Source organism: Centroberyx affinis, unplaced genomic scaffold (assembly GCF_046629955.1).
Source record: "Centroberyx affinis isolate AG114_WGS23_722 - 3 ecotype Tasmania unplaced genomic scaffold, CSIRO-AGI_Caff_v1 ptg001510l_1, whole genome shotgun sequence".
NCBI lineage: Eukaryota > Metazoa > Chordata > Actinopteri > Beryciformes > Berycidae > Centroberyx > Centroberyx affinis.
In genome coordinates, this window is record NW_027279974.1 from 1 (window position 1) to 68,344 (window position 68,344).

At 43.0% G+C, this 68,344-nt stretch overlaps 8 protein-coding genes across 8 annotated transcripts; 2 read left to right on the forward strand and 6 right to left on the reverse strand.

Moving 5' to 3' along the window:
- Nucleotides 1-2,240: 2,240 nt before the first annotated feature.
- LOC139650555 (complement C1q tumor necrosis factor-related protein 2-like) lies at nucleotides 2,241-4,889 on the reverse strand. Its single transcript, XM_071527250.1, has 3 exons — nucleotides 4,790-4,889; nucleotides 4,099-4,356; nucleotides 2,241-3,459 (listed from the first exon to the last, which is right to left on the reverse strand). Exons 1-3 carry the CDS (start codon nucleotides 4,815-4,817, stop codon nucleotides 2,819-2,821), a joined length of 927 nt encoding a protein of 308 aa, XP_071383351.1. The 5' UTR covers nucleotides 4,818-4,889; the 3' UTR covers nucleotides 2,241-2,818.
- A 1,376-nt stretch (nucleotides 4,890-6,265) lies between these two features.
- LOC139650552 (pre-mRNA-splicing factor SLU7-like) lies at nucleotides 6,266-12,427 on the reverse strand. The gene is made up of 15 exons (XM_071527247.1): nucleotides 12,293-12,427; nucleotides 11,839-12,014; nucleotides 11,412-11,565; nucleotides 11,232-11,312; nucleotides 10,903-11,067; nucleotides 10,384-10,452; nucleotides 10,123-10,254; nucleotides 9,785-9,882; nucleotides 9,628-9,695; nucleotides 7,958-8,097; nucleotides 7,650-7,811; nucleotides 7,424-7,528; nucleotides 7,239-7,316; nucleotides 6,975-7,103; nucleotides 6,266-6,826 (listed from the first exon to the last, which is right to left on the reverse strand). Exons 2-15 carry the CDS (start codon nucleotides 11,991-11,993, stop codon nucleotides 6,647-6,649), a joined length of 1,716 nt encoding a protein of 571 aa, XP_071383348.1. The 5' UTR covers nucleotides 11,994-12,014; nucleotides 12,293-12,427; the 3' UTR covers nucleotides 6,266-6,646.
- A 2,488-nt stretch (nucleotides 12,428-14,915) lies between these two features.
- LOC139650550 (histone-lysine N-methyltransferase, H3 lysine-36 specific-like) lies at nucleotides 14,916-30,292 on the reverse strand. Its single transcript, XM_071527244.1, has 22 exons — nucleotides 30,037-30,292; nucleotides 28,555-29,441; nucleotides 27,892-28,033; nucleotides 27,500-27,672; nucleotides 25,334-27,418; nucleotides 23,601-23,859; nucleotides 23,313-23,410; nucleotides 23,146-23,205; nucleotides 22,826-23,047; nucleotides 22,599-22,691; nucleotides 22,345-22,468; nucleotides 22,015-22,215; nucleotides 20,045-20,224; nucleotides 18,879-19,035; nucleotides 18,584-18,789; nucleotides 18,345-18,457; nucleotides 17,366-17,635; nucleotides 17,143-17,259; nucleotides 16,882-17,023; nucleotides 16,642-16,748; nucleotides 16,352-16,556; nucleotides 14,916-15,712 (listed from the first exon to the last, which is right to left on the reverse strand). The coding sequence occupies exons 2-22, from the start codon at nucleotides 29,422-29,424 to the stop codon at nucleotides 14,916-14,918; spliced, it is 6,621 nt and encodes a 2,206-aa protein (XP_071383345.1). The 5' UTR covers nucleotides 29,425-29,441; nucleotides 30,037-30,292.
- A 1,274-nt stretch (nucleotides 30,293-31,566) lies between these two features.
- LOC139650554 (UPF0461 protein C5orf24 homolog) lies at nucleotides 31,567-33,633 on the reverse strand. The gene is made up of 2 exons (XM_071527249.1): nucleotides 33,426-33,633; nucleotides 31,567-33,102 (listed from the first exon to the last, which is right to left on the reverse strand). The coding sequence occupies exon 2, from the start codon at nucleotides 33,097-33,099 to the stop codon at nucleotides 32,425-32,427; it is 675 nt and encodes a 224-aa protein (XP_071383350.1). The 5' UTR covers nucleotides 33,100-33,102; nucleotides 33,426-33,633; the 3' UTR covers nucleotides 31,567-32,424.
- Nucleotides 33,634-34,007: 374 nt separating this feature from the next.
- LOC139650553 (ATP synthase subunit O, mitochondrial-like) lies at nucleotides 34,008-37,433 on the reverse strand. The gene is made up of 7 exons (XM_071527248.1): nucleotides 37,378-37,433; nucleotides 37,040-37,090; nucleotides 36,789-36,899; nucleotides 36,313-36,442; nucleotides 34,680-34,792; nucleotides 34,420-34,506; nucleotides 34,008-34,253 (listed from the first exon to the last, which is right to left on the reverse strand). The coding sequence occupies exons 1-7, from the start codon at nucleotides 37,402-37,404 to the stop codon at nucleotides 34,143-34,145; spliced, it is 630 nt and encodes a 209-aa protein (XP_071383349.1). The 5' UTR covers nucleotides 37,405-37,433; the 3' UTR covers nucleotides 34,008-34,142.
- A 1,050-nt stretch (nucleotides 37,434-38,483) lies between these two features.
- On the forward strand, nucleotides 38,484-41,731 carry LOC139650560 (serine/threonine-protein phosphatase 2A catalytic subunit alpha isoform-like). The gene is made up of 7 exons (XM_071527255.1): nucleotides 38,484-38,877; nucleotides 39,374-39,583; nucleotides 39,714-39,887; nucleotides 39,976-40,065; nucleotides 40,374-40,535; nucleotides 40,658-40,776; nucleotides 40,894-41,731. Exons 1-7 carry the CDS (start codon nucleotides 38,776-38,778, stop codon nucleotides 40,964-40,966), a joined length of 930 nt encoding a protein of 309 aa, XP_071383356.1. The 5' UTR covers nucleotides 38,484-38,775; the 3' UTR covers nucleotides 40,967-41,731.
- Nucleotides 41,732-44,467: 2,736 nt separating this feature from the next.
- Nucleotides 44,468-48,224, forward strand: LOC139650551 (sideroflexin-1). The gene is made up of 10 exons (XM_071527246.1): nucleotides 44,468-44,631; nucleotides 44,754-44,924; nucleotides 45,114-45,212; nucleotides 45,319-45,394; nucleotides 45,719-45,804; nucleotides 45,948-46,075; nucleotides 46,251-46,300; nucleotides 46,571-46,620; nucleotides 47,874-47,921; nucleotides 48,128-48,224. Exons 1-10 carry the CDS (start codon nucleotides 44,468-44,470, stop codon nucleotides 48,222-48,224), a joined length of 969 nt encoding a protein of 322 aa, XP_071383347.1.
- Nucleotides 48,225-51,307: 3,083 nt separating this feature from the next.
- Nucleotides 51,308-68,334, reverse strand: atp7a (ATPase copper transporting alpha). Its single transcript, XM_071527238.1, has 23 exons — nucleotides 68,097-68,334; nucleotides 66,299-66,429; nucleotides 64,481-64,979; nucleotides 62,983-63,765; nucleotides 62,334-62,546; nucleotides 62,021-62,184; nucleotides 61,608-61,769; nucleotides 61,343-61,419; nucleotides 60,992-61,214; nucleotides 60,611-60,844; nucleotides 60,417-60,508; nucleotides 59,968-60,095; nucleotides 59,220-59,374; nucleotides 58,968-59,102; nucleotides 58,312-58,506; nucleotides 57,917-58,099; nucleotides 57,146-57,359; nucleotides 56,791-56,937; nucleotides 56,508-56,650; nucleotides 54,531-54,734; nucleotides 53,957-54,074; nucleotides 53,718-53,820; nucleotides 51,308-53,554 (listed from the first exon to the last, which is right to left on the reverse strand). Exons 2-23 carry the CDS (start codon nucleotides 66,416-66,418, stop codon nucleotides 53,281-53,283), a joined length of 4,566 nt encoding a protein of 1,521 aa, XP_071383339.1. The 5' UTR covers nucleotides 66,419-66,429; nucleotides 68,097-68,334; the 3' UTR covers nucleotides 51,308-53,280.
- Nucleotides 68,335-68,344: the final 10 nt, after the last annotated feature.

A 68,344-nucleotide genomic window follows, 5' to 3' on the forward strand; every position in this document is an offset into this window, starting at 1 on the left:
GTGACACATGGGAAGAAATATGATCAAGCTTAGAGGTTAATTAAGACATTCGTCAATTAATGAGCCTTAACTCCTCCATGTAATCTAAATTAGATCACGTCAGAATAGACAACATGTCTGTGTAATCATGTTTTCTTTCCAACTTTCAATGCATTGTACAGCCTACATATATATGCAAAGAAGCTGCTAAGGAATACCAACACAGGCCTATCTGTTCATGTACTTTCTTTTAATTATTTTAGACATAATATTCAAAACACTATTATTCTTTCGGTTGTTGGATGATGAAAAGCTAGATAGATTGCTGATAATTTAATGTGTATTTCCTACTGGGTATTGCTATGTGAATTTCAGGTTATATATATATATTAAAGAGATTTGGCTCACACTAAATAATATAACAGTATATTATTATTATAACAGTCAATAAAATAACAGTTTCCTGTCAAAATAAAGTCGTGATGCCGAACAGAGATGAAGCCATTATTAGAGGCACAGCTGGAGAGATAGATGGCCGACCATTAAGACTTGATCCAGAGCTGAGTAGACTCACCTTGATGCGGAGAGATTGATGGATATCTGCCGCTAGCTGTCCCTTCCACCACTGCAACTCCCTCTCCATCTTTCCCATCCAGAGGAGGCTTCAAGAATCAAGTTACACCTGCTGAAACACAGTTATGTCCAAATCAACCACGGTTCAATCACTTTACTTTAAGGTGGATTGCTAATAATTAATTGCTGCCCAAAGGTGACTGGAAAATGTATAAAGCAATAGGCCTATAAAAAGTTTCAATAACAAAATCATTAGATACACCAGCGGATGGAATTGAATTATTGATCAACAAATTCATTCTTAAAATTAGATTATAAAGTTTGGATAATTGATTAAACGGCTAGGTTAACAGCTTGTGAGTTGAATATGAAAACAGAGCTGATTAAAAACAAGCGAGTTGAAAAAAACCCTCAAATCGTTTCGAGAAAGTTTAGAAACATTTTTCCATTTCCATAGCTTAGGTCTATTTCCCCAATACAGGCCATTTCTATGCACGGGGAATTTAAATGGCTCGGTTAAATGTCCGCTCGAAAGAGCTGTAGGTCAAACGAGTCATGACAGCCTCCGCAAACTAACTTGTGATATCATTTTACATTACAACGACAAATTATTAACAAAAATCATACATTGTTTCTCATTCACACGCGTCTCCACCACGAGACAGCTACCAAATAGTGAGGCTACACAAGTTGGCTGCCCAAAGACCACGGGAATATTCGCCTCGATAGAAACAAAACAACACACGCAGAAAAACAAAAGCGGCCTCAACATCTACACGGTTGGATTTATTGATATGAAAGCGACCTGAGAAACTTTTGCTCGCCATGGTCGTTACATGTGCCACTCACCACTCCGACGGGAATGCCCCCCAGACCCCTTTGTCTCAGTCCGACATCCTGACTGGGAGAACTCCTCTTCGGGGAAGTTTGCAAATTGCCCTCTTTTTTTCGGCGAAAAGTGAAAGTTTAAATCCTCTGACAAGTTGATAAAATAACCGCCGCCACCAAATCCCGGTAACAGCGTTTCGTTCCGCAGTTTTCCCCAAACTGTTTACACTTTCCCAACCGATTTTCCTCAGCCGTTTTTTCCAGTGGCTCCGCTGTAACAAAGTAGCCTCCTCGGCTGCACCAGCTGCTGTTGCGGTGTGAGGCTCGTGCGCTAGACGTGAGAGTCCCTCCGCGAGCTTGGGAATTGTAGTCCAATATGGGTCAGTGTCAGAACTACAAACACCCACGGCCACCCACGGCCACCCTTTTTCATGTGAAGGACCCCCAGAATCTAGGCTACTATAGATGGGAAGGTGACAACAGTAGGGAGAGTGAAAACTGTAATCCAAACTATCGTCCCGATATATTCTCTCGTTGTGCTAAATTCTAGGGATTAAAAATTATTAAAAATTAAACTAGCCTATTCCTCATTTCTCTGGACGCCACTTTAGGAACCACTGCTCTAATGCAACTGAAGAACCGGATGGCTAACATGGGTAAAGCCTAATGTAAAAATTCATTACTGTATATTGAACCAATGCGGGTAAAGATATAAATGATCTAAAAAAAATCTAAAAAAAAACAAACAACCAAAATACCAATTTGATATATTCACCAATAGGGCAGTTTCTTAATTTTATTACATTTAGAGCACCACAAAGTATGCAAACACATTATCCTCTTTTCTCAGGAATATATAATATGGCAAAATTAATATCAGACCGTTCTTTTAATTTCAGTTAAATTTTGTGTTGTTTTTGTAAAAAAACAAAACAAAACAAAAAAAACAGTTCATATCACAGAGGATCGCTGTGTGCCACCTGGTAGAAAGGGGGGAACATCTGTGGCAACCTGCAGCTCCTGAGCTGTATGAATCAAAAAGAACAAAAAGAGTGAGAAGAATTCAGCTGCTCTTGGGGAAGTATTTGACAAATCTGTGATATAAAAAAACACATATCTGCTGCATTGGCCTTTGTCAAAGTTACAGCACCACCAAGGCTATGCAGCCCAAATGCACTGGTTTTTTACAGCTTTGTCAAATTGTTCCCCAAGAGCAGCTGAATTCTTTTCATTCCTTGTGTGCCACCTGGTGTCAGAACTTGTTACACACTGCCAATTAGTTGAGACTGGTTGAAGCCTATTTGTTGTTGAGCAAAGCTATATACAATATGGGCTACATTTCAAATATCAATAATATTCATAACTGGTTCATGTATTGTATACAATAAAGTATTTTTTAGATTAAAAAACAAAACAGGTATAACTCTGGATTAAGGTATTAACTGTCAGCTTCAGCATTAGCTTTTCTGTCAGCCTCATTGAGATAGTCCTGGTCAGCGTAGATGAGGAAGCCAGTGAAGGTGCTGTCTGTCCAGAAGGGGTCAAAGAAAAGCCCGTTCTGCTCCGAGTAGAAGATCTGCAGCCACACCTGGTCCGAGAGCTGCAGGTGGAGAACGGTGGAACCGGATGCCACGTCGTGGTTCCCTGTGTTTGCGTCAAACGTCTTGATCTTGTACTGCCCGTTGTGGACCAGCCCAATGGCCAGGTGCTTGTTGGCCAGTGTTATATCGTAGGTGAAGTAATAGACCCCCGGGATGGCGCAGACGAATTTTCCACTGCTGGCGTTGTAGTGGTTCCCCTCGTTCAGCAGGATGCGGCTGAAGCGGATGGGCAGGCGCTCTTTGGGGTAACTCTGGGTCATGGCCACAGAGAAGGCTGAGCGGGCTGCCTTGCCGCAGTTACAGCCTCCCGGAGCTCCTTCCTCACCCCTGTCACCCGCCTCTCCCTTCTGTCCCCCTTTTCCAGCCACACCGGGAGGCCCGCGTGGCCCCTTCAGACCCCGGAGTCCGGCCTTGCCAATCACCCCCTCGCGGCCTTTCACACCTGGCTTCCCTATGTTCCCGGGCCTCCCCGGCTCACCTGACAACAGTGGCAAAAAGATGACAGAATGACATTACCTATATTCTACAATATACCATGATAAAACTTATATAGCCTTGCATAATAGCTCCTCAAAATAAAATAATTGGTCAAATCTGCCTTTGTGCTTTACTTTTGCCCTGGTAGGCAGGGGCGGACTTAGTGATTTGGGGGCCCTAGGTAAAGGTAAGAATGGGGCCCCCTGAATCCCAACCTTTTCCCTTTTTAATCCATCCTTTCTATACATTACTTTCAAGTTGGGCTGAGCAAAGCATGCAAGCAAGGGCACTTTTTATTTTTCCACCCCACATGGGTAGCTTTTCTTATTTTATTTTTTTTACTTTTCTCTTAGCTACTGATCAGTGGCAAGGAAAATGAGCTTAAAGTCAAGTGGCAAAATCACGCTAGAAGTGGAATAACCCAATATAGCCTGACTGGGGGGGGGGGGGGGTGACCATGACTCAAGATTGAATTAATGTATTGTAACAAGAGGGATGTTTTTCAGTAAGTACATTTCTTTTAAATTGATTAAAAATAAGTTCTATTCTTGACTTTTGTGGGACGCTCTGACTGCCGGCAATGGAGTAAACCAAGTTGCCTAAACAAGACAACAGTACAAGCGGTACAGTAGATTCTTACCGCTGTTTCCCTGCTCTCCCTTCTCTCCATCCGTCCCATCCAGGCCGTCCTTGCCCGGGGCTCCCATGGGCCCCATGGCTCCCGGTGACCCAGGGGCTCCAGGGTTTCCAGCGGGCCCCTGTGGACCTGGCAGACTGCAGACCAGCTGGGAGGAGTGGACAGTGATGTTGCGACCTTTCTTCAATGAGGAATATGTTGACTGGGAGAAGACAGCTGACAGCAAACAGAACATCAGGCATATCTGGAGCATGATGGTCACTGTTGAGTCAAGAGGAAGCGAGGGAAACTTGTGTTAGTAATTGTTTACATGGCTTTGGGTTTGGCTTTTGCAGGCCAGTCACAGTCAAGATGATTCAAATGACTGTTAACAAAATACATTAAAAAAATCTGCCAAGGTTAATGAGATTTAAAGGGAGTGTGGTGAGGAAGTACATGCATATTGTCTAGCCCACACAAATATGAAATGAACAAATGTAATTGCATATACAGTATGTGTATATAAACTATAAATAAACAATTGAGTTGTCATCTAAATGTCATGGTTAGTTTCACACTATGAGTCCATGCTTAATGAGAAATAGGATACTTTAAATTATGCATGGATTAAATTAAGGCAAAGAATGCAGCCTACAGCATGTTCTTGTAAAGAGTAAACATACCGGATATGAAAAAGAGCAAACAAAGAACTCACCAGCAGAGAAATTATGAGCCATGGGCATTTTTCAGCACTATCCAACTCCTTTTTCTACACGAGAGCACACCAACTTTCCTACATGATTCTCCAATATTTGGATGAGATAGCATTCTTCAGGAGAAGCACTGCAAAGAAATCTGCAGCCCAGTGCAGCACAGGGTCCATAACATCCGCCCTGTTTAAGCAAGCACACTCTGCCAGCAGATACTTTCACAATGATGTAATTACATTCAGCTCAGTGCAACAGCACTGCACAGCTGACGCAGTGACACATCATTCCTTCACAAGCTCAACATAATATGGGAAAATAGACTATTATGTAATATTATGGATTATTCATGAGATAAAAGGCAAAAAGTGAAACCATATATAGCTTTTGGAGTCATAATTCATCGTGATAATAGTGCCAACTTTTCTTAAGTTGCCAGAATTGCTTTGAGTTGATAAGTCCCAGCAATTTGTTAAGTTACAACTGCAAAATAAACCTCACAACGAGGTGTCCTGCAGATATTGAGCTGAGCAGAGTAAAACTCCACTATGAAGATCACCAGATGTGTTTCTGTTTAGCACTGTGATGCGGTGCCAAGAAATGAGAGACCAATAAAAGTCCCAGCTGCCGGGTAAGGCAGTGCCTTGAATTTAACAATCTACTGCATTCACCCTGAACTAGAACCATTGGAATAGCCTGTAAAATACACAAGGAGATAATGTTTTGTGGGGGTTTCTATGAGACACAACTGGCAACAAAATAGGAGCCGGTACAGTGGGTGGCTGTGCTGCACTAATAAAAGCCAAGGAGGGTTGCTCTGTGAAACATATTGCTAAAAAAAAAAAAGTTACAAGCAATCAATTCATGACTGATTTGTATATTGATTTGAGTTTAGTTTGGCTATTTTCACATGAAGCACCTCATGTATCAACAAAGTAACTCACTCTCATACTCTCTCACTCAGTTAGGCCACCTGCCCCTAGTGGCCGTTGGAGGCATGGCACACAGCATGCTGAGAATCACTGTTTGGTCTGCAATACTTCTGAACTGTGCAGGGTGCTTTATATCTGACACGGTGTCTTCGTTCCAAGGACAAAATTTAATGGAGATTGAGAAAGCATTGAATTGAGTGTTTGTCTGTGATAAAAATGATTCAATATTAAAAGCCAACATTCTCCAAAACCCTGCATGAGAGTCCTGATTGAAAGGGAGTAGATCCAGTCTTTTCAATGACAGGCACAGAACATATTGATTCACAGCTGAAGATCATTGTCTCCTCTTGCAGGTCATGACAGGTGAAAGGCTGTTGCAAATATTAAGATAGAAAACTACTTTTCCATTTCTTCTGAGATTTAAACTACTTTTAATTTCATACAATAGGCTTAGAAAGCCATCCTTATAACCAGTGAAAGGACTAGCAATTATTGATCTAAAACTTTTTTTAAACACCCCACACAAAAAACACAAACATATCTTTAGCTAAGAAATGCATTTATTCCACCAAAATATGTAACAGGAATTAAAGACTCAGAGGTGTCCCGGAGATTGTGTATGACAAAAAATATTTAAAACGGACATCAAAGAAAATTACATTTTTTTCAAATTATTTTTGTGGAACCGATTGAGTAAAAATAAAAAACGCATAATTAAAAACTACCATCCTAAGGCAACAAAAACTGAAATGATCACCACACTGTACACAGTACTGATGGTGTTGGTAGTCGCACGACAGGCTCCCACTGTAAGTTTATTCAAGCAAAGCTGTGTTTACTGATGAAAGAGTCTGAACCATTTCCAGTTAAGCAAATGCTCTGCTAGAGGCCTTGGGGAGAGTGGAGGGAAGTGGAGAGGGCTGAGGAGAGAGGTCACTGTCCCAGGAAGGAGGCCATGGGGTCGTCTGGCCGGCAGCGCTTCATGCGGAAGGCCTCCATCTCAGCCTCGGAGGGCTCCTTCACTTCCTGCAGGCTGTTGTAGGGCCTCTTCCTCTCATCCACCTGCATTATCGCCTCTATGTGCTTCAGCCGCTTGTCCTCTGCCTCAAGGGCCTAGAAGGAAGAGACATGGTGGAGGGTGAGACATGCAAAATAGCTAAGCCAAAGATACATATAGATGGCCGACTGACTGTTTGCCATGTAAGACACACACACACACACACACACACACACACACACACACACACACACAAACACTTACCTTCCGCAGCTTCTCTTTCTTTTTCTCTTCATCCTCCGAGTCACTGCTATCAGAGTCATGCTTCTTGTTCTTCTTGTTCTTCTTGCTCTTCTTTTTCTTTTTCTTCTCTTTCATCTTTTCTTGATGCATCTGATGATTAATGCATGTGACAGAGAGAAACACACAATGAGATCCACATTTACCATCACTGACAATAAAAACTGTTAAAATATATGTTCATTATCACTAACTGAAGTAGTTTTAAATCTCTCGAACGTCACTTACCTCCAGCAGAGTCTTTGGCTGTTCTTCCTCCTCTGGCTCCTCTAGTCCATCGTCAAATGGAACACAAGCTGAGCTGCTCTATAGATTAAATTGAAAAAAAGAACAAACAAAAAATTTGGTTAAAAAACCTGATATGCCATGTGTAATGAACAGAACCTTTGAACATTGTAAGTAAACCTACTTACTGCTGTTTTAATTCCAGCCTCTCCTGTGCAGTAACTCTGTTTGACCATGGAGTGACAACACTTGAATCCCCAGCAGCCGTCCCTCCAGTACGACCCCCAGATACACTGCACACAGGAGAATTAATCAGAATGAAGAATTAATGAATGAACAAAGATTATTCACATATTAGGGACTCCCCACAAAACACACTCTGCTCTCATTTTAGAGCCGTTCTGCTGTCCTTACAGCGTGGTTGTTGATGAGCACGTCCTCCTCATACTTGGAGCGGGCCACAGCCTTGTCAAGTCCTTTCAGCACAGCACCGTGGCGAGAGTACTCCACATAGTCCTCCGTCTGGGCCAACAGCAGCTCCCGCGGAGGCGCATCCAGGTGCTCCTCGCCTCCGTACTGTTAGACACACACAAAAGCGCAAACAGAGTGTCAATGATGCCATCAGCCAGTATGACTACAACTGATCAGCCTGCTGCAGCTTTGAAAAAACAAACAGTGGAAATCGTCAGAACTGCGGAGAGCGGCAGAAGTCGGCTGCGTACCCTCTCTAGGATGGTCTCCTTCTGTTTTTCTTTGAAGTCCTCCTTCTTGACCTTGAAGGACTGGTGCAGCAGCTCCAGCTTGGTGGGGTCGGCCTGCAGGTGCACCTCAGAGCCCTTCTCATAGGCCTCCCAGGCAAACACTGACATACAGAACATGATGCATTGACAGTGATTACAGGGGAAAATACAGTTGTATGCTGCATGCCTATCTGCTGCTCCACCTGAGCTGTCTGACCGTAATTTGTATGGTGCTATTGAAGGTGTAATGGCACACAATGTACCATCTATAGCACCCATTACAAAACAAACTGAATAATCCCTCTTTGGGTGCATCATCTCTGTATACACCAGATAGTTTCAGCCAAACAATCTGATTGGTCAAAGACGTGTTTCAACTGTACAGATAATTCCCATAAAAGCATGGTTGCCATTTGCCTTATTCACACAGCAGCAGCCATATTTGATACACGTCATACAATGTTGAAGACTGCAAAGCAGAAGTAAACAATGGCAAATTGAAGTGGTCTTTGGACAAAAAAAAAAAACACACACCAAAATTATCCTTTGATATTACTGAGAGATGAGCAGAGCTGGATGCCACATTACCCAAGAAGGTTGAAATCAAAGGTTACAGCAACTGGAACATTCATGACGTGGAAGACTGGACTCTCCATAATGTTAGCTGAAGTTAGCAGCCAGCTAATTTATGTTGTTTACGTTATATTTCTCTCCAAAACAATCACGTTTAGTTCTTATAAACGGGAGGCATTTATAGTCTTGACCTTTAGTATTAGTAATATCACAACAATAGGTGTCATATCCTTATTGGTGCTTCTTTGATAGTGAAGTTATTTTAGCTGTGTGCTAGCTAACACTAGGTGACTTTAGCAAGCTAAATCTCATACCGTTAAAAGCAGTTATAGGTTACAACTTATACAATTAGACATAGTTGGCTTGGAGGTAAATATAACTTTAACAACATAAAGTAGCTGACTGCTAACATGAACTAATGTAACCGATAGCTGAACCAGTGATGTGAGCAGGTCTTGCCTTCAGTATCATGTTCCCTTCAATCCAGTTTCTGCAGTCTTTCATTTGGGTAATTGGCCTCCAGGTCTGCTCATCACTCAACAATGTCAAAGGATAATGCTGTTGTACATTTAAAAATTTTTGTCCAAAGACTGGTTTAGTTTCCATGTTCACATCTGCTTCACTGTCTTCTGTGTAGTGTTTCCCTCTCTGAGGTGAGGCCAATCAAATTTGGCAGCCATATGGATAAGAAGCTTGCCAAATCTAACCAAGGAGGTAGTTAAATGTCTTCTTTTCTACATTTTTATGTATGTATACACTACTTTGAATGAAACCTTTCAGACACTGCACATGCATTGGCAACATATGAATGTCATAATATCCTTGAGGACATTCTTTACTGTGATCACAGGTACTTTGGTGCTACCGGCAGTACTTTATGCATGACCGACCTACCCAGAGTCACAGCAAAGAACGCCCTCTCAGGTATTATTGCAACAGTAAAACACCAACTACAGACACAAAAATGTCCCATGACTCTGACTCTAGAATATCAGGAAAAACTGAGTTCCAAAACTGGAGAGACAAGCATGCAAAGCTGTGGAGGAACAAGAGGGCTGGAAAATTTGTCAGTGACTTACACTGCGTCTGAGCCATGGTGATCGTGTCCCCACTGTAGCGCACAAAGTTGTCTCCAGCGTACCCCACTCTGTTGAATGAAACAGTTGGACAAATGTTTTCCATGAAAGACAATGAGAAATCTGAGCCATCAAAAAAAAAAAATGAACAGTAACTTACTCATCAGGGTTCATGCCAGTGTTAGAGTACGGGTTCTCCCTCATAGCTCGAGTCTTCGGGTCATAGTAGGCAGAATTTGGATCCAGATTCCTCAGGTACTATGAGAGACAGACATGAGAAGTTGACTTTCAGATTATTGGACACCTCCACATTAAACAGTTCATCTCATCTCAGCTTATTAAACAGCAGCTTGATGCAGCGGACATTATAGGTAATCAAACATACTGTGCCATATACAGTATTCTAGTTGACAGCCAGTACAATTGGCACTACGGTTAGAAAAACTGTAAAATACCAATATAAGCAATAGGCCTAGACAGCCATGCCGTGCCTCTTACCTTAGCAATGTCTTCTCTGATACGCAGATTCCTGACTGTGATTCGTCTCTTGGAGTCAAAGTTCTGACCAGGCATGTCGATGTCATCGGCATATTTATCTTCATCCTCATCCTCACTGTTGTGTTCCCGCTCCTGTAGAGAAAGAAAACATGGGGTGATGGGGAACATCCAAAAAAAGCCTTTTATGATGCCTTAAAAGGATTCTACTAAGACTAATCAAAACTTTGTTGAAACTAAGTTTAGGCATTAGTGAGCACTTACAGCTTGGTCCATGAGTTTTCCTGAGGCCAACTCATCCTGAAGCCTCTGGGCCTTCAGCGTCCTTTTGGCCTGACAGAGACAAACAGCGATACAAATCAGAGTCATGTCGTAAATGAGAAGCCACCTAACCCAAATAAAATGCAATGTTTTGACCATGAGGGTGCCATCACACCTACAGGTCGTTTTCTTTGGTCAAAACCCTTTAATTGCTGCAGTTTTGTATTTGTTTTGTTTTGATTCATGCTGTCCAATTACAAGCAAACCAGGGCTTGTCAATACAAGTCATTTGTCATAACATTAGTCTCCTTATATGTATAAAAATCTGCATTTCAGGGTTGACCTTCAATTGGTTTGGATTAGGTTCTCACTCCTACAGAATCACACCGCAGTTTGCTTGGAAAAAGACAGAGACTCACATTCTAAGGCGGTCTCAGTTTGTTTTTTTGGTGCCACCCGGGTTCAAATCACATTGTTCTCACCTGCCCAAACGCACCATGAATTTACCACTTAATTGCTTACCAGGTCTACTTTGGCGTACTCCTCCACGATACGCTGGTGATCTTCAGGGTCATACCCGTTCCAGCGATCCCGCTTCCCATCATAGTCCAATGCAAGCTGGACCTGTGAATGCTCATCTGGAGCCATGCCTGAGCCTGTGAACTTTGCCCCCACTTTTCTGGGCCGCTGAAAGAGAGAAAAGTGAAGGTCAGAGGTGAATATTCATCAGTAACAGATACAATAACATTAAGGACATTATTTTAACATACAAGGTTATATTTGTGTGGAAGTTAATCTCTGGATCTCAGCTGGAAGATGCAAGATTGCTTTAATTGTTTGATCCGTTATACCTCCAAGCAGTCTTTCTTCTTGTGTGTCATGGCACCACAGTTTTCACAAGCGCCCTTCCGGAACTTAGTGCTGACCGGTTTCTGTTTAAAGACAAAAATTAAGCTGTAGACTTTCAAGTTCATTGATTATGTTTCTATAATTAATTGAGTGGTTGGTTGTGTGTCTGTTGGCAAGCTCACTTCTTGCACCCCTCTCTTGTACCACTCTCCAATGGACGAGAACTGCTCTTGGGTTTCTTCCTGTGGCCTCTGATGCTTTAGGGTGGGCCTTTTGGACGGGTCGATATACCACGGCACTGATGAAATATACTGCGGGATGTGAGGGTTAATGTCCCTGGAAAAGACAGCAAGAAGAATAAGTGATCAGTAATGTAAAGCAGTAGCTCCATTGAAAACATAAGGTTAAATAGCGATGTCACATTCTGAATCACAGGTCTTTGTCTGTTGGTTAGAAGTGAGATTGTCCAGCTATGGCCAAATTGTTAAATCATTAGGATAATTTCTCCCTCAGATAGGCTAGTTAGAGCACCCACACTCAGTCCAAAGCTAGCCCACTCCGGCCAGCCCTGGTTTGTCCTTTACACAGCCTACCGGGGCCCACACTTACTTTCCCTCCTCGTCCACCTCAGCTGGAGCGTTTCCCAGTTTTCTTTGCTCCTCCAGCTCCTTCTTCTTCCTCCAGTCCTCCCTGGTCATCTTCTTGGGCTCATCCAGGCCCACTATCCCCTCGGAGACAGCCGGCGCCGTCCCTTCCTCCGTCATGGCTGAATCTGGGAGTTCACTCTTTTATTTACAACCATAATATAAAGTTATCAATATAGCGGAATAACACAGTTAAGTGTTCTTACAGAAAACAATCTCTATCCAGAATCATTGCCTATGTTTTCGCTACTTTTCCTGCTCATGTTCACCACGCAGTGCGTCTTCATCATGTCAGAAGTTATTTTAGCCGTTAAGTTAAAAGACAGGGGCTAAGGTTAGCTATTTTCCACCAGTGTGCGTGGTAGAAATATCACAACATGAGCTAATATGCAACTCTTATCAATTACTGTTTTGGTTACCTTGTCAAGATCCAAAAATTAAAACGCTGGTTGTTAGTTCCTTCGTAAAATCAGCAGTTTTCTCCTTAGCTGGCTATGTTTTAGCTTTGTTTTGAGAACGACACGACCGTCGCCATTTTACATTACCTACCAACTACGTCACGTCGTTTCTTTCTCTGTGGTGTTGAAATGTCGCTGTTGGAAAGTGCGACATCTAGTGGACACGTCTGCCTGCTTTGACGGAAAATATAAAACCTTGGGAAAAGCACTTTCGCCTCGATCTAATTCTTCAATATCAGTATGTATTTTCTTATTAATTATTCTTTAATACCGCTGAACTGTAAATGACGTTCATTTCCTTCACACCGACTCAGTAAATGGGCGCAAGAGTGGGATCGGGACGCGCCTATTGCAAAACTTTACTTATAATATCATACATAAAACAGTACAGTACAGGTCGATGTAAGAATATCATAATAAATGTTTCATACCGTGAGGGCAGGAGTTATAACTCTGTATGAGAAGAACCAGTTGACATTATCATCACAAACACAAAACTTAAAAACAATGTAAAAGACTAGAAGGTTGATAAATACAAAACTAGGCAACATAAGGTACATTTATCTGCCCATAGAAGGATTAGGCACGGTAACTTAACACGTAAGCAAAATTGTAGTTCCTAATGTTTAGGAATACAGTATCTTAGAGATTCACTCCATATTTGTGGAAAGTGGTTGGTTGCTACATAGGACAGATGCATCATCAATACTCTTTTCACAGAAATTGTATAGGCTAATATATTAAAAAGGTACACAAAAACTTGACAATTTTCTCAAAAAAATCCTCAAAATCTGTCTGCAAAGGCAGCACGTTCATCTAGCATTCTGTGACTTTTAAATGTTGTGTTTGTATGTTTCCTTCATTAATATTCCACCCACAACTGTGGTAATTGCAGTTATATAACAAAGAGTTTAACTATTTTATCTAACTGCTCTTTAATTTGTATAGGGCATTTTGTAGAAGTGGTTTAACTATGTTGATAAATGACATGCTTTCTTTAAAAAAATGCAACTTTCAATCTTGAAATAAAAAAAATAATTGTGTGAACAGTAGAAAATAGGTGAACAGATTTCAGTTAAATGCATAACTTTAAATCACAAATGTTTACCAGCTAGATTCTTCATGGGAAAGGACTCAACTCAAAATGTCCATTTTGCCATCTGCACAGTTTGCAGGGGGGAAACCTAAAGGAAAAATGATCAAAACCGGTTCAAGGAAGCACCGTGAATTTCCAATGGACAAATACCACTGGGGCAAGTAACAACAAAACCAAACCAAACCAAACCATATCAGCTGAAGTTAATGAAGTGAAATGAGGGAACCGGAGGCATCTCAGCTATTTCTGGAACAAGCAGCTTGGGGAACACTGGCACCTGGACAACTTTTTAGGAGTGACAACCGACCAGTGATTCAGAAGCTGCCTGACAATCTGCAATGAAACAACACTGACATTCCAGTTGGGTTTTTTTTTAGAAACCAACAATAAACATTAAGCGACATGAGCAAATCTCAGACAGAGCCGCCTGCACCAAGGACGTTGTGTAAAAAGGATTGCAGCACCACAAGACCCATTTTAGAGGTATAAAACTCTACTTCATAAAAATCTGCACTGTTCTGTACGCCATTAAGTCATCACATGACTTGTATTGCTTGGTTATTTACCAGATATATACACTAAAACATACAAAACATGACATCTCACAGCAGTATATTTCAATCTGGCCTTGTCGTATATTGTGTTGATGCTTTTAGACAGACATTCCTCTACCAGATGTGACCTATGAGGGAAGGAAATTATGATTTTACTCTAATTTAATGGATGGAACAATGATGATGTGTGCTCAACCAGTGTTAGTGATATCTGTGATGCATTTGGAGCCAGTTATATGACAGAAATGTCATCCTCTCTGTGTCCGGCCCTGAGCTCTGACCTACCTGTAAAATGGAGGAAGAGGATGAATTTAGAAGAATGAGTAGAATCACAAAAAAAATAAGAGATGACTTTTCTTTCGGGAGAAGCTCTGCAATTCCGATGATTCGAATGGGGTTTATTTTTTTGCATTCGTTAGAAGCATCAAGCAGGTGTTGTTGTGTTGTTGTGTGTCTTTTTATAACATGGATCAGTGAGAACATTATTTCGACCACTCTTGTAATTTAGAAAGACAAGATTAAAACAAATGACAACGAGATAGGATGCCCGTGTGATGACAGTCAGTGGTCGGGTGAGACTTCTCATCCTGTTTTTTCCTTTTTTTATATATTCCAAACATTTAAAAAAAAAAAGAAAATGTAAACAACTTTGAGAGAAAGAATAATGAACATAACAGCACCAGACACAAATAAACGTATCGACAGAAGTTTTAACAGGACCGAGCGGATCCTCGAGCCTTAGCACCAGTACGCATCCCCACTGTCGGTCCGCAGCCCCGGGGATGGGAAGGCAATGCAGTACCAAAATGAAGGCAGTGTCGCACTCAACTAGGTACCAAACGGACAAACTCTCTATAGTCTTTTCCTACGTTTGTTTTTCCTCTAAGTGTCTGTCGAGAGCCGCCTGCCGAGTGGCAGAGGGAGGGGAGGCAGCTCACTTGTCATCATCCTCCACTCTCCCCCACTCCTCCCCCTCCACCTCTCCCTCCTCAGCGTCTTCCTCCACATAGTCCCCCCAAGTGTCATACACATCCCCCTCCTCGTCATCCTCCTCCTCTTCCTCCTCCCCCACCAGTTCACCTCCATACTGCTGCTCATCCTCCTCATCTTCCACTATCTCCATCTCTTCCATTTCCTCCTCCTCGTCCTCCTCGTCGTCGTCGTCATCGTCATCCTCCTCCTCGTCCTCCTCTGCTTCCTCATCTTCCTCTTCCACCTCCTCCATTTCTAACTCGTCCACCTCCCCGTCCTCTACCTCACCGTCCTCCTTCTCGCCCTTGGAGGAGGGGGAAGGAGTGGAGAACGGCGTCCCTTCAGTTCTGTCTGCGAGGTAGGACCTGCTGGGGGGTAAGAAGCTCGAGGTAGCGGTCTTTGTGTTGATGTAGAGGCGAGGGGGGGGGTCCCGCTTGGCCGACGCGGCCCGGCCGGCAGGGGAGGGCAGGCCGGTGGAGTGGGCTCTGGAGTCCGGGACCAGGGAGGGAGGCAGAGGCAAGGCCGCGGCCCCGGGCCTCACGGAGGTCATGTTGGGCACGTATTCACGGATCTCCCCCGGCTCCAGAGGGTCGGGCCCGCAGGGGTCGTGCTCGCTGCAGGACAGCTTGCCGTCCAGCTTGGAGATGAAGAGCATGCCTTCGCGGTGTTCTTTACAGTAGGAGCTGGGGCACATCTCGCAGAAGGAGGCCGCCTCTTTACCACAGACGTCACACTGGTGCCACGGACACTCCCATCGCCCTGGGGACACAAGTTCACCATTATTGCTCATGACAGCCAACATGATTTGGTAATTTTGAGGTTAAAGGTGCAATAAGTACAATTTCTACTGTCTCATATCGCATAAAATGACCATGATATAACTGCAGAGGTTGATAGGGTGGTTGATCAATACCAAGGACTCAATTACTTTGCCAGGTGCTGAGATTTATGCCTTTCAAAACACACTTTCTGGCCCGTACGTTCTGTTTTGGAACTGAAACCACCACATCCATTAGAATTTCAGGACACCCGTAATCTCCTCCTCCCCACCTACTCGCATTTTCAGCTGTTCAATGATGGAGGTCGGAGCAATCAGCATTGCAAAACATTTCGTTCTAAAGCCAAAAAGCCTCTTCTCTAGACGTTTCTGTTGGATCTCTACTCTAATTAGCTAGTGTCTAAATGTGTAAAAATGTGACTTTAATATTTATGTCAATTACAGGCCACCGTAAGCTGTGCCAGAGACCTGTCAGTGTTGTTCTTGGTCATAAAAGTCATAAAACCACTAAAAGTCGTAGATTGCTTAATGCCCCTTTAATAGTGTAATATACAGTAGGTACAAAGCCTTCCTGGCAGAACTGCATGTCGTAAACAATGAAGCATCTCCACCCCACTTGCCTGCAGGTCTCTTGGCCAGGTTGAGACAGTCGGCATGGTAGACCTTGGGGCAGCCAGGCTTCTTGCAGGACACGATCTGTCCCCCATCGCCGCAGCTGAAGCACTCGTCCTCCCTCTCCTTGGTCACCTCCTGCTTGGTCTTCTTCTTCACAGGGACCTTCTTCTTCCCTTCCTTCAGTTTCAGTTTCTCTGCGGACGGCTGGTTCTGCACATGGACAAAGATGGTCAGAAGATTGTCTAACGGTTGAAAATGTGCGCTGAGATAAAACTGTTGAAATGTGAGTATTCACCTTTGGTCGGACACCCAGGAAACCACTGCAGTTGGGCGCTCCGCATTTACACACAGTCTTCCCATTGCCAAGACACTCCAGGTTGTAGTTGAAGGTCAGCTCCACACCTGTTGTATGTACCGCATTAGCTCCACACTGTACTCAAGACTATAATAAGTCTGCATTCTTATATTACTCACTGATAATATAAACAAACTCTATACACAATAAAAAGACAAGTAATCCAGACTGAGTTGGGACCTTTTGGGATGTCCTGCAGAGCAAACAGCCCCACCCTGGTGTCCCCGTTCACAGTCCACTTCTGAGTCTCACAGTTGGGCTGGCAACAGTGGTTCATGAAGCGAGCCTGGTTGCCCTTGGGTCCGGCATCAATGATCCGGTCCTGGCATAACAACGTACAAACTGGCTTAGGACATGCCCCCAGCATTTGATTTGAATTACAAATCATGTGTGTTGCTCCCTTGCACCATATACAGATCGTTTAGTTTGGCTCAGACTCACCTTGTCCAGTGTAAGCATGTAGAAATTACAGATGTCGTTCTCCTGAGCGTGTCGGATCCTGGCTCGACATTCTTCCTCATCTATCACCTCTCCCACATATTCGTTCACAAAGGCCCCCTGAGAGGGAGAGAAAGCAACAGAGAAAAGAGAAAAGAAAAATGTGATTAGTTCATATCACATTTAGAAAAAAAAATCTTCTCTCCGATTTCTCCCGGCTGCCTACCTTCTTGATGTCGCAGACGCTGCGTAAGCCCCAGCCGCGGGACAAAGTCCTGAAGATCTCCACAGTGGTGTACTGGCGCTTTGTGAAGGCCTGGTTCTGACATCGCTCCCCCGCCACACACACCTGAGGGTGGCACTCGTACATCAGCATGCGGTTGATGCACTCCGAGTCTATGCCACACGGGTTCTCGTCAGACGCCTTGCAGTTACAGCGCGGGATCTCCGACAGGTCAGCCGTGATGATCTGCACCTTCCCAATTGGTCGGTTCACCTAAGAGTCAGAGACAATGGCACAGTTTTTTTAGCTTACACATTATCAGACTGTTTTGCCGCTTTTCCACTGCATAGTACCGGCTCAACTCGCCTCGCCTCGCCTCGACTCTACTCGCTTTTGGTAGTACCACTTGGTTTTCCACCGCACATAGTACCCCCTCAGTGTGCCCCACCCCCCAAACTGGTCGTCATAGCGACGCTGCGACGCTGCATAAAACGCGACACACAGCTACAATGGAGGATATCGAAGCGATGGTGTTCTTGATTCTCGGTATGTGGCTGTTAGTCACAGCAAGGAGACAGATTTTATTTCAGAGGAGGCTGAAGGCAGCGAGACAGCAGACTGCTCTCTGGCTGCTCAAGGCGACGCAAGAGGGTAAGCTAACCGCTAGCCTGGTAGCTAACGTTAGCATATACGTCCCGTGTCGCGATGACGATTCTCTGACCAATCAGTGGTCTGCAGTGTTTTCACGTCACCATTTGGTATCGCCTCAGCTCGCTTGGAACCTCGACGGAGGTGGTACGAAAAAAAGTACCAGGTACTACGTAATATAGTACCTAGTACCTGGTACCTGGTACTTGGCCAGTGGAAAACCAAAAAAGGCGAGTCGAGTCGAGTCGAGTCGAGCCGGTACTATGCAGTGGAAAAGCGCCATTTGTCAGTCAGGCTTGCAAAGCACAAGTGTGTATTTGTTGATGCACTGTACCTTAATGTGTCTGTATGGAGGAGGTTTCTTGTCATTCTTTCTGTCCTCCTGAAGCTGCTTCATCTCCTTCTCTGCCTGCAGCTCTCTGAACCGCTCAGCTGCTTCAGTCAGGGCTACAAGGACAGATACAATCTTTACTAAAACTGTTAAAAAAATAAGCAAACTAAACTAAAATGAAGATGTGTAATAACTTATTTTCAATTGCGCACTTGAAAAAATACAGTCAATAGACTACATACCTTTCTTGTAGATTGCATCAGCACCCTTGCCCATCTTCTCTATGTTGTGCGTGTCTCCCTCCATGTAGGGGAAGACTCTGGCCTGGTACGTCCACACAAAGTCTTTGGAGCCAAAGAACTGCACCGGGAACTCTCCCACCTCATGCTTCATCCTCAAGATGTTATTTGGGACGTCTTTGGCAAGACAGACTTCTGCGGGCCACCACCTAAACAATGAGACCAGGGGGTCAAACGTTCATCAGCTTTTGGTGAGAACCGCTATCAATATAGGGGAAGACTATTTTTCTCTCCTTACCTGTATCGTCCCCATTTGACCCACAGGATGTCCTTGATGCGAGGTTTCTTTCCAGCTTTGCAATCGTTGCAAAACCAGCTGCCCTGAGGCATCTCCATGTTCAGACATTCCCGGTGGAAAGCAGCAGGACAGGCCTCACAGCACAGCAGGCTGCCCCCTGCAACCCCACAGCAAGACACAACACACAACTGAGACTGCAAAAAAGTGAAAAGCTTCCCGTCCTAGGGCGTGTTCACACTATTCAACAAAACCAGTACAAAACTGCATTTTGTGATTCAAACACATATTGCGCTGATAATATGGAAAAGCAGGAATGTGATGTGCACTTTGTTTCCATAGCGCCAGACGCTCTGTTCAGCTGGTGATGACATGCAGCATTTTGTTTACATTGTAAAACGAGAGATGTGAGACTTTGAGACTTTTTATTGATTCTAGAATAGAGTTACAGTAATCTAAACGAAACGTGAGCAGATAAAAGCATGAATGACTTTCTCCAGATTACATAATGATAAAAACCCGTAATTGTGGAAATAGTTCTCAAATGAAGGAAGCAAGTGTGTACCACTCTCTTTATGTTCATCAAAGCTTAAGCCAGGATAAAAAATAGCTCCCAAATTTCTGGTAGCTGGCTTCATATTGGCTGATTATGAAACAATTCAAAAGTGTATGGTGGTCAAAATAAAACAATTTCTTATTTGCTGCAGGAAATTGTGTAACGTCCGGCACTTGTATCACTGAGGCATTCCTTGAGAGTAGCTAGGCTGTTTGAGTCACTGAGCTTCAGGGGCAGATATATCTGTTTGTAGTTGGCGTACCAATGGAGGGAAATATTGTGTTTACGCATGATATAGCCAAGTGGGAGCGTATGAATGGAAAACAGGATGGAGCATAAAATTAAATTTAGAGAGCACTCTGCTCTGCCTAAGAAGTGAGGCGCAGTGCTTTTTCCAAAGCCAACACTTTTTGTCCAACTTGCTGCCACTCCCCTTTTTTATTAGCATATGGTCACAGTTTGAAAAAAGTGGAATAGTGTGAACACGCCTAGAAGTTATTTTATGGTATAAACTCATATTCGGAAATATACAAGTTTGCTTAAAGTAAGTTGATGATCACATAGTAGATCAGCTTTGATGACAATAGCGAGTTACACAAATCACCAGACTCACCTTCAGAGCAGACAAAGCACCAGCTGACGTTGATGTGCTCATGGTTCTTGCAGCCCTTGCGGGGAGTGAAGTGGTTGGGACAGAGGAAGCTGTTGTTCGCCAGCACCAAGCTGCCTGCTGCCATGCAGTTGTCATTGGCATGATAGGCCACAGGGCAGCGCACACATCGAGCCAAACGACCTACACCAAAGAAGAAGGAGGAAAGACACCTTTAGTCTCTGCAAACACACATCTGGACATTTCATTCAAGCTTTGGAACAACAACCTAATCACACACAAAGTTCTGCAATAGTTTTTTGCAGTTATGATAAATTTTATGACAAAAACACAAAGGGCCTGATTCAGATATTGAAGAAATCGTTCTTTACGTGTGAACCCTACTGCTCCAGCTCCAACACTGGAGTTACGCACAGGGATACGTGGCCTCCTGCAAGATGTGTACTTATTTGAGGTGATGAATATGTAAATCAAGGCATGTCCACCTCCACATTACAATACATGGATTCCAACTCTGACTTAAGTTCATGTGTACACTCCTTTCCTTACGTGCCCAAAACCCAGCAATATGTCTAACTTCCTGATGCAAAACAAAAAATCTGCATAATAATAATAATAATAAATACCCAGTGCATAAGACAAAATCAATCGTTGAGTCACAAAAACTTGAAGCAATAACCTGTATCTTTAACAACATCATAACGATCTCAGTCCACTAAATGCTTCATGGAATGCTTTGAATGTGCCTTCGCTCACAGGCCGTCTCCTCTCTCTCCTCGTTCCTCCGACCTACGCTCATACACAAAGACGGTCAAAAAGAGACGGTACTGCAGGGTGTACAAGGGTGCCAAGAAATTGCTCAAATGCGCTGACTTTAACAGACATCTAGTGCATCCCCTGTTTACATGTGGACAGAGCCTCAATACTGTGCAGTCTACTGAAAAATGATTTGTGGAGCTAGATCACACACACTGGCACAGTTCTCAATGGCAATGAGCAGACATGCCAAAGAATAAACACTCACTTTATTAGGTATACCTCTCCATTTACACACACAGCTCACTCCTCCGCACAGTGAGTCACATACAAATAAAGCACAAGAATAACACATGCAGACAGGGCCAAGATATTCAGTTACTGTTCGATGAAATGTGTGGGCAAGATGTGTGATTTGTTGGCGCCAGACACACTGATTCCAGTATCTCAGAAACAGTCCACCTCCTGGGATTATCGTGCGCTACAGTGTCTAGATTTCACCGAGAATGGTGCGATAAAACAAATCCTGTCAGCGGTGGTCAACTGGTTTGTGCATCATCTGGAAACACGATGGAGTATGCATGGATTTATGTAATTGCCGCCAAAACAACTGGCCCCATTGGAGTCATATGAGAGGCCGTGCACCACCTGAAATTTTAAACGACCCAGACGGCGCTGCAGCAGGTCAGTCCAAGATTGGCTGAAAAAAGAGAAACCGGAACTACTGGCCAATTCTGGTGGGGTTCTTGTTTCATCTTGGGGGGTGTGGAGAGCTGAATTGTTCTACAGCAACTATTAACGTGTTGCAGTTTTCAGGCGTGCAGTCGTCATGAGAAGCATGAACACCAAGGTACATGGATGGCAGCTCCCACTTGTCTAGCCACGCATAAACCTATACCCCGATACCTATGGGATGGGGGTTACCAGGTGTGTATTGGCCAGACACTGATGTGCAAAGATGCAAGATCCAATTATATAAAGAAAAAAACTGGAGGGAAGGTCAGGGAAGCTAAGGTTTAGAGTACACCTTTTGAAAAATCTTCAGTGTGCGCATCAATAGTCCAAGTAGGAAGGAACAGCTCACAAGTGTGTATCTCAATCTGGGTAAGACCTGTGTAACTAGGCGGTCTGAATCAGGCCCAAATTCAATAAATTGTCTTTTGTCACAATTATCACGTTAAGGATATCATACTGTGTGGTTTAAATCTAGCGCTCACCTTTAGAGCTGCAGAGGTTTAGGGGGTTGGTGATGTGGCAGGACAGACAGACATGCAGGGAGCAGCGGAAGCCTTTGTTCTGTGGCTGGGTGGCTGAGTGGGCCAAAATACAGTCTGTGTGGTAGAACTTCCCACACATGGGGATCATGCATCGCTTTACCCCGTTACCAGACTTCTTACACACAAAGCATGAGTGGACACCTGAAAGAAAGGAACAGAAGAAATGTAGTTTTTCTTAACTATATGCATGGTGGAACACCTAAAAGACACTTCATGATCAATGTCAGATTGGTTTCACATTCCTTCATAGGAAGCAAAACTTGTACCCACCAGTGTTGCATTCATGACACAGGAATTTCCCCTTGGGAGCCACAGACAGGCCAATACACTGTGGGTGAAAGGCTCCATAGCACTGGCCTTCACACACCAGCAGGTCCCCTGTCCTCTCACACACCTGCAAGAAGATACACGCAGATACACAATGTGAGATGGGCTGCTAACTGAGACAAATGAGGGGTGTGTCGGAAACAGTCTTCAAAAGCAAAAAAAAACAAAACAGGAAACTCCCTGGTAGACTGACTCACCTGGCAGACATTCTCCTTCAAGGTTGTAGCTCCTGTTTTCCCTTTGACATCCATGTGGGAGGACAGACTGTCATTCAAACCAGGAGAGAGCACCTAGAGAGATGAGGAATGAATAGTGAAGAAAGGCAGAGGACTAAAGATTCTGTTTCCCTTTAGACAGATGAGTTATGACCATGCAAGCACTGAGCATTATGAATTGAACTGACTGAACAATGCAACATGCAGACCTCAGGTTTGGGAGTTAGTGTTCCATTGGGTAGGTTTTGTCTCTCCCCAATGCTGCAGCCCTCCGTGTCTGACTCCTGCTTTGGGGTCTTACACCCTGGGGGGCTGGGAGACCCGGTTTGGGTGAAGACCCCGAGGACATCACTGCTCTCTGGAGGCTGGGGGGAAGTGACAGGGGCAGACGATGTGCTGGGCACAGGCCTTTCTTTCTTCACAGATGCAACCTGTCCAAAGCAAGGTTTCATTGTGTTTAGTGAGTGATTAACATTATAATTGTGGCATTATACTATACAGTTAGTTTTCAACTTGTACTTCTGTGTACCTGAGTGTCTGTGACGACCATCTTGACCTCTGAGGTAATTCCACTGTGTCTCTTTGACTCCTGGAAAGCAAAGACAGAACAAGTTGTGAAAATACAGCAACATTTTCAAAACTATTCCAAACTGTCTAGAACTCTTCTTCTCTTTCTTTTTCTCAGTCCCAGCATACCTTCTTCTTTGGAGGAGTAATAGATACTTCTTCTATGGTGCATTCCAGGACCTTGTGTGACGGCTTCCTTGGCCTCTTTCTTTCTTGGGTTACTGACCCTGTGCCAAAAGCAAATGTAATGTAACTATGCATTACCTATTCAAACTCAAGAAAGAATATCACAACAAAGAAAACGGTAATTTCCAATTCTGGCCTGCAGCACCCGCCTATTCTTCATCATACTGCAGGATAGTTGATACTGGATAAGATGAAGATGACAATATGCAGCACACTTAAGTATCTATTTACCAGATTCAAGAGGTAGATCTGTTCCTTCTGCAGTCTCTGCAGAGAGGGAGGGTTGTGTTGTGGCAGGGGGTGTTGAGTGTGCTACAGGAGGAAGCCCATCCTGAGATAGACTCTGTTCCAGTTCTGCCGGAGCCTTGGCGGGCTCTACAGGAACCAAGGCTGAGGTTGAGGTAACTGTCCCGGGTATGGTGCCGATATCGGGGGGTGCCGTCATCCCTGATATCTGCTTTGTAACATTATCACTGGTTGTGCCAGGACCCTGAGAGGCAGACGAGCAAACAAACCACTGTTGGAATCTGTCACATTAGGAGTCTAATGCATTGAGTGTGTTGATCAGTGTTGGGTTAACATGTTCCTGACCACAGTGTAATAAGTACCACTAATAAAAAAAAGGGTAGTGTAAGAAATTATTTCAGTTTCAGTATCAATATTTCAGTGACCTTTCAAAAACAACTTACTTTTGCAATCACACCCATCCCTCAATTTGCTTTTATCATAATTAGTTGTCATTCTCTTACAATAACAAAGCTTAGTTGAGAAATGGCAGAAAAGTTTTGTTTCTCCGCATGGAAATATTTTATTTTATCCAGCAAAAGTATAACATTGCTGGCAATTGTAAAGTGTGTGCAAGTGCAAAAAATCTTTCCATTGCAAATAATACATCAAATCTCACAGCATCATGACACTAAACTCATGCCGAAAGAAAACCAAGTTGGATTTAAAGGGCAACAGAAAGCAGCCAACAAGTTATAGGTAACAGAGAAAAAAAGCTTGATTGTATAAATGTTGTAAAATGGTGTAAAATTCACCAGAAATTTAGGTAGATAGATTACTGCCTTTTGAAATGAGTAACAAGTGCATCACAATTAAGTGGTTAAAACCTGACCCCCCAACATACAATATATGGACTGAGAAAGTATGGGAAATTTATCAGATAGAACAAATAACATACTCTTTGAGATATATTTATTAAAAGATGGAGCCCTGCCATGGCTATATTGATGCAGTGAAGCGATCTAAATCCTTCTACACATTCTGAATCATACATGTATCTTTGTCTCCCCAACTCATCTTATCTCTTTATGCATATACATACACACCCATACTGTTACATACATTTACACCCCCCCCCCCCCTTTTTTGTTTGTTTGTTGTTGTTTTTTTGTTAAATTATCTATAAACCATATAGGCACAGCTGAAAAAACAGTAGACACAATTGTGAATATGATTTATAAGTTGCTGAAACTGAAATAAAAACTAAGTTAAAAAAAAAAAAAGTAACAAGTATTGCTTTTTTTTGTTTTTTTTTGTTTAAATGAGCCTAACACTGGTGTTCACCTGTCCATAATATTCTGGATTATAGCACAAGTCCAAGGGAAGTCTTATTCAGGATAGACTACTTACTAGACTATGAATCTTCATATAAAGGACTACGGAATATCGTTGTATATGTGAATATTTAGAATATTCTGAATAGTGCCTTGGAAACTGAGATTATATAAACTGCAAAAACAAAGTCAACAAGACAACGTGTATAGGTGCCTCAGCATCCTGGACACTATTGGTATATAGCATAGTTTGTTATAATAGGGTTATAAATTAATCTGAGTCATTGTATAAAGAGTATGATGTTTACATTTATATTAGGAACTCAAATATTAACAGGACATTGTGCAAGTAGAAGGCATTTCCCATTGCAGTATAAGGGACTAAAAGGAAGGTGAACATCTTACCATCTTGGAGGGTTCCTGGCCGTTTTTCTTTGATTTCTTCTTTGGGGCAAATATTTGTTCATACTCCTCAGTTGACTCCAGGAGCCTTTTACTTGGTTTCCGCAGTCGTTTGTTTTCTGAATGAGCTGTGTAAACAAACATAACACATATTATCTTTTTAGTCGTTACGGCGTCACAGCGGACAAACTGAACAGTAGCAATGTGGATCTTACTGAGTGAGTCGCATTTCTCTGAGAAGTGTGAGTAACTCTCCGCCTGCTGCTCAGCTCCCAGGTTTAGAGCAAGATCCGGCGTTCCTCTCATGGAGTAGGACCCATTCACCTCAGCAGACGCCCCGCTCGCACCCCCAACCTCAGACACGTTCTCAGCGACCTCCTCAACCACCTGCCAGCGCTTCTTTGGAGCCACTTTGGATTCAGAGCTCTTATTGAGGTAGCCAGCCGAGGGATCAACAGTGACAGGGCGGCAAGGTACGGGTTCAGCTAAGTCAGCGTGGCCACTAACAAACTCTCTGCCATAGGCTAAGTCAGCTAGCTCAGGAGAGAGGCCGGGTATGCTAACTTTCAGTTTGGCAGGCAGTCGTTGCTTTCTACGTTGCTTGTCTGAGCTTCCCATCTGAGAGTGAATAAGATTCTCTTCACAATTGTAGGTGTCATTTATCATGATAGCTTTAGTCCTGTTCTTGGGTTTGACTGCTGTGTTTTGGGGTGTTGGGGTTTTCCTTGGCTGGCCATTCTCTACTTTGATCCCTGATGTCCAGTCTCCTTGAGTAACACCATCACAAGAGTTAGGGATGACCATGGGCTCCTCCTTGATCAGGACCGGCGAGGGGGGGAGAGTCAGGGGCTTGCCTTCTTTTTCTCTGGTGTCGTGCATGTCCTTCAGGAGCATCAGAAAGGTACTGAATTTATAATTGGAGTCGGGCCGAAAAGTACTGGATTCAGAGTCACTGGTGTCCTCTTTCACAAGAGATTTAAATGTCAGTTCCTTGACATCCTGGAAAGCATCCATGGGAGAGAGAGATGAGGAAGGGGAAGAGCAGGAAGACAGATCTGAGACAATGTTCTCCGTCTTGATCTTAACAGGTTGCACAGCGGCTACACCAGACACTGGACACTTAGGCTTCATCAATGAGCCGTTACGGATTTGCTTTTTATCAGGCTTTCTTGCACGCCTTTTTGGAGAGCTGTGACTTGTAGAGGATGATACATTACTGGGCGATTCCCAGTTAGGGGACAGAGTTTTGATCTGAGCATCACTAGGTGTGTTATTGTGATCGTCATCAATGAGATCATCTGTTGAGATTTGGCTTGTGGCCAGTGCATCCTTGAGTTCTGTCTCTTCTTCTGCTTTTAGAGCCCTTGTCATCAGACGACTGCTGGCAGGAAGATGCAGAGAGTGCTTATCAAGTGAACTGTCCAGCAATTCATTACAGCTGCCCAAACCCTGTTTAGACTTTATATCAGTAGAAATCGATTTATTTGTTGAAATGCTAGAGGAATCGCAGGAATCTGCATTTTTAGGATTGGTCATTTTCTCAATGCACTTATCCTTATCTTTCACTTTTTTGGAAACCTGTTCTTTCCTGACCAATTTGTCTGAGTCCTGCGTTGGGGATATTTCTGTCCGTTTGGGACGGTGGAGCATTGGAACTGAATCCAGGTCTGCGTAAGGGGAGTCCTTGGGCTCTTCTTTTAGTGCATGAGTTGCTGTATGAAACTGATCGACCATATCCATGATGGTAGATGGCTCCTTTGATCCACCAACTATATGGCCAAATATGTCAGACAAGCATTTCTTTTTCTTCTTGCAAGCTTTGTTTTTGTTGGCTGGAACTACAGTAGAGTTTGTGATGGGTTGGTGCTCATTTCCATTGGGGGCAGTACTGGGTGATGGGGATCTACCAGGGTCCACAGAGAGAGAGGAGGGCTCCTGTGCTTTTTCAGTAGGGACTGGGCTGGGCACTCGTTCCTCTCCGTTGATGGATATAGTAAGCAAACTTTCAGCATTCCGTTGTCGATCTGGGAGCAGATACTCAGCTTCTGCCACGCTAACTTTCCACGCCGTCAGTAAACTCTTGGGTATCTGCAAAGAACAGAATAAACAATCAAAGGTGATGTTTAAATTAACTTTAAAAAGATTTTTGGGGTCTTTTTATACATTTACCGTGTACTTGTAGTCCTTTTCCTTCTGCTTCCCTCTCCGTCTAAGCACCGGAAGGTCTTCAAACTGATGGCCTCCCTCAAAAGGAAGAACGACTTTCCCCGGGACCCAGGAACATTCTACTATCTCCCCAATCGTCTCCAGAAAATACATCCGACAAGGACGGTGGCTGGGCACTACAACAACATCACAATAATAATGGTGAATTTGAAAAATCACAGGAGCCAAATGCCATGAATCTTAAAACATGCTTATGACCCTGCACACTCAACATAACATAATAATAATCCATTCTACTGTGGTCGGTGTGAAAGTGCTAGACAAAGTCCATTCACATAATAACATCCATATTCAAATCCTCTCAGCTCCACAACTCTTCATTAATCCAGTCTCACCTTTCATCTTAGTGTGGGACCCCTGCTTTGGGTCACAGGTGACTTGGCAGGGCCACCAGGGTCGCCTGTTGAACTTAGCCCACACCAAGTCTCCTTCCAAGTACTTCACCGCTGGAAGGGGCTTTTTCTTTGGGCTGTTGGACTATACAGGACAATGCAAATACATTATTACATTATGCAGAAGACATGCAAAACCTTAAAACCTTTGTTTCAACAGTGATATATCACATAGCTACTATGAAATTATAAATTCTGCCATGATTGAACTCAGGTTTTGAGTAATATTATTATAATAATATTAGGAAGAATTAAAAGGTTTTTCCTGTCATGGCAGCACAGATTTAGATTGATTATCTGTTGTCTTATATTCACTGATATATTGTATTATCTTGTGAAATGTATGTTTTTATTTTTGCTACCAATACATGGTGTAATGGATTTGTGAAAGATCAATTTAGGATGGCACAGCTACAGATCTAGAGCAACACAGGCAGCTGGTCAAACTACAATAAAATTATACTTAAATCTCACTGTGATGGATGGACAAGCCTAGTGCCTTCCTCAATGGAATTACACAACCAAGATGTATCCCGGTAACATTATGTAGCCTTGTTTTGTTAGAGGTCACTCAGTAAATATCCCAGCCAGGTGTTTCAGACTCACGTTAGAGTTGGTGCCAGCTGGTGAGATGAGAGCAGGATCAAGCGGAGAGGTGAGTTCACTATCACTGTCTGAATCCTCGCCCATACTCCACCCATCTCCCATGCTGATTTCAGGCAGAGCGCTGGGGCTTAGTGTGGGATTGAGTTCAGATATAGTTTTAGACATCAGATTGAAGACAGCAGGTTTGTATGTTCTCTGGTTGTCCACCCCTGAGCTGCACGTGGAGGTCTTACAGTCTGTCACAGTTCGGTCCCGACTCAATTTCGGGGAGTGGTGAAAAGGTGTCAGCTCCTCGTTACTATTGTCCTCCTCCTCGTCCTCCTCCTCCTCCTTGATGTCTCCACTGTCAAACAGCGTGGACTCAAAATGCAGGTAGCCGTTGGGGATGGGGGAACAGCGCTCCAGGCTGTCAGGACTGTGAGGGGAGAAGCCGTTTCGGTCCACGTCCTGGATGGCCTCGAAGGGCTCCATCTCATCGTTGCCCGGAGAGGGGGGCAGCCGGACTGACGGAGCCTCAAACTCATCGTCGTCGTCGCTGATTGGGCTCGGAGAGTGCAAGTGGTTCCTGGTGTGGAGGTCCCTCTGGTGGCTGCCCAGGTCTGACCTGTTGACCAGAGCGTTCAAGTCCTGCAGCCTCCTCAGCGGGCTGTAGCAGTGGGATCGCTCTGGCTGATTGTACCCCTGGACAGGTGGCTGTTTGAGGCTGGAGGATGGCAGTTGCATGGCCGACGGTTGCTCTGACCCACGCTTTGCACCACCACATTGGTTTCCATAGGAAGTAGTGGTAAGGCCATTGGGGGGCCTCAGTTCTGGCTGGCCTGAGCCAAACACTGAGCCTACCCTAACAGCCCGTCTGTAAGACTGATTCATGTTGTCATGGCTCTATCCTGTCAAATCAGAAAGATGCAGGTTAGGCCAGTTAAAATGTGGCATTGAGGTTTCTGACTAAATGTGTTCTGTGAGAGATTACTGTGGCTCATGCACTGTACAATGTAGCAAAACATCTGCTTCACAACACCGGCTACTAACAGACCCTTAAAAACATCGCGGAAATAGAGCGACAATCACATTCAGTGCGACAGAAACCTATAAAGGAGCATTCCAGCCATGCAGTGCACACACACACACTAATAAGCCGACATTGCTGGCCTCCATACTAGAGGCCGTCGGACGGCACAAGACAAAACACAGGATACAACCACTGACCTGCTCCGTTCACAAATTCATTCACAAACTATCAGAAAATAGCGCCGCTTTGTCTGCTGATAGTGGGTCTTAGCGATCGCTGATTATTATAATCAATGGAGGAGCGCACAGGCTGTAGTAGAGGTGGTGACACTGAGCCATCACAGAAACAGAGTGGCTCACACAAATAAGCTACAGCCACACACCGACATAGGAAGCTACTATTAACTTACAAAAAGGACTGATCGAAACAAGTTCAAAAAACTATCAACATGTGAAAAAACGCGAAAAACTCACCATTTGGAGGTCGGTCACCACGAAACCAACAGCGGATGTTTGATAATTTGGCACAAAGCGAGTATTTTTCTCGGTTTGTGAAAGCGGATCTGCACAATCCCAGCTGCAGCAGCACTAGGCCAAGGCACAGCTCTCATTCTCTGCACTTCATCGCCTCATCAGCGGCGGCCCTCCAAAAACTGTCACCTTAAACACAAAATAACAACCAAATCTCTCCATAACGCTGCAACATCAACTGCGGCGAAATTCACTGTGCCATAACTGGTCCCCTAACAGTCACAATAGCTTATTTACTACATGATTTTTGTGCCTGCTGTCGAAGTGCCCCTGGTTATGTTAAAACAAGCCCAGACTGACTGTGTTGGTGAGCAGCAACCAATCGGCACAGCTACCCAACCCCCCGTCTGCAGAGGGCCGTGGCACTCACCCTCCTCTCACACACGCGCGCACGCACGCACGCACATACACACACACACACACACACACTTATACACGCACGCACGCACGCACGCACACCCAGGTGCAGTTTGAAAGTCGGTAAATAAACTATGGTACATAATAACAGCTTTATGATACGTTTACTATGAATGAATGGAGGATCTATTTTATAGATTAGCCCCTCTCTCTGTTTGTCCCATTGTTTCAGACCGCAGTGAGTGTAACTCCAGTGAGTGAAAGGCTAGGCCTGTGTATTCATGGGGGGGGGCGAGAAAACAAAACGATGGCAGTGCGCATACGGCAGCACGGCCTATCTGGTCAAACTCCATGCGCCATGTTGCCTCTCCAGAGAGTCCTGACATGAGGAAACAGGCCGCTAGGCGCTCAGGAAAAAGAAAAAAAAGGAGTCAGTGGCAGCAAACGTGCGTAAGGCTCGGGTTTTGCTTCGATAAAACCACCAATGGTGCTATCCATCATTCCTCTCATGTAATACTGACAGGGATTCGTGTGCGTCCTGTAAATCAAACTGATCTGCCCATGCACGCGCATGTAAAGTAGAGAGAGCACAATAGAGCCGCGGCAGTGGCCCGGCGGTCCTTCAAGATCAAACAAAGACCAGCCAGCTGTACGTCGACTTGGCAGCAGAGGAACTTACCTCTCTGTGCTGAAAATTAAGGTTTACTATTTGGGTTGTTGACTCAGATGTGTGCGGCTGTAAATTTCCCTAACCTTTCTGGTGGATGGTCGAGCAGAAACACTACTAACAGACAGATACGTGCGTGAAATAACTTCTTCACCCACCCCTAACGGATCAGTGGCTTTGGCGTTCACATTAACACTAGTATGGCCCTCTTTCGTCTGACTGATCAATACTGCATTCACCTCATGTAGTGACATTGACAGGGAGTAAATGCGTGCATCAAGTACATCGTAATTTAATTAAGCATGGGGTAAATAGAGGTATTATTACAAGGTGAATTACTATTGTCTGGGGATATGAGACCTCTTGTGTCTGCAGGAAGAACTGCATGCTTAGAATTTGAGTGACAGTAAAAAAAAAAAAAAACAATGTTATTCGGCAAAGACCATTTCTTTCTTTTATTTTGGTTTCACATACAGTACATTAGGCGTTTAATACATAGTCCACGAAGCATTTTTTCTGTTGGTTGAAATTAATTTTCTTCTAATGAACGGCATAACAACATACATTTCAGTCTGGGTTTGCTTATCAAGTGATAGTTTGAGGACAAAGAGAGGCTATTACAATACATAGTCAAAACCATATTCACAAAGTGTAGAAATAACAAATCTTGTGTTCAAAAGGATATTATTATCGTGTCGAGTTTCTCCAATTCAGGCTGATAAAAAAAATGTATCGCAGTGTTCCCATTCCTTTATGAAGCAGTATAGTAGTACAAAATGAAACACATATTGCACTGGACAACACAAAAAGGACAACTACACTTCCACATATGCTCAGGAAAAAGCTGAATTTAATGTGTGTTTATACTAAAATGCAATTTTTATAAATGTAAAAAATGTCATGAGAACCAGGCAATAGAAACTATTATGTTAAAGCAGAGTAACAGAGAATGTCACAACTCAAAGGGGAGAAACAAAAAGGGGAAAAAGATCCGCTCTCCAGTGAGCGTTGAACCACAAACTATGATGAATACATACTTTCTTTCCTATATTGATTTGATTGTGATTAATTCCTATGCATGCATCTCTGTCAAACAGGATAACATACTTCCTAAATAGGAGTGATTTCAGTCGTTTATTATGAGAGGATGGAGACAATGTCAACACTGTACAGTGAAAACTTATTCATAGCTGATTTAAATGACGAAAAAATTCTTCCTTCCCACACCTGGAGAGAAATGTTCTACTCAACATCCTCTTGCACATGCACACCGATGTGTTTGGAGCAGTGGAGCGAGAGCTGCGGAGCTATTCGTTGGTTTCTTCCACTTTGCCACCGGGCTCACAGAGGTCTCTTTTCTGCATCATGGTGTACGGAAAGGCCGCAACATCACAGCTAGTGTAGTCCAGTTTCTTGGGGCCACCGCAGTTGCTGAAGTCTAGTTTCTTGGCACCATCACAGCTGCCGTACTCCAGCTTCTTGAGCCGAGCTAGACTCTTTATGCTGCCGGGGGGCCGGCCGGGGCTGACCTTATAGCCCGCTGCTTTGGTGGTGCCGAGGGGCCGTCCCGGGCTGGTTTTGAACCCGGCTGCTTTAGTGGTACCGAGCGGACGTCCTGTGCTGGTACGGTACCCAGCTGACTTTGTGGTCCCCGATGGCCTCCCTCTCCTGCCTGACTTCACGATGCCCTTCTTTTTCTTGGAGCCGTCGGGCCCAGGAGCCTCGCCGCCCCTGATCCTCACTGTCTGGGGCTGGAACTCGTTCTGGGTCTCTTGCATTTGACATGCCATGGGTTTATGCATGCCCTGCGGCAAAGGGGGCAGGCTGGAAAGGGACAGCTGTAAAGTGGGGTTTGGAGGAGAGGGGTAGAATTTGCTGGACTGTGTGCTACATAAGTCAAAGTGGCTGGTGGGATGCTGACAGTCCTCTGCCAATCCACTCATGCAATAGTCATTGCTGCTGCTGGTCACCTGGTGCATCATTTTCTGTTGGGGTGCAGAAACACAAACGTTAAGTGGATGGAAGAGAAACACACATGTAAATAGGAATTGTCTCTCTACACCTACAGTACGTGCCTGCCTACTCACACAAAGAAACCGTAAGGGGCATTTTCTGAATTGCTTACTTTTGGTGGGGCAAATGTAGCCTTTTAGCGTTGCAGCACAAAACAATGCAATTAAGGTGCAGACAAAACGAGGCAGAAAATAGTTATTCTTTGCAAGGAAATGTGACATATACTGTAATTAAATTATGCCTGTTTCCAAAAAATGTGAGGCTATTTTAAGCACATCAAATGAATACTTCGTACCTCATTTGTAGGCGGATCATGGGATGGCAAGGGTTAAAATCGAATCACATACATTTCCCTTCTTTGTCAGCCACAACATCTTCACAACGGCGCGGACAAACTACGCCGTGGTGTCCATGGATATTGTCTTGAAGCAGGATTGCGATTTGCGATGGCTATTTCATGCTTATTTAATCCTTTTAGCAGAGGTTTAGATGAGAGAGGCAGCCATTTTCGTCTGAAAAAAAAAAATTAATAAAATAGAAGAATGGACCGCGCATGCGCCTCGCGGCCTCCAGGAAACGCAGCAGCTTCTTTGAAAGTGTTTAGAAGATCGATGTGTTACCTGAATCACACACTCACACGCCAAATCTATTTTTCGCAATCAACCTGAGTTCATGTTAAATAAAACGGCATCTTTATAGCAAAGTGTCGAAGTCTACAGCAGTAATATAACAAAGATAGGATTAAAATTTGACCCAACAATCAATCAATCAACCAAGCGTCTGCATTATCATCATTTGTCATCTATAGAAATGAATAATGTGACGGGACAATGTCTGAATGACAACAAAGGGGCATTCTCCATTTTTTTTTTAGAGATTTTAATACATCAATATGAATTTGACAATAGACACTGGCTGAATAGCAATTGCAGTGCTAGAATAGCAATGTACATTTGTAAGCGGATCCCCCCTTGGTCTTCTCCCATCCATCCCAGGTTTAAGTCCACAGGACTTAAGTTTCCCTGATGAGCTTGGTGATCTTCTGAATCTTGGTTTTTGTGGACATGTCCACATACTTGTCCCCGATGCTGACGATCATGCCGCCCAGGATGGCAGGATCGGACTGTGAAAGAGAGGAGGATACTTGAAACCACAAACGGCTTACATATGATTAGGTTACTGCTAAGTCACTGAATGGGCATCAGATTTTCATTCCCTTTAAATCAGACCAAGACAAAGTCACACCCTCTCCTTCAGGCATATTTCTGAGCTCAGGTCTGAATTTGTACCTTAGTCTCCAGCTTGATAGTTTCACCCTTCTGCAGGAAACCCTTGAGAGCAACTTTCAGGTCGGCAAGATTAACTTCATCCAAAGGCTGAAACGGATACAAAAAGAACTGGTAAATATATCTAAAGAGCATAAAATGAATAACTTGCCCATGGCTGATACATAATAGATACAAAAGATTTATTATGATGTGACAAATTTTGTAGAAGGAGGTGCAGGAGTGTGTTTACGCTCACATGTCGGTGGCCATCTGTTTCCTACCTGAGCAGTGGTGACGGAGCAGATGACCTCTCCACGGTGGGCGCTCATCATCTTGCCAAAGGCAGAGATGACATCAGCAGTTAAAGTCAGACGGCCATTGTCAGCCAAAACATCTGCACAACAAAAAAATGAGACACACTTTGTTTATGTTTGTTTTTTTGGGCTGGGGTATTTACCACTTTTACATTTAAACATTTGCAACTTAAGTAGTAGTAGTATGTAATAAAAAAAATAATAATAATAATTGTGATTTTATCTGTACTGGTTCTCCTATGTTTCACTTACATATATGTCTCAATTCTAAACATAAGTGCAGAAAATTGAAAAAACAATTGTTTGTTTTTATATGGTAAATGCACTTACAACAAACATGAAGTAATAGATCACACTCAATTTCCCCTGAATTCTGGAATTTATGCATTTATCTTTTTTAACTTCTAGTTCTCCTACAGATATCTCCAAGGCTGCGCTGAGACGGCGCTACACACCTGCGGCATTCAGCCTATATTGACTGTGAACCACAGGCTTTGTTAAGTAATGCACTGCGGGTCTAACAGTTGGCCCATGGACTGGCTATTTCAGCTTACATCAATTATATTTGAGGACTGATTTTTATTTGTTTGCAGTGAATGACTGAAAACCTTGTAGAACAAAAAATAATCCATCTTTGTGCTGGTTACTGCTGTTTCTTGAAAAACATGGATAGACTTAAAGACTCCACAAAATGACAGAAATGATAACTGGTTGTATAATAGCTGGTCTGATCTTGGGTCTGAGAGTTGGATTTTTTGCCTCCAACATCCTTAGAAGTCATAGAATGCTAAGAAAGTAGATTCACACATTCCTGACTGGTTACAGAGTCCACCCATTTGAAATTTTGAGTGTGTGTCTATAAACGGAAATATCCATCCCGTTTTAAACTTGCAAGGCCATGGTGGTCAAGATCATGCTAGTTCACCCCATTCTACCTCAGTTTGTGTTATATTTCAATTTGGCATCAACCATAAAAGCAGATCATTGTTTGAGAACATGACTGAAGCCAGAGCCGAAAGAAAAACAGTAGATAGGGACATGGAATGGAGGTTGACAGACAAGAGAAGAAAATACATATTGGTGAGATTCTGGGGGAAAAAGGAACCAAGTTCACTATGTTCCGTTCCTATTTTTAGAAAATTTTGCACTTTAAATTAACGTTTGGTCTTAGTGTATATACCTGTAATACTGTCAAATTGCTCATTTGTGGGTGTCAGGAGACTTTTGGTGAGAATGCAAATGGTAAAATGTGAATGATGCAAGTACTATTACTAGTTACCAGGATTTCTAGATTAATTTTGATCAAAAAGACTCCCTATTGTATCTGTAATGGTTTAGGAGAAAATTGAAGGTGACAAAATAAGGAAGTGTCAGTTTGAAATCCAATGACCTCCGTTACCTAAAAACTAAAAGGCCCAAATAAATTATTTTACGTTTGTTTTTTGCAACAATACCCCTATACCCCCTCTTAAAATAACTAAACATTAGTGTCCTCGAATGCCCAAACTGTTTGAATTTCAAAGTGATTATGCAGCTCCAGCATCTCCACTTGCTAAAGCAGTGACCCAAAGCCACTTAGCCCTGATCAATGACGACTCACTGATGAGGTTGACGGTGATGGGGGAGAGCTTAGCTTTCACCAGAGCATCGGTGAAGGTCTTCTGTTTGATGTTGCGCTTCACATGGGGATTCATTACAATGCCTGACAGTTTGGGGTCCTTGATCAGGCCCTGAGGGAGAAAATGGCACACACACAGTTAATGTCCTTGATGTTATGAAGGTCAGTCGGGCTGAAACTGCTTGGATTTACAAAATATAAAATCTTCTTACTAGACACTGTATGAGACCAGATCATAATTGAGGCCATTGCTGTGGTGGCCTCATTCCTCAGATATGCAGCCCATTTGGACTTCTTATCATCCAGTCATCATGCATTAGCATAATAGCATGAATAAATGCCAAGGAAACAAATTACCTTTACCAGCTATTGACTTTTAATCATTAAACTGCAGTTATGAGCTGACACCCCCTTGCTGAAACATTGCTAACGTGTGTGTGTCCAGTTTCTTAACTTACAGACACTTTGCCCAGCTCCTGCTCCACCTGATCCAGCTTGTTCTGCTTGCTGGCAGCTGAGAACAGAGCGGTGGCATAGCGGCCCTCCACTCCATACACCTGGATGGGAGGCTGAAGGGAGAGAGAGACAGATATGGAGAAGGCAGACCGGTACACTGAATTACTACTAGCAGCTACTGCTGTGACAAACTGTACAGCCAGGATGATTATTTCCCGTGTGTGGAAAACTTAAAACTATGCAGCTCACTTACTTTTACCAGTTTTGATACAGGTCTGATCACAGACGTGCTGAACTGGCGGGCCTGGAGAGAGGAATAGGTGTCATTTCAACACAGAGACCAGAACTTAGCTAGCTAAACAAGTACTGACCCCGAGTATGCAAGCACTGAGACGTTACAGACAGCTAGCTGGGTAGCTAACATGTTAGCAGTCATTCAAGCGCAATGCCTCGTGAACACTTGATAGACTTTTAGCGTTGCTTCCTCGCCTCCAAAAGGAATTCAAGATTGAGTTAAATTTTTAAACTAAAAAATATTCGAGTGCGAGCTATTTAAAAAGATGAAATCACCAAAATCATTGAATGTCTTACCTGCTGTCCTAGCATGAGTGCTGCCATTTTCTCCTACAGCTGTCTAGGGTAGAAAGTAATGCGCATGTGCGTTTCAGACAACTACATCCTGTTATGGTTAATGTAGTTTGCGTGCATGTGTCGACTGTTGGCAATCATTGCACTGTAGGAAAAATGTGATGTGAATTCACCACCTTCTAATTATTCAAATAGGGATTCAGTGACATCCACATGGATATTGATTTTATTAGCGCCCGAGGACAGTGTTTCCCCACCAGTCCTCAAGAAGCCCCTGTCCTGCAGGTTTTTGTTCCATCTGTACTCTTGCACTTCTGATGCAGTTAGATATCATAATGCACCAAACACACACCACATGCAACCCAAAGTCTTGAATTAAATTAGTGTAGTGTGAAGTTATTATGACTTATTAAAATGTGAAAACTGCAGCTGCTGAACCCGTCGTGAAGTAGTGGCAAGTCAGTGGTGGAACAAACTTTTCTTATGTGCGCCATTAATTGTGTTTAAAAAGAAGCTGAGTGACAGGCAAGCTAGTAACTAGATAGAAATCTCTAGTGTAGTTACCAACTTGTCTTGATTTTGCAAGTAAAAAATCACAGAATATGAAAATGACAGATGACATACACTTCTGTCTTTTCCCTCTTTTTCTTTTCTTTTTTTAAACTACGCACCTCATGATGCTGTTAAGGCTCAACTGCAATGCAATGTGGCCCCGCAAGTGTCTCTCAACAAGGGACATGTCCCAAAAATTACTTGAAGTACTTAATCGTGGGTAACAGGTTGTATATCAGCTATCTTTGTGCAAATTGCAATCTTTGCAGCTGTACTCATCGAACTAACTGTACCATCATATAGTATGATTGTTGTTTGTGTGCCTTTGGTTGCGTTCAGCTGTCAGTCCTGACCTGTAGTCGCCCCTCCCCCACTCCTCCAGTAATGACAGAAACCTTTAGCCACGCAGCCCTGCAGGTTGCCTCTTGAATCCAGCAGGGGGCAGCACAGACCAGTAACCCACTGAGGGGCCCGGCCAGAGAAGTGGTGACGTAAACACAGTTTGTTGCTCGGACAAGAAACAGCAGGGCTGGGTCTGTAAATTTTCTAAGCTAGTTTTCGTGTTTACGATAACATAAGCTACTTCGCATTTACTTGACCGTTAAACGTCGAGAAACAAAATAATTTCTGTATCATGTAAGTTGGATAGGTCGGTCGGGACGAAATTGCAGGGACGCAATCTGTCCAGGCAGTTGACGCATTCATTTTGGAGAGCAGAGCACACACACACACGGGCTGCGAATGACCAGAGCCTGCTAGCACGTAGCGTAGCTCGGCCATAAAACGTAGCAAGTGGTTTTCGTTAGGTAACTAAAGCTAGCAGGCTCGCTAGCTGACGCCAAACCAGGCATGGACGACAAGTCATTCACCAAGGAGCTGGACGGATGGATTGAACAGCTGAACGAATGCAAACAGCTATCAGAAAATCAAGTGAAAGTCCTCTGCGAAAAGGTGGGTTAGCGCAGTAACGTTGAAGGTAGCTAACGTCGGCTAGCTAACCATTAGTTGCTGTCGTTAGCTCCCCATAGATGCTATCAAACTATTGTATCTTGTAGTTCATACGTCTTAATGGAAGAATTGTTAACCTAGGGAGGCATGCTCTTGTGGCTTTGCTTTGGAGCACACCATTTGGTTTCAGTTGCATGCAGTGCCCCTGTTGAGGCTAGAAACCACTCGCCAAGAAGATGGAGGAGGGAGCCAGCAACTCTGTTTTCCCTAGCTACGCCCACTCCCTTGTACCTCTTCACTGTGTGCGCCACTTTAGTGAACTGGCACTAACACAGCATAGAGGAATCTACTCTCAATTCAAGACAGGATAAATATTGTGTTTGGCCTAAAAAAAAAAAGGCTTTTACAGCACAAGCCCATAATGCACTCACAAATGGCATCTCCCTTTTCATCACCTGTTTATCAGCCTAACCGTATGTTTTCTCAATCCTCTTTTTAGGCCAAGGAGATCCTGACGAAGGAGTCCAACGTGCAGGAGGTGAGATGTCCAGTGACCGTCTGCGGAGATGTCCACGGTCAGTTCCATGACCTTATGGAGCTGTTCAAGATCGGGGGCAAGTCTCCAGACACCAACTACCTCTTCATGGGAGACTATGTAGACAGGGGCTACTATTCTGTGGAAACGGTCACACTTCTGGTATCTCTTAAGGTACAGTATTGAAACGATACCGCCAATACTATCATGTTGATATAAACAAGCCAACTATTATGTTGGAGTACAGGTGGTGTTAATGATTGATCATCCTTGCCTTTTTTGATAATATATGTCATGTTTTCAGGTAAGGTACCGTGAACGAATCACAATCCTTAGAGGGAACCACGAGAGCAGGCAGATCACACAGGTGTATGGCTTCTACGACGAGTGCTTGAGGAAATATGGAAATGCCAATGTTTGGAAGTACTTCACAGACCTGTTTGACTATCTGCCCCTCACTGCGCTGGTAGACAACCAGGTGAGATGGGGCATTCAAATATGGGATGCGTGACTTACTGTGTAAACCACAGACATAATGAGCTGTGTTTCATCTTATCTTCTTTCAGATTTTCTGCCTCCATGGAGGATTGTCTCCTTCAATAGACACACTGGAACACATCAGAGCGCTGGATCGCCTACAGGAGGTTCCTCATGAGGTACATGCAGTGAATTCTGCAGTAATTTAACAGCGGAGGCTTTTCTCTTGACTGCCCTTACTAATTGTTGATTTCTGTAATCTACTGTCATAGCATATGGATTTCCGAAGATTGATATTCATAAATTTGCAGTTGAAATGCTTTGCTTTAGAAGTATCTGCAAGGACAATCCAGTAGCTCAGTAGACTCCATACTAAAGTCTATAGATCTACTGTATACCACTGTTGCACCTTTTCATATTGAATTATGAGATTGTGTGTCACAATATAGTTAACTTAAGTAACATTGCCATTTTGTCCATGTTTTAGGGTCCAATGTGTGACTTGTTGTGGTCGGACCCGGATGACCGTGGCGGTTGGGGCATCTCCCCCCGTGGTGCAGGCTACACCTTCGGGCAGGACATCTCCGAGACCTTCAACCATGCAAATGGCCTGACTCTGGTCTCAAGAGCCCACCAGCTGGTGATGGAGGTACTTTGACCTTGTTTACCCAAGGATAGCAAATCCTAATATTTTCCCCTAGAGGCACACCACATGCGGCTACTACATTATTATGTGATGAATTCTAAAAAGCCTTTCATCTCTTGACGTAGGGTTATAACTGGTGCCACGACCGTAATGTAGTGACGATCTTCAGTGCACCAAACTATTGTTATCGTTGTGGAAACCAGGCAGCAATCATGGAGCTTGATGACACATTGAAATACTCCTTGTAAGTAAAGTCTTCTACTATTAATATGATATGTCGCGCAGTCTTAAATATGATTCATACTCATGATAAAAATCAAAATGTGAGTTGATGGTGAGTGCTGCCCCTCTTGTGTTTCAGCCTACAGTTCGACCCTGCTCCGCGCAGAGGAGAACCCCACGTGACCCGACGCACTCCCGACTACTTCCTGTAAAGCTCTCCACGCCTGAAAAGGTGTTGCAGTCAGTTAGAGGAAGGTGGGGGGAATGGCAACACACTACACAGAGGTTTGAGAAATGAAGCATTCATTACCCCATGGACCAAAAAATGTGTGCCATAATCACAATGAAATGGAAAATATCACACCTAGCTAAGACCACCACCATCCTTTCAACTTTTTCCTCTCTGTGCATGATGTTTTTATTGCTAGAAAATGATTGTCAGTATGAACAATACAGTCACAATACCTGCTGGTTTTGTCAGGAAAAATATATCCGCAATGAATGAACTAATGCTGAGAATAATGCCTAAATGTAAGTAACTTTTGTGTTAGGATGTTAATGATGACCAGAGTGTGTTGCCATATACAGTATATAAGCTGCATCTTTCACTTGGCATGGCCTCAAATCAAAGGTTGCAGTAAATATAATGTGAACTTTTTTTTTTTGTAACTGAAGCGCAACAATTTATTTTGTGAAGTGAGATGATAGGGTTAGACGTCAGAAATGAATTTGTTCTCTTTGCACTTTTGTATTTGATTTTTATCACATGGCACTGACAAACTACATTCTTTTTATATCCTATTCTAGTGTAAGTAGCCCTCTTTTTGCTCTGCTGTCTCATATGGGAGTTAATGTATTTCATTTCAATAGGCAATATCGGTACAAATGACATAAATTGTAAAGAAAAAAAATAACTTAATGTTTTGCAGCCCCAGCTATATGAAATAAAGATTAAAGTTGCTTCGTCATTAACGTCATTCATGTACATTTCTTTTGGCATTTCTTCCCCCACAGCTGTCTAGAAGTCTATGATTAATCACCACTAGATGGAGATAGACGTCCAAAAAGCTGCTGATTATCAATTCTGCTAATCAATGTCCTCTACTGTACACGTGCAGGTTATTAGGGAATCTAAGTAGACAGCGATATTTCACATGGTTATACTGGGTATTACATCAGCGTTATGAAGCGATGGACTGTAGGTTTGCGCAAAGGTCATTTCAAACCATGTCAGTAACAGCGGTGAGCAATCTTGCTGTCTCTTGTACATGAACCAGATAAGGCTTGGCTCTGTTTCTGCCTTTTAATGTCAGACGAGACGCCTATTTCTCCACAAGACACTCCTGTTCTCTGATAATGCCAGTCTGCTCTGCGTGGTGATTACGTGTTGGGGTAAAAGTGAAAACCCCGCAAACTTTTGTTATCAATTATTAATAATTTACTGCCTGTAATTTACTGCATGCGAGTACATTTCGCGAAAATGTCATAGCCGTAACGGATGTGAGAGCCAGTTCACTGCTGAAAATAAAAGCCGCATGTAAAGACCAGCTGAAACTGAAATATAACTTCATTGGTATTTGTCCCTGCTTCAATGTTTATCTTATATAAACACATTATAAGCCTACAGAAAATAATCAAACATTTTCTATACATTACCCATTACAAATTAAACCATCCCTTTTCACCTGAACCGCTGATGTATGGCAGGGCTTTTATTTTCTCAGTGAGATTCCTTCCACTGGCGGAACTGTCGCGGTTTGCTCGTCGCGTGCTGACGCTGCTGCATGTAAAATTAGCTTGCTTGAGCCTTTCAGGGACACCTCTTGCGGACTGCTGGAGCTCTCAGTGCAGTAAGTAACATATCTTTTCATACACATATATATATATATATGTAACGTGTAAAACACGCTGACATAGAGGGACCAGCATGCACTTTCTGCCTCGCATCGGGAACAGTCATCATATGTTAGGCTGCTTGAGAAGCGGCTGCCAACTGGATTTGTGGATGTGGCAGGCTGATACTAGTTGAATTTGGGGCGCACAGCTGGACAATTGGGCTGGACAGATGCCGTGACTAATAGGCCGTTTAAAAATGATTATACATTTCCTTTAAGACGGGTAGGTTTCAGCGCCTTGCCCATAGACCTGATGCTGAAACATCTCCACTTGCAGTGATGTGGTCCAGATTTGACTGGTCTACGTCGGGTCGAACAATTAATGGTATCCTGTCACACTGCCTGTTATCCTTCGACCAATTTGAATACACTAAACTGCTTTTTCGCAGTCATACACGTCGGCTATCTGAGGAGTGAACGTTTAAAATATCAGCCAAATCAAGTGCAATACATTTAAAATGTATGATATGCTTGGTTATAAGGAGTTGTTGTGAATTGCAGGTTAATGTGTAGCCACGCAGGCCGTGTTTGATTGGTTGAGAGTAGGGCAGGAGCCGCTGAGGGTTTATAGATCAGAGGCCGTCGCTGTCCAAAGTTCATCCCTCTAATGTCACTTGCACTAATAATGTGGCATTGTAATGAAGCTAGTTATTGGGGTTTGACACTTATGTCATGCAACTATTTTAAAAAGTCCAGTTCACACATACAGAGGCCAGTGGTGTAGTGCATGTATTGGATAAGCTAGGAGAAGGGGGTGCTTTGTTGCCATCTCGTGAGAACCCCATGGACTTTAATTCAATTTAAAGAGACAGCACCGCCTGCTGCACTCCACAGCCGCCAGTTGTAGAGGGGATTTCTCTGTTTTATTGTCAATCCAGCAGCCATCTTTGGTGCAATTTCTGGGGGAGTTTCATCATCCTGCAGACCCTTGCACACACTACAAAATGACTTGTTTTCCCTCAGAGAGACCCTCTCCTATATCCCCAGGTCATGTCTCCCAGTTGTTCCTTTGCAACATGGAACAAATGGTTAAAAACCAGATCAGACTGGGTTACATGGTCCTACACTTTCTGTCTTTCATTGGAAAGAATAGGCATGCATGCACATATGCAAAACTGGTGTTTTTGTTATTAGCCCAATCTTATCTTGTTGCAAATTGTGAAATATATTCCTTACACAATATTGAGAATTTTTTCTTATTCAGCAGCAGTGATAACTAAACCCAAATATTGCATAAGCCCACTGTGTTCTGCTCACTGTACTCCACTGTCATTTGTAGCTTATTGATACAGTTCATGAACCATTTATTCAGTCGTTCACAACATACATACAGTTCATGCATATAAGGCTATGTCACTTTTGAAGAGCTGCTCTCCAGCCACAGTTTGGGGGTTGGTGTGTTCCCGTAATAGGGCTTTGCAATTTAGCGCTTCAGAACCCTTGTGTCAGGTCAGCCATCACCATAGCAACATTATGCTGAATCAGCAGCGTGGCAATCCAGAAAGGAGCATTTTTTTTTTCATGAATCCTCCTTCATTGATCTGTTACTGCAACAGAAAAAGAGGAAGGGCTGGAGCTTCCCTAGTGTGTGGAGGAGTGGATGTTTTATTAGTAATCTGTAAGCCAGAAATAGTATCACCATTATTTCAATGCACTTTTGAGATTCTGATTCAGAGTTTTTAACAGAAAAACTTGCCAACTGTCGAGGCACATCCTTATTTCGATTTGAGAGTTCAAGTTCTGTTGAAGTTGAATATCATCTAACCTCTAATATAATTGAGACAAACATTATTACATTTTCCTTTTCCCCAGATAAACATGGCAGCAGAGCTATCCACCTCCATAAACATCAAGGAGCCTCGGTGGGACCAGAGCACATTCATGGGCCGGGCCAAACACTTCTTCACCGTCACAGACCCCAGGAACATCCTCCTCACCAACGAACAACTAGAGAACGCACACAAAATCATCAGTGACTACAGGTAAACCAGGCTAGATCTACTACAAAACGGCACTAAATTCACCAAAAACCAGAATACAGTGTTGTTACTGAGCAGTGCAGGAGACTAATTTGCTGTAAAATGTTAACTTTACTATCTCCCAGGAAAGGTGTAGTCTCCCCAGGACTGACAGAGGATGAACTGTGGAGAGCCAAATATATTTTCGACTCAGCGTTTCACCCCGACACCGGGGAGAAGATGATCCTGATCGGCCGCATGTCAGCGCAGGTCCCCATGAACATGACCATCACCGGCTGCATGATGACATTCTACAAGTGAGAGCTTTTCTCCTTCAATCAGTGTAAAGGATTAAAATGATCAAAATGGTCTAGAAGCAGTCACCGATCCTGCGCTGTGTTTACAGGATTATCTAATTATTTGAGTATTGTCCAGTAAAGCTTCTAAAATAAAATCCTCACTTCTGCACCGGCCCTGATAGAAGCTGTTCTGTTTTCTATCTGCAGGACGACTCCAGCAGTCGTGTTGTGGCAGTGGATCAATCAGTCTTTCAACGCCATAGTCAATTACACCAACAGGAGTGGGGACGCACCTATCACAGTTAGGTAAGAGGCTGACATCATGGCACTGACATTGAGCGCATATTAACCCTTTAATTAAACAGTTTTTTGTGTGTACAGCTCATGTGACCGGTGACTTTTTTGTTTGCAGTCAGCTTGGCACAGCTTATGTGTCTGCCACCACAGGGGCAGTTGCCACCGCTCTAGGACTAAATGCACTAACAAAGGTATCAGTCCATGTAACCCCACTCTAGATCTCATTAATGTGTTGACGCCGGCCGCCTGGGTGTGATGGCATGAAGTTAGCCACGCATAAATAGTCTCTTTGTCATAGAGGGGCCATATTATCTTTAAATACAGTCATGCTTCGGTGATCGGACCAAGAGTATTCATCCTGCCTGCTTTTATAGTGACTCTGTGTTATACATCCTCATTTATAGAGGAATATTTCTAACTAATGTGCAATATCTTACATATGGATTAGCCAAGCGATGAACAGATTCTGTTTCACTCATTCACTTCTCTTTTTTATCTGTTTTTTCCTGCTATAGCACGTCTCACCCCTATTTGGACGATTTGTCCCATTTGCTGCTGTAGCCGCTGCTAACTGTATCAACATCCCATTGATGAGACAAAGGTATGGTAAACATACGGCAAATGCACAATACTCATACTGTATATCACACTGATAACAATGATAATAAGGCTGTTCCTATAAGTAGGTCCAAGGAAAGGTATTTTAATTAATGTGGTTTAATTTGGTTTACTCCCTCTCTTCAGAGAACTGAAACATGGCATTCCTATAACAGATGAGAATGACAACAGGTTAGGAGAGTCAACGAAAGCCGCCCAACAGGCAATCTCTCAGGTTGTGGTCTCAAGAATCCTCATGGCTTCTCCAGGAATGGGTATGAATAACCTGCTATGATCAGTCCAATTAGGCACCTGCTGTGGTTATTTAACTCCTGTCTGGCCGCCTGTTGAGTGATTTAATTAAAAAGAAAGCAGCCTAATCGAAGTAGCAATTTATCACCACTGGAAATGTCTGCATTGTGTACTGACATTTTAATGTTCTGTTTTCAGCTATCCCTCCATTTTTAATGAACCATTTGGAAAAGAAGGCCTTTCTGAAGGTAAGCACTTTTGAATTCTTGCATCCAGAAAGACACAAATTATGGAGAATTACAGTTGCTTCCTGAACTCTTTCTTCATCCTCACAATAGCTGAATTGTTTAAACAAAAAGGTGGGAACCTAAAGTGCCATACTGTCTGCACCACTCAGTTCCTTTTTAGTAATTACACATCAGATGAATGAATAGCTCTGAGGACACGAGGCCACTCCACTAGTGGAATCCACCACTGCTTTTGTGTCCCTCACTGGTTTTTCTGCCTGGTCTTTTCAGAAGTTCCCATGGATGAGTGCACCTATTCAAGTCAGCCTGGTGGGATTCTGGTGAGTGGTCAAAGATGGTCTGCTGATAAGTCAGCATTTGCAGTTCTTTTTAAATTTCAGTCTAAATTCTTATGACGTGTATGAAACTCAAGTAATCCTCAGGTTTATATCAATTTGCCATAGTGAAGTAGCTCTCTTTTTGACAGAATTACAATTGTTTTTCTTCCTTGGAAGTGAAAAATTATATCATTCAAGTCACATTAGAATAAAGTGAGAAATATCAGAGGGTTCAGAAATCAGTCCAGACAGCAGACATAACAAAGGGAAGCTGAAAATGTGTGCCAGACGCATGTGTATTAAAATAACGTGAGTTGAGGAGGAAATATTTTCACTGTGCAGAGTGGCAGCTAGCATGCTAACAAGCTCAGCTAGATAGCATTTTGCCACCGGTGTTAACATTTGAATATCTGGTGCATCAGGGGCGTTGTTAGGATTTCACAACATCTGAAATTCAGCCAAGAGGCCGTTACAGAGCCTTGGTGGGGGAATCTGGCCCGACACCATTCTCCCCCGGAGGAAATTTCAGTTTCAACAGCAAAATGCATCAATCTGCTGCACTTGACGTAAACATACATAGGTCTGAATTAAGCAGGTATAATGGTCTCCAGTGATACATTGCAGTGAGCTGTCTGTCGTATCCGTTGCTGTCTCTCTCCAGTCTGAATTCTTCTCTTGTCTCTTATTTCTTTCCTTAAATGTGGAAACTTATGTTTAACTTGTTTTAAGAAGCAAATGATTTCACCTGTCATCAAACCAGTATTTTTCCATGCCACATCATAGCTGTAGTAACACAGATCATTATGCCACGGAAAGGCCTAATCCATTCTGAATCTGTCTACTATGCATTAGTGAAATATAAAGTTACAAATTCAAAAGCTAATTTTTAAACACATTTCCAACCATTTAAGGGAAACAGTGTCTCAAGTTGAAAATGGCGTAGACGATTGATTGTTTTTATGCAGTTAATTGATTTGATGTTTGCAGTTTTTCCACAATTGGATAATCAATCATTAGTTTAGTTAGAAAGAAAGCCTTTAGTGATGCCGCTGTGGTGCGTCGCTCTTGGCCACGGTTCCCAGAGTGCGCTCTAATTCCACCAAGACAGTAACACTCTGAGATGGAAGGCAACTTTGACAGTAAGCTGAATTCACAGTGGGTCCAGTTTGGTGGCCCGATGTTCGGACGCGTTGCACCAAGGGCTGCGTAGGATGTCAAATGTTTGTCTGTAATGAGTGTGGTTGGTTGTTTTTCAGCCTGGTGTTCGCCACTCCACTGTGCTGCGCGTTGTTCCCTCAAAAGAGGTGAGTGAACGGTTCAAGATTAAACATATAATCTTGACAGTGAGGAATTATTAACTTCACCCTCTTGCCCCCCTCTCTATTTGAATTCACGCCTACCTTGCATGATTTTCTTCTGCCTGAACTGTTATAATATTTGTATGTTTTACCCATCACCCCCCTCCATTCCTCCCCATCACTCTCCCACATCTCTTCCCGCACTGATCCAGCTCTATGTCAGTAAGCCGTTTGGAGCCGGAGCTGCAGGAGAAAATCCGGGCCAAGCACCCGGGAGTGGAGAGGGTCTACTTCAACAAAGGGCTATGAGCGTCCGGCCCCCTCATCTAAACACTGCCACACATAGCTGCAGGCTCGACCCTCGCCTCTCTCTCCGCCGGCCCTCCTCATTCAGTGTGCCAAAGTTAAGTTTGCTTCTCCTCATTTCTGCCGTTCAGGTGGATATCCCAGGACCCCTCCACCTCAGTCTTTTTTGTAATGAGATGTTTGCCTTTGTCAATGTGATGTTGATTTATTTTAATTGCTAGAGAAGATTTTGTCATACTGGGCCTGATGAAAAATGATGATGTTTATCACAAGTTATAGCGGCCTATATAAGAGAGTGTTTAAGTGGACTTTTATTTTGTTCCTGTGCAGTATTTTTTAAGTTGGTGACTTGTTGATCATATGTTGCTGCCAAACCATTTTCATACTCTCCAACCTAGTGTTGTGTTCAGTCGGGAAGTGGGAACAAACTGGCAGGCGGTTTATTCCTGACCTGCGTTATCACTGAAGTAATCAGAATTCAACATTGATTTCTCAAAGATGTTTACTCTGCAGTTCATGCATTTGCCAAATCTTCACGCTGATTTTGCGAGACCTCTCAACGATTACAACCTCCTACTCATAATAGTGCTGTTTCAAAGAATGGCGTTCAGTTACACTCAATGAGTTCGTTTTGCCAAATGAGTGACGCTCAGCAAGTCTTGAGGCATTTTGACTACTGATCATGAATCTGAAAAGAATAACCAGGGAGCCTCCCTATAAAATGTGATGTTATGATGGTGACAACCGTTGCTGGGCCAACACGGTGCTATCTATCTATCTTAATATAATCAGTGTTAATCATACTATTTATTCTGCTTGCCAAACATGCATGAACAAACCACTCCTCATAAGCACATCATGGTACATGACCATGGGCTTCTATGTTTCAAAGTCAAATAATCTGTGTATTAAGTCATCCAGGCTACATTTATGAGAGCTGGACAGTTGCAGACAATATTGTTTTCCAACAAACACACTGGCTTTCAGTTCCCTAATCCAGAAGTTTGTGATTGTTTTGTTTTTCAAAAACCAACAACTCATTCTTGCCTTAATGGGAGTTAATACCACAGACTGTTGTCTGGTATCCTTTTTTTTATGTGAAAACCTGTCCTCTGTACCTTTATGCAGCATCTTAAGATGCTGTGTTGTTATAGCACAAAGGAACACATCTGAAGTTTGCATGGCATTTTTATCAATTGTAGGGACTTCCAAGGTTTTCAAGGTGTTATGGTACATTTTTATATACAGCGGGAGCCTATGGCAGTTATGGGTCATTATACAGTGGGGACCAACTATATCAATAATGGGAAAAGATGCCAAATAATGCTCTTGAGATAATAATTCCTTTCAAGGCAAGGATGATATAGGATCCATGTCCAAATTAGTGTTTAAGTTGGAGGCTCAGGACATGAGACAAGAGCAAACCTCTTCTGATCATGAAAGCAGCCCAGTCTCTGGACTCCCACGTACCAGTGTGACCAGTGAGCTAAATTACTGATGACTACATCGTTATGCAGAGTTACTTTGATCTTAGCCTGGTGAATTTGAGGAATGTGGAAGCTACTAGCTAAAAGCTTGGGTCAGCCTCAACCTCATGTAAGCAAAGTTACACTTTAGTAGATGCAGGTTCATCAGCACATATAAGTTACAGTGTGTATGACTGGTAAACCTGATGAACCAGGTGTATAATAATGGAGCTTTGCCAGTCTGATGTCATTACTTTTTCTGTACATGTCCCACAGTAGTAAGCATTCAGAGAGCAACACCAGAGCAAACACTGGGTGTGTGTTGTACTGTGGGACGGGTCCGAGTACCAGATGGCTTTTATCTAAAAGGCTACCATCTTTTAGCACCAGTTGTGCTGGTGTATAGAAATGGTGACCTTTGTGTGCCGCATCCATTGCCATTTTATTGTGAGAACTTGAATTCTAGGCTGATCTCATCTGAGTGACTACAGCGACATGACAGATTCACTCCAAATCATTGGCCAGTTTTAAAATCAGGGATGAGAATGAAAAAGGTGGACAAGAGTCACAAAAGTCACAAGCAGCATTTAGAAAATCTTTCACCAATCAAGACTATGAAACTTTTAAAATGACTTTAACAGTATTAAGGTCCTGGTCGGTGATTAAAATATTTAGTCCTATTAATGCGCAGGTTTCAATTTTAAGTAAAAATAGATAAAAATGCTTGTGAACATTGATTTGATTACACTGCATCTTTTGCTCATCACGGTCTGTGATTTTTGTAAGGTGTTTAATGTTTAAGAAGATATATCTATTTACATATATTACTGTATAAGTAACTTTATTTTAGGTCGTCAGTGTTTTCAGAGAAATCCCACTGGATCGGAGCTGTTCCCTAGAGTAGCTGGTTTGAAGTGAAGCTTGTTATTCTACTGTTATTGGTGACTGAATGTACCATTTTCAATTACAATTGTTATTCTTACACAAAGCAATGCTATGTTTAATACTATTGTGTATTAGACTATAGATCCATAAAAGCACAATGTTGTAATAGATTTCAAATGCTGCACATTTTTAAATCTCATGTCAGATCTATTCAGTTTCCTAACCACACGGCTCTAAAGTATCTCCTTGATAAGTGAGGGAACAGGACAAGATTGAATTGAAGATTATCAGACTAGCCTCTTGGTAGCCATCAGGCTTATTTTCGACTCCCTTAACTTCTAACTAATTCCCAATAAACCTGCTCAAATATAGATAAAACTAACTCCTTAATCAATAATATGATCCACAGGCCTTCATTCTACCAAATCAACTGAAATGTCACTCTAGCCAAAGCGATACAAATCTACTCAAGAGGAATAAGTCATTTACAGTTTACATTAATTGAAATGAATATTTTTTTTAAGAGGATATTATGAGAAAAAGGTATTTAATTGTTTTGCAGTACATTGGGGTGGTGTAATGTTTAGACTAACTGGATGAAATAAAGTTAATGAAATCTTGTATAAGTATCTGGTGTTTGTTGATCATGGTGAAAGAAGAGTAGATGAACAGACGGCTCTGTGGTGCCATCTTCTGGTTTCAACTGGACACAGCCAAGTGACATTATAAAAGCGGTTTATTCCAAGGCACATAACGTTCAGATAAACATCGCCTTGCTTGATTTACCTGCACACAGATCCAAAGCCCTATGCATGTTTCTACAAAGTTATGCACAAACACAACAGATTGGCGGCTAATGCACTCAACACACACCAAGTTGTGATAGATACATATGCATACATGGGGATAAGTGATGGGACGTGATGACGGCCGTGTTCAACTACACAAAGAAGTATTTAACTGATAAGCTCAGACATGAAAAGCAACGTGAAGGAATACCTAGACTAAAATGATTATCTTCTGGTTTCGCAAAGCAATAGTCCGTGGGATTTGCAATGCACATAAAGACAAGAAACACAGATTTTTGTAATTGCTTTTAGAGGGGAAAAATAAAAGAAATAATACAGAAAATTGAAGAGTAACTGTACAATCCCCAAATATGATTTTTGAGTGATAGACATTCCACAACTTTTTACACAATCTATAAATGTGTAAACTCAAGCTTGTTTTCTCAGTAACTCTTGTTTGGTGGAGCTGCCAGGACACAGCTGTATGTTTTGTCTACTGATCCTGGCACATGTTCCTTGTTCCCCTGATAGATATTTCTTTGAAGTACAATGGTGTGAACCATATGGAAAAGTAGAGGAATGAGAGTTGTATCATGAAAAATTCTCAGTACAAGTAACACTATTTTGCCAGAAAGAAAACATGAGCACATTTACAATTTGGCCTTTTCATGACACACTGCATCACAGCAAATACCCAACGCTATCCAAGCAACCATGACATTCACTGTCCACCATGTAACAGCTACTGTTTGATTCACAGAGAATAATGTTCACATTCATAGACGGACTACAGCATGTCTTACATGTGAAATCAGATTTCACAGAGGAAAACAGAGGAAATGAATTGGGGAAAACAGATCCAAACTCAGTTGGTATGATTAGAGGCCTGCCACTCTCCAAGTTGACAGAACTTATAAACCACTGGGAGAAACGAGTGAACTAAACCTTCTTCAGCCGGCCTTAGCATTCACACTCGTCCTTCAGAACAATAGTCTCTTCAGTAAATCACTGACCTTATCTCTGTTCACACTCTCTGCACATTCAGTTCAAGGTAACCTGCTCGGCACAGTGCTATCTTTGGAATGTGTTGGACTTTGCCAAGGTGGCATTAAAATTGGCACTTGGGTAACATTGACATTTGCAACTCAGTCCATGAGTGTTCTGCACAAAAATTAATATTGTAGCAAGTTCAAGAGTTCTTGGATTTGAGTTTTTATATGTCTTGCCTTACTAATTATACATTTTGGGAACTTGAAAATGAGAATTGGCATTTGGATTCAATAACATACATTTTTCACATAGGATATAATGCAAAGTGATAAATAAGGGTAATATAAATACTCTTTGTAATAGAATTATAATATACAAGTGTTATTACAATTTTCCTTTCAAGGAAAAACGTGTCTTAAAATATAAAATGTCTGAAATGTCCACTCCTGCATGGGGCACCATTATTAGATTGTCTTTGGATAGACGTTAAAGATTGTCTTGGCAAATGACCACATGGGCATGAGTGAACATCACCCTGCTTCCTGGATGTGGACACCTGCTTCAAGGCTCTAAAGATGCCTCCATGCCCCTGGACAAAGAGTGTCAGTCAGGCTCCTACTTCACTGTTCCCCCCGAGGATATCAATGACCATAACAAAAGATACTCTAGTAGTGAGGGAGACAAATCATCCCAGCATCCTTTGAAGTGCATGAAGTCAGTTGGACAAGCTACAGAAAAAAGGAGCATATAGGCTTTTTCAAGTCAACAGCGCTGCCCTGAGGGCGCCTACAGTAGATGGATGGGCCATTATCCAACGTAACCCTTTTAGCTCGGCCTGGCCTATCTTTCCGTAGATGAAGTTAGTCTAGCTTAGCATACAAAAGCCTCTGCTGGCCCAAGCCAAGCAAGCAAGCTTTAAGTAGCTTTGCCTCAGACAAACTCCTCCTCACACAGCGCTTCCCCCACCAGCAGCGAGTGCTTGTCAGGCTCGCTGAGCGCCATGCTGTTGAGGGAGTGCTTGTCGGAGCGCAGGGAGTTGATGGAGGCGCGGCTGTAGTTGACGATGCGGTCCAGAAGGCTGAGTTTGGGGGAGGGCCGTCGGAGCTCGCCCATGCCAATGTGGACGCTGACGTCGGACAGGCTGCCCTGCCTCCTGTGGTTGCCCAGCTGGGCCTCCAACTTCTCAGCACTGGGCTTAGTGTAACTACACAGAAAGACAGGGAAAACATGGAGAAAGAGAGAGAATGAGAATGAGACACACAAAGAAACTGGAAAAATCATTTTACACATATTCATCACTCAAAAAGGCCGAGAAACAAAGCACCCAGTTGAGAGAAAGCCTTAAAAAACATCAAATAGCTCATTACCATTTGAGTAGAAGAGAGGACATAACCACAGAGACAGAAGACAGCGCCATCGCAGCAGAGCCCATCCACGGCTGTAGTACCAGACCAATGGGCAGGAATACACCTGTGGACAAGCAATCATAATTAGCATCCTGAAGCAGGAAAGCTGACTGAAGGTTGTTGCAATGTTTATTTTCAATGTGATCACACCATTAAAAGAAAATCATTCAGAAATCTTGTGATATTTTGCAGTCACCTACCAGCAGCAATGGGAATGCCCACCAGGTTGTAGATGAGTGCAAAAACAAAGTTAATCCTGATCCTCTTGACTGTCTTCTTGGAGAGGTCGATGCTGCCCACCACATCCAGCAGGTCGTTCTGTAAACAAAATGAGAAAAAAAAAATCAAAAAGGTAGCATCAGATGGAAAATGGTTGGTAATCCAAATAAAAGGAATTTCTTTAAAGACTCTTTCTGTGGCGGGGATGTTTTTTATTTATGGTTGAATACAGATTGTCTAAATATGGACTGCATACATTTGAGAGCTTGGGGCTTTACACTTTACCCAATAGACCTAAATTTGAGTAATGGGGGGAATGAGAAAGGAAAGAGAAAACATCAACAAATCTTATTTTCAATCTAGAAGCACCATTCTGATATACTCAATAGTATGCTCAAATAAAAAAAAAGATTAGGTCTTTAAACAAAAATAAACATACATAAGGGCAGAAATATAAATTTGCCCCTATCAAACAGCTGACCTGAAAGAAAGCAGGAATGAATTCATGACAGATGAAGACTGAGTTTCAGCAATCCTCCAAGCTCAAATTCTCACCCTGATCAACACCACATCTGCGGCCTCTATGGCCACATCTGTCCCCGTTCCTATGGCGATGCCCACATCAGCCATGGCCAGAGCAGGAGAGTCGTTGACCCCGTCGCCCACCATGGCCACCCTCTTTCCTGCCTGCTGCAGCTGCTCCACCTTGGCCACCTTGTGGGAGGGCAGCACCTCAGCAAACACCTTCCTGATGCCGACCTGGAGGGGGAGGCAGAGAGACGGACATGGAGCAACTAACATGCATAAAAAAAAGATAAAAACTAGAAATAACCACCTCGCGGTTGTATGCCTCCGCCAATAAACTTTGTTTTATCATTGCAAGGACAGTCTTTATTTATTGAACATATATAATTAATGTGATTATTAGGTCAACTTAAAGGATTTTGGTGTCTGCAAAAGGAAGTGACAGCACTTCCACCGTTTTTGTAGAATGACCCAAGATAGCTACACAAGAAAGTCACGGCTGTCGCCGGCGCGGAGGCATAAAAAGTCTGCACAGTCCCACGGTGCATTCATGGTCCATGGTCTAGCTAAAAATGGTTTCAAAACACATTGTAAAAATGCAAATATCACCCATAATGCCAAACAAGGCTATGAATTGTGAACACACTTTTGTAAGATGTGTGAAAATTTGAAATTGAGGAGTGGAGATTAATAGTTAAGGTTAAATTTTCACAATATAACTTACTACTGCTCAATAAATAAGAGACATGGTATGTAAAAAATGATTTTCTAAAGTGTTAAGTCTGATAGTGCAGAGATACAGAGCAGCTAAATGTCTCCACCAGATGGAGTGAACTTTTTGCCTCAGTGCCCATGGTGAAGTGGCTAGTTACTGTGACACTTAAATCTCCAACTAGATCCAACTTGGTCAGTCTCTATCAGCAAAAAAACAGATTTTCAAATAATGCATCTGCAGAATACGTAAAACATTTCTTCACAGTGGCCCTGTTTATTTAGATAAACAGGATATATAAATTATTATATCGGATATATAGAGTGGTCTTCATCTTCTTTTCAATTCACTGCTTTACCATGGCCTTTACAGGGAAATGAGCTTAAGGAGAACTATGATGTCGGTAGCCCACAAAACTCCACTGATGAAAACAGCTAAAAGTACTAAAATACAGGTCCTTTTCCCTTCTCTTTATGTGATAATTGGTCCAAATTTCTATGAGCAATGTATAAGACATGTCTCACTGGCCTTTCCAAACAATATTAAGTGAAAATATAAATTAATTATCAAAACTGTAATGAACAAAAATAAGAGGATTTTTGGGAGGAGCCAACACAGTTCGTGTACTTCTGTTTGAATAAAAGGAGAGGATTGTGGGAGTTGTATGAAAATTCACAGATAAGGTGTGAAGATTCATATAGTTAAGGTTTCTATTCTGCAAAACATGAAGTTTGACAGCACACAGGTAGAGGAGTGAAGTATCTGACATCTGACTAATGTGAATTTGCCTCTTGTTGCCCATGGCGACGTCACTGCAGCACAGGAGAAATCTAGAGTGAATAGACCCCATCTACACAATGGACCCCATCTGTTTCTATGATGAAAGCACCACTCACTGGCTCTACTCAGAATGCCGTGCTTGTTCTTCCTACAATTGAGATTGGGGCGCTAATGTATGTGGATTACTGCCATTTGGTGGTCGGAGCGAGGGATTGAAAAAAATAATACTCAGTCACACAGGTAGGTGGCGATATGCTCTGCAAGGATGATCAGTCTCCTTCAGTACATTGTGGAAGAGCAGCTCACTCAGGTTGAACAAAAGCGTTATTCACAGCCACACAGGTGCACAGGAATAAACACTTTCCATCTCTGTGGTTCACATGGTTTTCACATGGTTTCACATTCTGCTAGTCCTGTACATCTCCCTGGTCCAAATTTACATGAACAGTATTATAATTGCTTGCTTTGTAAGTCAATATCTCAGTATCAAGTGACGCCCACACACAGTCCCATACCTGAGCAGCAATGGCCCTTGCTGTCTTGCTGTTGTCCCCGGTCATCAACACTACCTCCAGACCCATGTGGGTCAGAGTGTGGACTGCCAGCTCAGCCTCTGGCTTCACCGTGTCTGCTATGGCTATCATTGCACACAGCAAACCTATGCACAAATGGAAACAATGAATGATAAGCACACAAGTATTTTCTCTAAATAGGCTTTAGAAAGGAACTTAGCTATCAGCAGTCATGCAGGAGATTATGGCTAACAGAGGACTAATTCTCATCTTAAGCCGTACTCACTGTCCACAGCCACCAGGACGGCGGTGCGCCCCCTGCGCTCATGCTCCATCATGGCATCGTCTACGTCAGATCTGATCTGCAGGCCGTTCCTTCTCATCCACTCCCTATTCCCGATCAGAACAGCGTAGGCGGCTGTCTGGACCAGGGCTAAACACAGAGATCACAGGGGTTTGACTCATAACAGCAGAGGAATACAGAGGATGGTGTGTCTCTATCATTACTTATATATATAATCATAATCCCATTATTTTATCCAAATGTACTTTTGAGTCACTCAAAGCTTTGCTCTGCGGTCTGCCAGATCAGCTGAATACATGACTACAACAATGTCCCAGTACTACATTCCCCAACGTACTAAGCGGCTGTGGGTCCATGATGAGCGGATGGGAGCCGGTGGAGGTCCGGGAGTCACCGATCTGGACCAGGATGCCGTTGCGCTGGTTGTTGTCCTCGCTGTCGCTGTCCTCCTGTCTCAGCAGGGTCTCGGTGTTGCTGACCTGGCATCGGATGCCGCAGCCCGGCACCGCCTGGAAGTCTGTGCATGCTCCAAGAGCCTCTGTGCCGAGCTCCTGTACCCAGACGGTAATGGATGTTGAATAACACATTACACAATGATATACAGATCATATTGTCCTCTCAAGTGTGACATAATTTTTCGGCCCAAATAAGGGATTCCAGATCCCGCCCCCTAACGTGAAAATAAATAGGGGTGTAAAATTATTGCCTTTAATTAATATTATAATAATTGACTATTTTTGCTATAATGCATTTCTCTATTTGTTGAGGTGGATTCTGATGGGGTTTTGAACCTGAAATGAAAAAAAAAATCTGCATCCATACTTAGCTTAGTATTCCAGCATTTTGTGGCTTTGTGGGATAGCACAATATCCTACACAATATCTACTTACATTACCTCATCCAACAGAAGGACTGTCAAACAGAATCTAAAAATCTCATTCATTTTTAGCCATAGGTGAAAAGAAAAAGGATCTGGATATACTCTGAGAGACACCTGATAGGACAATTGAGGACCAATAAGTCCATTCTTCTATCTCAGCAGTTCCCAAAGTGGAGACCGAGGACTTCCAGGAGTCCACGAGGGGCTAAAACTGAGGTAGAGACTAACCTGTTTGCAGTATTTGGTGATAGCTGCCCCCAGCGGGTGTTCACTGTTGTTCTCGGCTGTCCCCACAATGGCCAGCAGTCGGGAGCGGGGCATCTTGTTCCCCTCCACAACAATTTTGACTTGGATGACTTTGGGAGCACCATATGTAATGGTCCCAGTCTTATCAAACACTACTGACTGGACCTGCACATGCAGAGACATGACATGTCAAGATTTTAGGTTCCAGTGTATTTAATAAGAGAAATATGAAGCCTAGTGGGATATTCTAACCAAGGATATGCTTCCAGCTTCATAGTTCACATTCGCAATGTGTATGAATTTGACAGTTGGTCAATTAAATAAATGGATGACTACATATCACGGGTGTCAGAATATCACAGCTCCCACTCACTCACCTTATGGGCCATCTCGAGTGGCTCTCCTCCCTTGATCAGGATGCCGTTCTGGGCTCCCACCCCCGTGCCCACCATGACAGCTGTCGGGGTTGCCAAGCCAAGGGAACAGGGGCAGGCGATGCATAACACTGTTATGGAGGCCTGGAAGGCAAACCGAATCACTGCCTCTGCCTTGGAAATGCTCTTGTCGTAACCCTGCAGGAGGCAAATGGACTTGTTAGCTTGATTTCCACATCAGTTACTTGTACCTTCACCTTCAATGAAGAAAATGTATTAGTAATGATAGGCATTATCAAAGGTAGTAATAAGTAATAACTGTGAAGGCAGTGCTATTCACCCATGTCTGTTGTTTTAAATCAGCAAAAAAGGAGTGGATGTCATTTGATGGTATATTGAGGAGTTTAGGATAGCTACACATTAAAAGATCATTATTGTTATTTTCAACTTGGGCCTTATGTATGTAGTTTTTGCCATCATGACGATTGATTGTGTTAAAAATTCCATCACTTACTTCACTGTAGATATGTTATATGTGTTAGATATGTTGGATTCAACTGTTCAACTGAACACAATGGCCATGATGGTAAAAGCTAGGAAAATAGACTCAGGTTGAAAATAACCTGAATCAATCCTTTAAGGTTGAAGGGAAGACTCACAGGGAAATACTTCTCAACTAGAGCGAAGTCCCAAAACCCAATGAAGATCCAGGCGAACAGGGTGAGCAGGGAGATGCCGACGATGAAGGGCACAAAGTAGCCACTGATCTTATCTGCATACTGCTGGATGGGAGCCTAAAAGCAGAAATGTCAGAAATCAAATACCTGTGCATTTTTCCCCTCAAAGTAGGTAGATGCTGTACAGAAATAAGTGGTACCAACATTAGGACCATCTCCAACCTCATAACTCACCTTTGAAGTCTGTGCCTCCTCAACCAGTTTGACAATCTGAGACAGGGTGGTGTCCATCCCAACATGTGTAGCGCTGATAAGCAGAGAGCCGTTTTGGTTGATGGACCCGGCGATCACTGAGCTACCAGGCTTCTTCGTCACTGGCATGGCCTCACCTAGGGATACAAAGCAACAGCTGCTCAGAAAACAACAGACCAGGACTGTGGAAGACAGCATCAAGTCCTTTTAGGGCAAGTCCTGGTGCTTTGACAGAGACCACAGCTCACATAAGACCCAAAGACTAGGCTACGTTTTGGTAGTATTGGCAACTGATCTTTACCTATCGATGTGTACCTTGATGATGTGAGTACCAATACTAATAAGATGAGATCAAATAAAATTGGGTCATTGCAACAGCGGCAACAGGACACAGCAAAGAAAAATGTAAACAAATAGAACACTAAGTAGAATGTAGTAGAATGTAATAATGAAAAGTATGGCAAAAAGTATGCATTACAGCATTATTAGGGTGTGCAAGATAACAGCAATAGAACTTGTTGTAAAACAGAATGAATGCCGGATATGTACAAAATGAAAATACACAAGAAATATGAAATATATGGAGTATGAAACAGTTGGAAACATAATATCAGTATATATGCACTGTATAACACTGAGTAGGACATAGGAATATGAATAATAATATAATAATACTAATGAATAATACTAATGAACTAATTGACCTGGCCCTCGACTCAGTGTGACCAACCTGTGATCAGAGACTCGTCGGCCATAGAGTGTCCCTCGATGACTCTTCCATCCACTGGAAACTTCCCTCCGGGTACGACCTTCACCACATCACCCCTCTGCACCAGCTCAACATCCACCTGCTCCTCACTGGAAGACACATGGATGGATGTCAAGAAACAGTGAAAGGAAGGTCAGACCAAACAAAGCTAGATGGGATACTCATATATAAAGAGGAGCCATAATTAGGGAACAAAACTTCCCTCTGTTCACTCAAAAGTACAGTACAGTTAGTAGAACATTTACTTGGACTTATTACATAGTAGCAGCTTGTTTATGCAAAACCTGCCCTTCACTGCACTTGCCATGCCAAGTCAGGCAGGTCAACTGACTTGCTAACTTGTTTTTGTAATCTAACTCCAGCTCAAGATACTAAAGGTAAACAAAGGGAGTACAGAGAACAAGGAGTACCTAAGAATAGACTTGTCACTGTTGAGAATGACCACTGTGGCCTCAGTAGCTTGTAGAGACATCAGCTTGGACAGGGCCTCTGATGTTTTGCTCTGGATGGGGGAAGGCAGGAACAAAGAATAATGTGGCTGTGACTTAAGAGTGCTATTGCCTGCACATTACACAGATATGAAGAAATATATAATGTGCCAAACCTTGGCTATCTGCTCCAGCCAGCGTCCCAGGGAGATGAAGACGAAAAGCATGGGTGGTGTGTCGAAGAAGGTGATGGGGTTGACTTTTGCCTTTTCCGCCATGGCCACTATGAGGATGACCAATGAGTAGGTGAAGGCTATCGAGGTGGCCAGAACTATGAGGACATCCATGTTGGCTGACCGGTGTTTGACTGCTTTATAGGCTTGAACGTAGAAGTAGCGGCCTCCAACAAACTGTGGAGAGGGAAAGACAAAAAGGCTTGTATTCGACTGGACCACACGCATTCCCGGTGAATAAGTGCTTCTTTCACAATATCTAATTGAGCGGTTCATTTTGCCATATCATGTTCATTGAAGGAACAGCTAATCTCGCTGATCTACCTGTACAGGCACACAGAAGAGGAAAGAGAGGAGGTTCATGATGGAGAGGCCTGGGAGCAGCTGTCTCTCCAGGAACATGGTGGAGTGGTAGCGCTCGCGGTCCTCGGCCGTGGCGTTGTGCTGGTGCGACATACTGATCTGGTGGTCCACAATAATCATGTAGATCATCATGCCCATCACAGGCACGCAGAAAATCAAGCTCACCAGGAAAGACTTCCTCCACCTTGACGGGAAGAGATATTTATGTATTAGAAATAGATTCAAACTGACAAACCAAGAAGTCTAACCTGTTGCTTTTGCATGTGGTTGGCCACAGACACACAGGCACACACACAACAAAATGGTACTTACTGTCGTATCTCCTTGCTGTGGTCCAGGTGGCTGCCGGTGCGATCCCTCTTTACTAGAGATGCTTCGAACCCCAGATTCTACCAACAACAGTCACATTAGTCAAATCTTGTGTCCCTGTGGTTAGGTGCTTTATAGAAATGTGTAAAAAAATTGACTAATTTACTACATTGTATGGATTTCAACTGGCCTCAACATGCAATAAGGAATGGTTGAAGTAAATAGCTGAAGAAATGTATGAATAAAAGACAGAGACAGGAATGAATACCTCGATCAGCTTGATGACGTCTCGTGGCCCTGTTATTTCAGAGTCGTACTTAATGTGGGCTTTGTTGGTTGCCAGGGCAACAGAGGCATATATAATCCCCTTCTCTCTCATAAGGCTGGATTCGATTTTGTGAACACAAGAGGCACATGTCATTCCCCTGACCTGAAAGAAGGTGAAGAGGGGCAATCAAGTAGAGGAAGGGCCAAAAATAGCCTGGAGGGTTTGGATCTCACATGAATCATGTAAGCTACTGGAAAGCAAGTCACATGCATTGGATATTCTTCTCAACCAATGATGGAATTGTTTCTCTGTGGATTTGATATCGTGTAAATAAATAATGGAGTTGTATGCATCTTGTTGTCCTCTTAATATAACACAAACATAATTTCAACGCAGCCTTAAAGCTCACTCACCACTAGTTCCAGGTTTCCGTCTGAACCCTCATAGTCCTCCATGACTGAGGTGGTGAAGCCCAGCTCTCTCACACACTCAGCGATCTTCAGGGGATCAATAACATCAGGGTTGTAACGCACCTCTGCCTTACTGGCCATTAGTGCCACTAGAACTGAGTAGATACCTGCAAAATATGAAGGATTTAATTGTATATTAAGCAAACATCTAACCCTGCAATGCCATGCAGCTCCAGGTCAGTCATGTGATACAGTTGGATCATCGTCATTAGAGCAGAAACAGAAACAGAAAGAAAAGTCCTGAGTTTTGACGCACCAGGTTCATTCTTGAGGTTCCGCTCGATGTTTGCCACACAGGAAGCACAGGTCATCCCTCCTATCTGGATGAAGCATTTAGAATTGGTGCCCCCCTTGCCTCCCTGCGGGGTCTCCCTCTCTGGGTCACTGTCCAGCTCCTTTTCTTTCACAGGTGCTGGATTTGGAGACGAGGACTGACTGGGATCCGACACAAGCACCAGGGAGTTGGTCTCTGCAGACATGCAGCAAAATATGGTTATTATAAGAAAGCAAAATATGCAGTTAGCCATGTTGTTTACATGCAGAACTGCGACTGGATTATCTACTCGACCTTACTGAAAGTACCAGTAACAGTCTTTCAATTAGACTGGGACCAGGTACTGCAGTGAGGTGTTTACATCAAGTTTTTTCTTTTTGAAAAGACTAAATTGGTCCTGGTAACAGATCACTGATTGCATGTAAACAAAGTAGTTAGATAATTTATCAGCCATAGTCTCTCTCACCTTTTAATATTTTCATTTACTTAGTTGGACATGTGGCTCCAGAGGCAAGGAGCTTCACCACTAGACTATCTCAGGGGACGTCTCTAGACAAGTAAAGTCACTACAGTAAAACTTCTCTAGTAGTTTTAACGGCTGACTATAGAACCAAACTATCCAACTTCTCACCAGGTAGGAAGGCGTCGAAGCCCATGTCCTCTATAGCCTCCCTCAGCTCTTCTGGTGTGGTCAGGAGGGGATCGTACTCAAAGGTCCCCCTGTGATTAGCCAGAGAGACCTGGGCTGACATCACCCCCTTCCTCTGGGAGATCATGCCCTCGATGGACTGGACACAGGAGCCGCAGGTCATCCCCTCAATGTGAATGTGAACTACGGCCGCCAGGGGCTGGGTGAAACAAGGCTGGGGGGCAGTGAGTTGGGCCTGGGTTGCTCCTGCTACAGTCGATACAGGTGGTGATAAAGCAGCGGTGGGTGATGTGGCTACAGGGCTGAGAGGGCCAGCAGAGTCCCAGGGCTGGGTCTTGAAGTTCCCAGGTGGCAGCGCCTCTATAGCCTGCTGCAGCTGAGGCACTGTGATCTTCAGGGGGTCATAGCAGATGGAGGCCTTCTCCTTCTCCAAGGAGACCTCCACGGACGAGACCCCAGGCAGCACGGAAATATTGTCCTGGATATTGACCACGCAGGAGCGGCAGTGCATGCCCGTCACCCTGAGCGTGGCGAGGACTGAGTCTATGAAGATTTCTGTCTCTTCTGATGTCTCCAACCGGGGAGAAACCGTTGACCTGTGAGAGTCTTTGAAACGTTCGATATCGTTGGGTAACAGCTGCAGAGGGCGGGGCTTGGACTTGACAGAAGCCTTGAAGCCTGCTACAGCAATCTGGTCGATGATAGTTTGGATAGTGATGAGGTATGGTAGGTGTACTACTGTAGCTTCCTGAGACTCTAAAACAACTGTGGGGAATGGAGACAGGAGAAAGTTTTACAAACAAAGCATCAAGGACTTCAAAAGAAAGCCTCTGCCAGGATTATACTTTCAAGAGAACAAGAAGTGACTGTGCATGAAAACAGGATGCAGATGTTTGCAATCAATGAAAAAAACAAAACAAAGGAAATATAGTTAAGATCCATCATTTCAAAACAATGACGCTTACCACATGATTGCTGGCATGAAAGTTAAGCACATTGTTGCTATTAGTCTGGAGTCATCTTAAAATCTTTGCTTACAAAATAGTTTTGTTCATGAGAATAGAATATTCAGTGCTTTAGAAATATTGACTGATGAATTTTAGGTGGCAAAATGTATCCAAAATGGATATGTAGAATTTTTGACTGAAACCCTTTATATGCAATATAAATCTTAGAAAGGCCAGTTCATACACAACGACAGTTCTACTCTCAGTCACATAATCCTATCAGTCAGCATGTCACTCCTGATAACTGTGCCAGTGAAAGGATTTCATGAGTCATAGTCAAATCCTGCCGAGCAATCTTCCAATGGTGAACCTGTGGAAACATTAACGTGCACAAAGGCATCGCATTCGCAAGCAGTAAGACACGTGCGGTCCTACAGAGGTCAGCAGCTGTGTTACAACATTACTTCACTGCCAGCTCTAGAGAACTCATTAATCTATGACTACAAGCTTGTAGAACAGGGAAAGCACAGCACCTTTGATCTTTTCAATCCCTTTAAGTTTTCCAATCTTCCCTTCAATAGTGGTGGTACAGGAGTGACAGGTCATCCCCTCAATGCACAGCTTCAGCAGCGACACCCCTCCTGAGCTGTGAGATGAGACCTGGGTTGGGCCTTTCTGTGTGGGGCTGGGTGTCTGGATCTCCGGAGGCTCAACACTGGCCACCACCTCTCTCAGCTGCAGATCAGAGGTCAGGGACGGGACAAAGGTGACAGAGAGACCCGTCTGGTCCTGGATCTCCCTGACATCCAGCACTCCTTGAACCTGGGATAGCCTCGCCAGGGCCTCTTTTTGGGCTACAGGTGTCAGGCCTGAGGTGGGGAGCAGCTGGGTATCAGTAGGGACTGGTGTGGCTGTGCTGGACTCTGATACGCTGGATTCAAACCCCATGTCCTCGACCGCCTCCGACAGAGACTCTGGGCTCTGCAGGCTGTGGTCAAATATGACCGTGGCATTCTTCAGCTCTAAAGACACCTACAAAACAATAGTTTCATTAGGGTTCAACAGAAATCAATATCACAGAGAACATTATAAATCCATTTTCAAAATTGCCATTTAAGAAGACATTTACTGGACTAACTATACTTGCCAATTTTGTGACTGCCATTCAATCATAAAATGCTGAACTAAACAGCACGTCAAAAAACAGTCTAAGCTTAATCAATTCAGCTGTCAGTGACAGCCTTGCTCATTCAATTGAATTTTAGACAAAAGAGTGGCGTACAATATATTGCTGTCCTATTGTGCAATAGCTTTCCTATCTTGTCAATGGTACTCCAGAATATAAAAAAAGGGGAAGATGAGTCAGTTGGCCTTAGTAAGCGTACAGCCTGTTCCAACATCATGAGGACCCTTTGCTCTCCTTCTTCAAGGAGGAAACATGTGACACACTCAAGGGGTCACCTGACTGAGCCACAAGTTACAAACCACAGCAGGGGATTTGAGGGAGAAAGTGAGCGTGCCTGCATGTTGGAAAGGGATTATCCATTTACATCTGAAAGTAAGGGAGCAGGGAAAGGGCTTGGAAAGGGACAAGGACTGTTCTAACAAGAAAGATCAATTCACTCCTCCCAAAACATGTCTATATAGATTAACATAAGCATTATGTAGGCAATAAATCCTTTAACGACACAAATTACATTTCCTGTGGGTGCAGGCTGCTTATCGATCTGCTGTGACACACAGTCCTGCAAAGGGCAGAGCTCTAACTGGAACACACTATTAGGTTATCTTCTCATTTGACCTCAGCCTGAGGGGTAAACACACAGTAAGCAAAAGAGCAGGCCGCATTTATTGCAATCTAGGAATCTCTCATGGCTACATCGATGACTGTTTGCTGTAAATTAGACCTGGCAGCCCTCAGGGAGTAAAAGTTTGGGACAAATCAAACTCTATTACTCTAAGATGGAGGGACCTTTTGTTAAACATGTCAACCTTAACCAAGATCTTCTAATATTCTAAGTAAAAAAGACAGCATTGTTACAGCACCTCTTGCTCTGTCATTGCCGATCCTGTTTTTGTACTGGTGGTACCGCACAAGACATTTTAATTCAGCAGATTTCAAGAAATAGTGATTTTAACCATTTGTGTCGAAACGTCAGGAAAAGTTAGGACACTTGTATTCTTGAGAAAAAAATACATACCTGTTCTAATAATGCTGAAATAATTATTGCTAAAATGTAGTGTAAATACTGCTAACGGAGACACAAATGGCCACAAGTCAATCTTGTCATAAAAATATATATCCTATTGTGACTTTTAAGTGTTATGTTTACAACTTAACTATCATTCACCTTTATATGGATTACTCCAGGCAGAGATCCGATGCGCTGCTCTATGGATTGGACACAGGAGCCACACGTCATACCCTCCACTGCCAGGGATACTGAGCACAGCTTGGCTTTCTGCGTCATGATTATTCAGTCTAAAAGAACACAAGGACAAAATGTGTGACATACAATTGCAAGATTTTGGCTTTCAAGCGAGACAACAGAGGAAAAGGATTACAAAGTTAAGGCAGAAGATAGACAGATATAGGCAAACCATTCTCTCCAAATTCACTCATGTAAAATAAAAAAAAGAAAAACATTCTGTCACATGTCAGGCTCTTGAAATCAACCAAGACAAGAAGCAGTGATTCATACATTGGTAATTTGTTTATACCATCCATTAGTATAAAAACAACCAACACAATGGAACAAATCAAATTATCACTTAAATCTCTACCAAGAGTAAATCACATATTCCTGAGAACTATGGCACCTTACAGCTGTGAGAAGACTAAACATTTTGCTGAAAACATTATGGCCATCTTGGCTGATGCTTTCCTCTTGTAACAAGCCCTGTTAAACACATTTCATAAATCAATTTCCAACACACCAAAGCCTCCAAGCTAAAGAGCATGTAGAAAACACTGTACCAATATTATTTCTTAAAGGAAAACAGGAAACTGTCATTTTTAAAAGTATTTATGTTGCCATTTCTGTGATCTAGGACTGTTCAGTCTTCATTTATCGACATTAGAAAATCTATTCAAGGGCCATAAAAAAGAGAACAAAGAATCTCTTAATAATGTTAAAAAGAAAAATCTTGGGAGCTGCATGACGCAGATAAAACCAATTTTATGGAAACAGTACACAACGATCCTACACTGGCACCCTTTCTGGTTCACAACTTAGTTCATAACTAAAATAAAATAAAATAAAATAAAATAAAGCTTCTTTGGATGTAAAAGATTGTAACAAAAATATAAAACAACTGGAGAAGCTGAACGCTGTTTCAAAGTCATCAGGGATTAGCTCCCTGTTTCTATCTTGGAGAGAGTAGTTTGGTTGCCTATTAAACAATAATCAATAATCAACAATCAATAACTGTGATGGGTGTCTCTTTGAGGACTAGGGAGCTTAAAATTTTGCATATTTCCCTGCCGGTAAAACTGATATCACCGCCATACTGATGTTTTCGACGGAGAACAACTGTAGATGGGGACAATTTCAGGGAGAAAGAAAAGAGTCGCACCCGGGTACCGACTCAGCAGCCAGTCTGCCATCCACTGAATGAATACCTGAGCTATGACATCTGACAGCTTGTCTGCGTTTGTCATGGACATTTGCCACATCAAAACAAGTTATAGCAAACGGCAGTTCTGTGGAAAAAAATCTAGCAGTAATCTCGGCCTCGTAAGAAGAGACTTCCAGCAAATGCAAGTCAGTCAATATTTATGTTACACAAGTTAGTCAACGCAAACCTATTTTGGGTATTCATTTACAAGTTAGCAAAAAACAAAGGTAACACTATTTTTTTTGTTTGTTTGTTTGTTTTTCTTTCAGTGAACGTTAGCTACTAAATGGGTAGTTTACATGTCATTTAGCTAGTCTGACGTTAAACTGACTAAATAATAAGCTAACCTTAGCTAAGTTTGCCGAGTGCTAACGCCTGTGACTTGCTTAACGCAACATTGTATCAGAAGAGGAATGACAGTCAGCTGTTGTGAAAGCAAGAAAACACTTCTTGCCTTTCTACACAAACTATTACGCGTCTAATAACAATGATATAGCTTTACAACTTAAAAAAAAAATAGCCAACTCTCACCTTTTAAACAATGAAAGTGAAATACGCGCTGTTGACGTTGGCTGGCTGGCTGTGTCGGCTAAGCTAACAAGCTATCACTTGCTCTTCACCTTACGTTACAAGCAGCTGTATTAATACTTCGTGGCATCGCAGCGCCTGTGACCAACAACGAAAGATGTTGAAATAGGAGGTTTTTTCCTTATTATGACAAAAAGCAGGTCTGTTAACCTAACCTTTCTTCCCCGCATGCCGACCTGACTGACTGCCTG

Bases quoted from the DNA above. Each gene is read 5' to 3' on its own strand.
- LOC139650555 (XM_071527250.1), bottom strand. From the start codon at position 4,817: ATGCCCATGGCTCATAATTTCTCTGCTG. The intron at 4,357-4,789 runs GTGAGTTCTTTG...TTGACTCAACAG, and splicing joins GGCTCATAATTTCTCTGCTG to TGACCATCATGCTCCAGATA. The intron at 3,460-4,098 runs GTAAGAATCTAC...CACTGTTGTCAG, and splicing joins GGGAGAGCAGGGAAACAGCG to GTGAGCCGGGGAGGCCCGGG.
- LOC139650552 (XM_071527247.1), bottom strand. From the start codon at position 11,993: ATGACGGAGGAAGGGACGGCGCCGGCTGTCTCCGAGGGGATAGTGGGC. The intron at 8,098-9,627 runs GTAAGTCACTGA...TCTGTATGTCAG, and splicing joins CACCATGGCTCAGACGCAGT to TGTTTGCCTGGGAGGCCTAT. The intron at 7,812-7,957 runs GTACGCAGCCGA...TGTGTCTAACAG, and splicing joins AGGAGACCATCCTAGAGAGG to TACGGAGGCGAGGAGCACCT.
- LOC139650550 (XM_071527244.1), bottom strand. From the start codon at position 29,424: ATGAATCAGTCTTACAGACGGGCTGTTAGGGTAGGCTCAGTGTTTGGC. The intron at 28,034-28,554 runs GTGAGTCTGAAA...TGTCCTGTATAG, and splicing joins CAGCTGGCACCAACTCTAAC to TCCAACAGCCCAAAGAAAAA. The intron at 18,458-18,583 runs GTATGTAGTCTA...CTGTCCTTGTAG, and splicing joins TGATGCAATCTACAAGAAAG to CCCTGACTGAAGCAGCTGAG.
- LOC139650554 (XM_071527249.1), bottom strand. From the start codon at position 33,099: ATGATGCACCAGGTGACCAGCAGCAGCAATGACTATTGCATGAGTGGA.
- LOC139650553 (XM_071527248.1), bottom strand. From the start codon at position 37,404: ATGGCAGCACTCATGCTAGGACAGCAG. The intron at 36,900-37,039 runs GTAAGTGAGCTG...CTCTCCCTTCAG, and splicing joins CTGTATCAAAACTGGTAAAA to CCTCCCATCCAGGTGTATGG. The intron at 34,793-36,312 runs GTGAGTCGTCAT...TTTGTTGTGCAG, and splicing joins CATCACCGTCAACCTCATCA to ATGTTTTGGCTGACAATGGC.
- LOC139650560 (XM_071527255.1), top strand. From the start codon at position 38,776: ATGGACGACAAGTCATTCACCAAGGAGCTGGACGGATGGATTGAACAG. The intron at 39,888-39,975 runs GTGAGATGGGGC...ATCTTCTTTCAG, and splicing joins CTGCGCTGGTAGACAACCAG to ATTTTCTGCCTCCATGGAGG. The intron at 40,536-40,657 runs GTACTTTGACCT...CTCTTGACGTAG, and splicing joins CCCACCAGCTGGTGATGGAG to GGTTATAACTGGTGCCACGA.
- LOC139650551 (XM_071527246.1), top strand. From the start codon at position 44,468: ATGGCAGCAGAGCTATCCACCTCCATAAACATCAAGGAGCCTCGGTGG. The intron at 46,301-46,570 runs GTAAGCACTTTT...TGGTCTTTTCAG, and splicing joins AAAAGAAGGCCTTTCTGAAG to AAGTTCCCATGGATGAGTGC. The intron at 46,621-47,873 runs GTGAGTGGTCAA...GTTGTTTTTCAG, and splicing joins GTCAGCCTGGTGGGATTCTG to CCTGGTGTTCGCCACTCCAC.
- atp7a (XM_071527238.1), bottom strand. From the start codon at position 66,418: ATGACGCAGAAAGCCAAGCTGTGCTCAGTATCCCTGGCAGTGGAGGGT. The intron at 62,547-62,982 runs GTGAGAAGTTGG...GCATGTCTGCAG, and splicing joins CTTCGACGCCTTCCTACCTG to AGACCAACTCCCTGGTGCTT. The intron at 61,420-61,607 runs GTATTCATTCCT...TGTTGTTGGTAG, and splicing joins ACGTCATCAAGCTGATCGAG to AATCTGGGGTTCGAAGCATC.